This window comes from Solea senegalensis, linkage group LG10 (genome assembly GCF_019176455.1).
Source record: "Solea senegalensis isolate Sse05_10M linkage group LG10, IFAPA_SoseM_1, whole genome shotgun sequence".
Taxonomy (NCBI): Eukaryota; Metazoa; Chordata; class Actinopteri; order Pleuronectiformes; family Soleidae; genus Solea; species Solea senegalensis.
Window position 1 is genome coordinate 21,497,029 of NC_058030.1, and position 67,351 is coordinate 21,564,379.

Genomic DNA, 67,351 nt, shown 5'->3' on the forward strand with positions numbered 1-67,351 from the left:
TAAATCCATTGAATGTATTAGACATTCTGTTTGGCCGAGATAAACAACCTCACATCCACTCACTTGGTTTTAAAGTCCTCAACCATTCCTGTCATGTGATGCAGGTCGGACTCCAGTTTGACTTTTTCGTGACCCAGGTTGTCGAGCTGTTTGCGCAGGTTGGCGATGTAAGCTTCGAACATGGCATCGACGTTGGAACGACACGTGGTCTGTTCCTGCAGAAGTTTCCACTTGGTCTCGAGCATTTTGTTCTGCTGCTCTAGGAAGCGAACCTGCAGAGAGACAAGTCTGTGATGAGTGACCAGAGGAGGAGATCCCTGAGACAAATGTGTCTGACAGAGTAAGACTGTATGTAAAGAGAAGGTGGAATTGAAGCATGAAAAGCATGAATGGCTTCACTTTGTATGCTGCGGGCCATGAACAAAGGAAGACACGGGCATCGGCTAAAAGAAAAATGACAAACTGAACGTCTGCGACCTACGACACCCTCCAAATGTCACATTGATTACTGGTCACTCAGTTCCAACAAATAGTGCCATGTTACAACACAAAGTGACTCTGTTTTCCAGTTGCAACACAGTTCAGCCGTTTGCAATGTTTCTATTCAGCACCCTGACCCTGGGTGGGGTCCTGCTACTACTCAGCAAACATGACGATAGACACTGTGTGTGTACATGTGTGTGTTATCACAGTGTCTTGAATGCAGAGGAGGGGTAAAAACTAGGCTCAGTGTGATTGATTTACAGGTTAACGTCAAACCCACACTGCTGCTGGGTCCCTCTTTAAACAATGGACACCATTTATGAGTGACAGTGACCGATAACTAAAGATTGATTTCAAATTAAGAGGCATGTAAGCTTCTCTTTCTCGATGGCTGTGACACATGTGTCACTCATCCTTGTTTGATGGAAGGGGCACGTCAAGGATATATGTCGTCGCTGAAAAATGGTTACAAAGCCTCATGATGTAGGTTCAGATAGCAAGCAGGTTTTACTTTTCCCCTCACTGCAGAGATGTGATGTACTCCGCCGAGTATTTAACACTTGTCTCACACAAGCCTTCCACGTGCCACGCCCTCACTTTTTTCCACCGTGAAAGTTTGTACAGGCTTTGAATAATCCGCAAAAATAAAATCTAATTAAATCACACAATATATATATACATATTAAAAAAAAACAGTATGTAAGAATGGATTTACAACACAAATGCCAGCACTCACTAGACACCATTTTATTCCTTTGACAAAGACACTTCTGCAGATGATCGCTTACATATGTCCCTTCAGAATCCTTCGGCTCTTCATCTCAGCTGTGTGTGTGTGTGTGTGTGTGTGTGTGTTCCAGGTATTACTCATGTTGTGGGGACCTACATCTTTTTACACAGTCACATTGTGGGGACTTGAAGGTGAAGACATATTGTATGGTTAGGATGAGGTTAATGTTAGGGTTAGGCCAGTAGTAGTTATGGTTACGGTTGGAGTAAGTTAGGGAATGAATGTAAGTCAATGTAATGTCCTCTGTAGTCATGGAAACCTGACTGTGTGTGTGTGTGTGTGTGTGTGTGTGTGTACTCTGTATCCAGGCTGATCCTGTCATCTGAGAACTATGATCTAAACATATAAGGAAGCTAAGCCATTACTCATAACAGTCAGTATCTTACGCGGAGTCACAGTGTGTGCTTGTACAGTAGTAGATGACAGATTGTAATTCAGTACTGTTTTGTCAGGGATTATCCCCATTGTGAAACTTCACCTTGGGCTATTTTGGCTTGAAATTGTCTAATTTCCTCTGAGGTTCCTGAGTTATTTTCTGCTCTGGGTGGGATTTCATAGTTTTGATTTCATTTTCATTCATGCATGTTCAAAAGACCCAACTTAGTACACACATGGCAGAGATAGTGGTGATAAAGTACCTGTTCTTTTGCCCCTACATGTCCAGGTAAGGGCTGCTTTTAAAAGACACTCTTATTCATTTGTTTTTGTAGTTGTATTCATACTGTATACATATATCATGTATATCTATATAGTATGTATATTTATATGTGTGCTTATATTTTTTAAGTCACTTATGGCATTAGTTCTCATTAATAATGCCAGTGTATGGTTATTGAAATAAATACATTTGTAAGTAAGTTCAATATTTGCCTCTGCCTTTATTCCTTTTAAAATTACAAGGGGGGTGGGGCCCTTTTTTTGCCTACTGAAAGTCTGTGAACGCCACTGATGTGCTTCATGTTGCTATGTTTTAAGAGTTATATAGTCAGTCAGTCATTATCTACAGCTTTATCCTCCATCAGAGGGTCACGGGGGGTGCTGTGCCAATCTCAGCTACATCGGGCGATAGGCGGGGTACACCCTGGACAGTTCACCAGTCCATCGCAGGGCCACACACAGATAGAGACAAACAACCATTCACTCTCACACTCACTCCTACGGTCAATTTAGAGAGTTATATAATAATATACTGTATATACACTATAAGCAGATGTTGGTAAGGTAAGACTGCATCCACTTGGCATTAAGTGTGAATGTGCAATGACAATAAAGATATTCTCGTGTATATATTACCCCATTACAACATAAAAGGTGTAATTTCCCACTGTACATTTATCTTGAAAACCTTAATGGCAATCTTCTGCTGACTGACCTTATCAATGAACGAAGCAAAGCGGTTGTTCAAGGTCTTGATCTGCTCCTTCTCCTGGGTGCGGATCACCTGGATGGTGGGGTCAATCTCCAGGTTCAGAGGTGCCAGCAGACTCTTGTTGACAGTCACTGCTGTGATGGGGGCCACTTCGTTGGCCATGCCACCTCCCATACCTCCACCGAAGCCCACATAGCCAAACTCCACTGCACCTCCTCTTTGTGCAGAGCCTCCAGCGACGTACCCACCAACCACTTTGAACCCCCCAGCACCCACAGCAGCGCCACTGCTGCCCACTCCCCCATAGGAGCTGCGCACAGGATAGCTCTGTCTGGCACCGCCATAGCCGGAGAAGGAGCGGCTGCTGAAGCCCTGAGATGGACCTCGGGAGGATGACACAGTGGAGTAGGTGGTGGTCTTCAAAGCTCTGACAGACATGGTCACAGTGGAAGTCTGTACTGAGGAGGAGTGAGAGGAGAAACTCTGCTGAGGGGGAGCACAGTCAGGCAGATGGACCCTCTCTGGTGTTTGGCTCTATTTATCAGAGCAGGGGAGGGACACTGCTGAGGTGCAATTGGCTGGAGTCTTCAGCAGGGGAGTGAAGGACGAGGGGGAGAGATGTCACGGAAGAAAATGACATCATGTTACACATTTACAGCCAACCATGGTGCAGAAAAAAATGGTCACTTTGGCAGTTTCTATAAATCTAGATTGTAATATATAATACCCATACGTTATGTCAAATGTAAAATGTAAATGTTTCAACATTAAACACAAAAGTTATCCATTGTTAACTTTGTCCAAGCAGTCAAAATTCATTTCACTCATGTCTGCAGGTCTGTGTTTGTTTGTTTTTAAAGGGGTGTGTGTGTGCTGCTACTGGCGAAGTTGGCATCATCACCTCTTTAAAAATCTTGACGCCAGTAAGTAAGTAGTGAAGTAATCCACAGAGAACTGTAACACAGAAAACAAAGGGTCACATTGAGCTTGGTCAATTAAATGTTATATTTTTTAACAAATTAGTATGTGGATTTATTTTGATGTTGGCAAACTTGAATACACATACAGGGAATACATCTAAGCAGGTGGAAAGTAATCTAAAAACAATTGAATTATTTCACTTAAAAATGCTTGTTGAAATAATCTAGAAGTGTGTGCTTGCTTGATAAGATATACCCAGCAAATGATCACAACTTCTGAAACAGTATTTTCCATCATCGCTTTACGTGATAATGACAATCTCTCGTTTTTTAAATTGTTGCTTTCTTGCAAATACACTATACTTCATGGGTGGACATTCAGACACACACACAGCACCGGAATATAAAGTCAAACCTTGGGTATAATGAACAAGCAGACAATTTTATGAGCTTTACTGAAGTTCTCATAGACGTGACATATTGCAAAGTAAATTGTGGTCACTCTGTGTGAGGGTCTGTACGTGTCTGTGGTCAATGGCTGTATGTCTCATAATTGTGAGACAGTTTTACCTGAGTGTGTCCTTCACACAGATACTTTTAGGCACCAAATGCTTCAGTAAGTCATCACAGTAAATGTTGTTTGGTTTGAATTTGACTTTTACAGGCGCCACTATCTAAAACTTCAAAGTAGAATAACACTTGCGAGTACAAAGTGAGTACATTGCACAACTACAGGGTGCAGTTTGCTGGATCTATGATCAGTGGACCAAACAATGTAATACTACACACACACACACACAGCTGCACATCCACACACATAAGATTATTGATGAGCATTCCTTCCATATCAGCCAAGTGCAGAGCAAACAGAGATTGTCTTTTTATTTTCCTCTGGACGCCAACCATAGTTTCAAAGAGCTCTTTCTCTTCCCATAAATGTATTTTCTGCCCATATATATACATATATATATATATATATATATATATATATATATATATATATATATATATACACTGTATATTAAGAACCAGTTTTATAATGTCAGTAAATATTTTCCTGAGGAGTTAATGATCTTTTGCTATATTCAGCTCCCCCTTCATTAGAACATGATGTCCATACATCGTCAACCACTTAACCCGAGGTCAGGACTCAGGGGTAGCAGGTCTAGCAGGGGGCCCCACTGGAGGGGGGATCCACAGGTGTTACTAGGCCAGCAAGGAGATATAATCTCTCCACCTGGTCCTTTGTCTGCCCTTAGGTCTGGACATGCCAGAAACTCGAACCACCTCACCTGGTTCCTTTCTACGCCATCATGACCCATGATGTACATTTTGTAAATTATTTTTCCCTTTAAAGGAAAATATACAATAAAGCACAGGCCTGAAACTCTGCCTGACGTCTGTGAACCTCCAGTTGGAAAATCTCAACATGGCGTCGGTCAAGTCACGAATTACAATGTTTCCAAATGGGGGGTTTAGATTCTAACGTTTGACGTCACGACTAGGGCCACATCTTGCTGTTCTTTGCTCAGATTAGTTTGTTATGAGACATTAATGAAGTGTGTTGGTGATAAAGTGAGTTCTAGAGATGAGTGAGCTTTAGCACTGACCGATAAAATTAAATACATTACATTATACATTACTTTGTGGAATTTCAACGTTTTACTCTTTAGTGTTTTTTTCTTAAAACCACAATTAGATTAGATTAGATACAATACTTTATTGTCATTGCAGACATAAATGAAATAAGTAATAAATATACACATTTACTCGTTCCAACATACATTAATTTAACTCCACAATCATTACAACAGTTCTGACGCATGCATTTGCATTCGAGGGGTAAAAGCTGTTGAGGAATCATGTGGTGCATGTTTTAATTTGTTAAAGTTCATATCTTTGTGAGATGGTTTTACTTAAAACACTTTCTTTTATCATCGCAAACTGTGGAAACCGTGACTGAACTGTGGAGCTGCAGACGCATGACTCATGAACTTTTCTGAGTAGCGTGATTCTGTTGCCGAGTTTGACGCAGCTTAACACCCCCCTGCTCAGTCTATTAACGTTTTTATCACACTTCTATTCTATTCTGTTCTATTGCAGTGATAGCAGGGGGGGGGCGTGTGTCGTGGAAAGTACATAATAAAGTACCTAAAAAGCACATGCACATTATGTACCACTCCAAAAATGAATGTTTTGCTTGGCTTGCCTCAAACAGTGACGTGACTCTCCACAATGGAAGTGCTGTGCAAAAGTTGGAGGCAACCATATAAGCACAAGTTGATGTTGTTTCATTAATATCACAGCTTTTCAACAGAGCTGCATTTATTCCACAATGGCTGGATCAAAGCTGTTTCAGTCCAATAGCAATTTACAAAGCTAACCCCACCACCTTTGGCCTGTTAAGAGGGCCAGTGATGTTTCTGGTTTGTATGAAGCTGCTACATGACACATCAAGTGTGGAATGTGCTGCGAGACACACATACATGTTACAAGTTAGAGGGGAGTGGTGGAGAGAAGGGGGTGGGTAAGAGAGTACAATTAGCAAAGATAAGAAACAAGCCCATTTCACAACCACTGACAGAGTGACTGAGGTGTCCACTGTGGAGAGGGTGGGATTCATGGTGGAGTATATGATGTCCAAATCAAAGTACAATAAAGCAAAGGATATGTCCTACATCCTACACATTTATGTTTGTAAAATGGATATATGTGACCTGATTTAACAGGACAAACATTATTGTGATGACAAAGGTGAAAACTGAGAGCAAGAGAGCAGAAGAATTAGAAGAGAAAGTTGTAGAAAGGAAAAAACAATGAAAGTAGAAGCAGAGGAAACAAAATGACTGCCTGACTGTGAGCTTATACACTCTGGAGCCACTTTATTAGGTACATAGGACACCTAATAAAGTGACAGTATTGACACACAGTGTGGTCTTCTGCTGCTGCAGTCCATCATCGGTTTCAAGGTTTGACATACCGTAGTTGTAATGAGTTACTCTCACATTTTTATAATCTCAGCCAGAGAACTGCAACTCACTGGATGTTTTCTCACCATCTTTTCTGACCATTCTCTGTTCTCCCTAGAGATGGTTGTGTGTGAAAATCCCTGAAATACTCAGACCAGACATGCAATGTTTAAAGTACTTTTATTCCCCATACCGATAAATACTGCAGCAACAAGCAGTTGCACAGATGTACCTAATAAAGTGGCTGGTAAGTGTACTCTTGGGAGGTGGTTGGTTTCAGTGTCACTTTTAAGAGTTCGGGAGGGCCTCACTAAGCTTGCAAAGCTATCAGTACAATCAGTTGTAAAAAATCACTTCCTGCGTTGTTCGGTGATTCCTGTTCAAACAAAGAAACAGATATGAATGAGGGGCACAGAACACAGAGACAAAGACACTCAATGCAGATGTTCGTGTAGAGAAAAGCGAAGGGCGTGGCTGCAAGAGAATGTCGATGTGAAGAGGCTTGAAGAGACTACAAGCTTCTCACAGCATAGGTATGAGACTCATGCCCTCTAGTGACAGGGAGGTGCAAGTGGGTGTGTTTTTCCACAAGAGTGATGGCACATGGTCATCATTTCCTGTGCCTCATGGAAAACTATGAGCAGCATGGCTGCAGGTAAGATTATCTCTACCACATTAGTCAAGAGTGAAATATCTCTGTTGGGTGGATTATCGCGAAATCATGGTCATGGTCGTAACATCTTCAGCAATGTCTGACTCTTGAGCCCCTGAATAAAAATGTTTTACCCTCTGCTAACATACTTATAGAGCCAAAACCATTCTTGGGCAATAAAAAAAAAAGGAATTTAAATTGTTTGTCATACCACAGACTAATGCATTGTTGCCAAAGTTGATAGCCATAGTGTCTACCACTATGGCTGACTCAGCAAGATTTTTTTATTTTTTTTTCAATCTGTGGAGAGATATTTCCAGAACAGGAAGACTGCATTTGTTTCTGGCTATGGGTGGAAAAAAAAGTGGTTTAAGTCAAACACAACTGTGATGCAATCAGGGCCATAAAAAAAAAGTGACTGTGCTTAAGAGAACTCTGATGGAAATGATACCCCTCCTATAGTGAGTTTATAATTTATAAAGTGTCAAGCTAACAGTGCACAGGATAGTTGGCTTATAGTAGATTGTGGTTCCTGCTTTTACTGTAAATAAATGATTGACCTCTGACGTAACCATCTTTGTTTTGAATGAAAAACTTTGGCACCTATTGGATTTGTTTGAAATTTACCACACAAGTTCAAGGTCTCCAGAGGATAAATCCTCAAGAATGTGTTGTTCAGAGAAAGAGACATCTACATGTGTAAAAAGAGAGGAATTTCACATTTAAAAATGTCAGAGTTTCTATTTTGAGGAGGGATTTTACCTCCTGATATGAAATTAATCTTGTCTCCCCTGCGAGAAACCACAGCACAGGTGACTTTCCACTGTCACAGTTCTAACTCAGTTGTGCTCCGTCCTGTGAAATGTCTTCACGCTAAAATTGGACATGACATCCCACAGAGAAAATGTCTCAGTCGACACATTTCGCTGTGTGACTCTTACTCGTTTCCAACTGTCCCCGCTATAAAACTGGAATGTGGATCCACACCAAAACCTAAGATTTGTGTGTCTACATTTTAAACAACATGCCTAAAATGTTTTGATAAAATTATTTAACGTATATATTCATTGGAAATGTCTGCCAAATTATTTTTTACAAATGGTTTGTCAGAGTGGGTCCATTTATAAAGTTAAAGAAAAGTTTGGGGAAGCACTGCTTTAAAAGATCTTCTGTGGTTTGATGATTCAGAGCGGAAGGGAGGATGTAGGGGAATTAGTGTGTCTGTTGAGGAGTGTATCACACTCACATACACATCCACATTCCTTCCTGTATTTCTCAAGGTCATACAGAAACATGAATATGCATATATGCAAATACATGCGTTTAGCTTTGTGCTTAAGAGTGTGAAAGTAAAAAGGAACCTGGAGAAAAAGAGGAGGGGAGTGAAATTCATTCAAGGCCACAGCAGGCTGTGAGCAGTGATAATCAGTAATCTAAGATTTGTGAGCCATTTAGACTCTTGTTGTAGTTTCCAAATTCCTACTGTGCGTTACCATGACTCACAGACTCCAGCTTCTCCTTCTGTTTTTTTTCATTCCTTGTCTTATCATAAAAAGAGATATCAGAGAGTTATCATTCTCAAAAGAAAATCTTCATATGCACACATGAGGTGAAATAAAGGTTATTTTTATTTAAAACCAGATGTGTCTACTGCAAATATTAATGTTAATTCAATGTTCCTGTTTGTAAATTGTTTCTTTTTGTGGAGGTCACCGGAGAGGCCCGCACGTTGCCAACACAACATTCAAACAAACAACACCGTCATGAGGACTGACTCGTGCTGACTTAATTCACTGTTCCTCTTTTTATCTGTCCATGTAAACCACGGGTCAGACTGGTGTGTTTTTTTGCTTTTTGGAGCCGTTCTGCTGTTTTTTTCTCTCACTTGGACGTTAAAAAACTGGAGATCAGGAAAGCAAATGCACAACGAGGGGTTGAAACCTGATCAACCGTGAGGGTGACGTGAACACAGCACAGACAAAACCAGACTGTATCTGAGCACAGGAGGGTGTTGGAGCCTTTGCCATTTTATCTCCTGGGGCTTGTTTTTGTTATCCACTTCTCTGGCAGCCAGTGGGAAAACCCTGAGCTTCAGCCTCACTCTAACATGTCTAGGGTCAGAACACTACTGATACTGCAGACAATCACTTTCTCTCTCTCACATAGTTTTAAAGCAGTAGTGCAAGTTTTGTTGTTGTTGTTGTTATTATTCTGGCTCTGTTTGTGAACAGAAGCGATGTAACATTGTTTGTGTGCTGCGTCCTTGTCTGAAAACAAGCAAAACCATCAGACCTGACCGAGGGAGCGTTTGTGTGTGTACAGCAGCAGCACAGGGGCGGGTGGGCGCAATTAGCATTTATCCCATCAACTACCAGGGTTTTGAGCATAGAATTCACTTCTGAAGCCTGTTTATTGTCTCGCTTTACTAGAGCAATGATGCTGCTGCCTCCGTCTGTTCTAAAGATCTGACAGAGAGTTGTGTGGAGCTGCTGGAGCAAATGGTGGTTTAAATGTTACAGTTGTTTATATTTGAAAGTTACGCACAGTTTTTAGGGGATTAAAAAGTAGTTCATCCATGATACTATTAGTGGTAAATAGTTTTCTAGGGGTTCACACAGGGTGACAGGGCAAATTTTTCCATACCGAGATATCATACCTATTTCTCATGGCTATCATGGCTTAAAGGGTAATTGTTAAAAGTCTCAATACTAGTGATGTTCTGATAGTTGTCCTTAGTATGACCAGTGAATGAGGGCATCTTTTCTTGCCTTGTGATTGTATTCCGAGCTCCGTATCCGCTAACAATGTAGCCCTTGGGTATATTTTTGTAGCTGGGGTGTAGTTAAGTTTCTTTTGAAGCCCGGCTGGTTTCATTGTACACTTTGTACACTTTGTGACCTTGTTGAAATGGGATCACAGTCACTCGGATAAACATTTTTTTCTCAATAACTTTGCACTATACAGAATATAAACTAGTGACATTTTTTTTTTATTTGAACAATACAATTAAAAGAGTCTTTGTTGTGGTTGCTGTATCTGGCTCTCAGTTCAGTCTAGATATGAGGGAAGAAAAAATCTGTTTTTTGGAGCATGGCTGACCACAAACTTAGAAAGTATGCAGTAAATATAGACAGGATGCCTTTTATGGGCAAACCTAGGAATTTTATTGCTTCCACACGAACTAAGCCTGACTTTGCAAACAGTATTCTACCCAGCGTCCTTCTCTGTTAAAGTATGCACTGTTATGCCGAACAACGTCCCTGTCAGCTCGATTTCTTTCAGTGGCTGTGTAGTTTGTGTGATCTCTAAAGTTCAGGCAATAAAACTGATTTGCTCTGGTTGTTCCGTTGTGAAAGACTTAATACAAATGCCTCAAACATTTCCTTGGAGATGGAAAATACACAGAGTGATATAAAGAAAGGGAACATGTGAGTGAATGGGAGCACAAGAAGAAAGCAGGGAGGGGGAGCAGGGAAAAAAAGGCAGAATGGGACGATGCTGCAGTGGGCAGGGTCTGAGAGGCCAGCTGTGATTGAGGGAGAAGCAGGAGTATAAGTTCCCCTCTTCCTGTTGCCAGCGTCACTTTCTAGTCAGCCTGCGTCGAGCTTGAACATCCTACTTTTCACTTCATTTTCTGTCGTGTCTGAACTTCTTCAACATGAACTCACACTTTCAACGCATCTCATCAGCCCGCTCTACACCCCAGTACAGTTCCAGCATTTATGGGGGTGCTGGTGGATATGGAAGCCGCATCTCTTCTGCCTCCAGATCTTCCCTGCACTCAGCTGGCCCAATGTCATCTTCTTCCTCTGCCTTCAAGCTGAGCAGTGGAATGGGTGGAGGTATGAGTGCAGGTTATGGCGGAGCTGGTGCATCCATGGCATCCAGCGGCGGTGGGATCATGGGCAATGAGAGGGGAGCCATGCAAAACCTCAACGATCGCCTGGCCAACTACCTGGAGACAGTGAGGAACCTGGAACAGGCCAACAAGGAGCTGGAGATCAAGATCAGGGATGCACTGGAGAAGGGAGGTCCCGACATGAGGGACTACACCAAGTATGAACCCATTATTGATGACCTGCGCAAACAGGTGAGCATGAAAATGATTCAAAAAGATTAAATTGGTCTTTGATACAAGAGAGAGGGAGAGATGAGAGCTAAAATCAATCATCATCACAGACAATGTCTCAAAAATGGACCTGCTTGTTGCAGTAAAGTGTATGAGTGTGTATGTGTTGAAATGTCGAAAAACCAAGATTGAGTTCACACAAAGAATGGCAGTATTTCTTTTGTTAGTTATCAAATTTCTCTGTGAGAGAATGAAGGGTGTGGTTGCTAAACTGTAGCCACCCCCACCCCCATAAAAACTCATCTGTGCCACAAACTGGCCAGAACTTCCTCTGATGAATCACAGCCACGAGGTAACATCATGAGGGACAGACTGAGACGCCCTCAAATTGGCCTCACCAGACAAAAACATTTCCAAATGCTCCAACTTGTAAATAGTGATTTTGCATGCATGCTGTGGTGTCGCAGGGCCTCAATGTGAAACAGATGTGTGGTAATGATACACACACTCACACAAAGGATCTTGGACTGCCAGTGGGAGTGTGTGTGTGTGTGCGCACACATGCATGTGTGCGAGTCCACTGGTTGTACAACAATCAGCCCCAGTCAATGGAGTCAAATGTCACATTCCTCTACACACCCCACTTTTTCAGTGTCACATAAAGTAACACATTGATGGTGGCACAAAGTCTCTGACACATAAAGGGACTTTTTTGTCTTCCCTCTGAGACAGGATACCATGAAAAATGTTAAAATGTACAAACACACTCATGGGCGAAGAATTCTGCAGCCGCTGCACATGCAAACACGCGGAATGATCTGTGTACAGAGACACTGAAAGACGGTGCAGCTGGGTGAAATTGGAGAGATGAAGAATTCTCTGTATGACTTTCTCAGGCAGGAAACACTTTTTCCAACAAAGCTAACACAAACCAGATTTAGTTTTGGCTCGGGAACTCCCTCACTTCCTGTTCTTCCATTTGTAGATCCTCTTTTTTGATTTATGTTATGACGGATTCAGCCACGTTGTGGCCCTGAATCTGCAGCTGCTATTGTTACGTAACGGAAATACTGAGTGAAATCATGTGTTCAACAACACATAATGATTTGAGCAGACCTTTCAGTGATGTATTGAGTTAGAGGGTGTTCTTCTTGACCAATAATACTAGGAATAAACAACGCAGTTTTATTTTTGCACAAATGGCCAAAGATTGTCAACTAATGAGGGTTATTTTGTCATAACTTTTCTTTCCTCCCCAGATCTTTGATAAAATAGTGGATAATGCTCGTTACGTGCTCCAGATTGACAATGCCCGACTTGCTGCCGACGACTTCAAAGTGAAGTAGGTTGTTTGGTATTTCATTTGAATGTGATTTACGTTCATTTACACAGCAATATGTATGAGGCACGTCTAACTTTACTATCCTCTTACTAGACAAACACAGCAGCTGTCTTTGTAAGAAGAGGTCCATACAGAAATTGACCAGTTCTTGTTGTCTTATATCAGTATTATGTTATTTCTGCAGCAGAAGGACTGTGTCTGTAGTTTCTTTGGAAGCCAAGCTGTGCCTTCTTGTGACGTTCCAATACATAACAGTAATAGTTTTTGTCTGCTCACTTTAACAGGTTCGACAATGAGATGGCAATCCGCCAGTCTGTGGAGGCTGACATCGCTGGCCTGAAGAAAGTCATTGATGACACCAACATGAGCAGGATGAACATCGAGAGTGAGATTGAAGCTGTGAGGGAGGAGCTCGCCTTCCTAAAGAAGAACCATGAGAACGTGAGCAAACACCACATTCTCACGCTCAATTATTATATCATATCAAGTGGAATCAAACGTCTTTAAACAAGCTCTTACTGTTTACATGCTCTGTCCTATAGGAGGTGATGGAGCTGAGGAATCAGATCTCTCATTCGGGCGTACAAGTAGACGTAGACGCTCCTAAAGGTCAGGACCTGGCCCAGATCATGGAGGACATGAGGTCAAACTATGAAAAGATTGCAGTGAAGAATGCAGAGGACCTCAAACGGTGGCATGAAAATCAGGTAATGAAGTGCTCAAAGAGTGTGATCATAAAGAAATGCACTGGTGAATTCTTAAGTCTAATTTTTCCATCTGTTTGTCAGATTGCAGATGTGCAGGTGGAGGTATCACAGAACACAGAAGCTCTGCAGGGGGCCCACGCGGAGAAGAGCGACTTAGCCAGACAGATACAGACCCTGGAAATTGAACTTGCCTCCCAACAGAGCTTAGTAAGCATGTATTTCACAAAAAAATGTTGACTCTTTTATTTAATCCACAAATGGGAAATAGTTCAATCATATTTATGAGTGTAAATACCATAACTAAATGACTAGATAACACCTTTTTAATCCTTTATCAGAAAGCGTCATTAGAGGACACGCTACGCAACACAGAGCAACGAAACAACATGGAAATGGAGAAGTACAACTCCATCATTGTTCGCCTGGAGGAGGAGCTGACCAACTTGCGCGCAAACATCCAGCAACAGACGCAGGAGTATGAGGTGCTCCTAAACATGAAGATGAAGCTGGAAGCAGAGATCGCCACTTACAAGAGTCTGCTGGATGGTGGAGACTTCAAGTAAGAGTTATAAAGAGGTGGAGCAGAAAAAAAACTGGTCGAGGCAAGGTGGTGATGGTGGTGGAGGTGAATACCAGAGTAATTTGTTATTGTAGTTTGCATGGTCAAGAATAACATCATTTTCGCAGCATAATGACAAGCAGCGCTTTCAGCTGACAGAGGTCACGTGACCAGTTCAACGTTGTTAAATCAAAGTTTCCTCTGTGTTTTGTACAGGCTCCAGGACGCACTCGATGAGCTGGTGGCCTCAAGTTAATTTGAAACAATTGACGAAAAAATAAGTCACCTTAACTATCAGTTGTGGAGAAAATGTCCAACTGGCCCAAACAACTGCAGCCGTGTTTTTGAACCAACACCACACACTGTTCAAGGCTGTTGCACGAGCAACCACCACCTGCCACTGAGCAGCAACATAAAAGTGAATAAAACAACTTGTTGAACCACAGCCATGACTCTTGTGCTTCGTTACATAATGTAAGAAATGTGCATTTTTTTGTGATTAGTTGTTGTAGAGAAATTATCATGATTTGTTTTGTCAGTTACGTAAGACTTCTGTTGACAGAACCTCTCCTAAAAAAGTAAATGACAAATTACATAATGTCAGCACCTTCAGGATGTTTATCTTTTACAATTCCACATGTGTTATGTGTTAGAATTTTAGTAAATCAAGTCAATATGGTCAAAGGTGCAATATTACACATGCAGGATTTTGTTAGATCTGTTAACTGGTATTAACATCTGCCTCAGGTGAGCTGATCCTACTGCAAACCAACTCTCCCAACTAGTTTCTTTTTGACTGACTTTAAAGCATCGGAGTTCAGAACAGCCACCAGGGGTCACTGGAGTATTATTTTCTGATGCTGTGGACAAGTCATAGGTCAAATGTGAAGTTTGGCTGTTGAATCCTGTGATAATATCTCGTTATTGTTGTTATAATATTGTTATTAGGACAGGTACTTGTACTGATAACTTGTGCATTTCTGCATAAGACAATAACACATTTGTGTTCTTGTAACCTGAACTGAATGTGATTTCAACTGTAGCTGACATTGGTCTGTATGTGATAATGTCACCCACAGTCATTACTCTTGTGCTGCGGTGTTTTAAAATACATATTAATCTTTAAATATGAGCAGATCACCTGAGGCACATGTCAGTCTCATGTTTATTCTAAATTATTATTTTGATTAATAATTCAATTGCATGGCCTTAACCACTGTGCTTTGTTAATATAACAATATACACACACCAGCCACTATATTAGGTACATATAACTCACAATAAAGCAGCAGACTGGCACCTGGGGTGGTCTTCTGCCTTGGGTTTCTTCATCCACCATCTTTTTATCATTTATTGTTTTTATTATTATTAGTAGTAGTAGTAGTAGTAGTAGCAGTAGCAGTAGTAGTAGTAGTAGTATTGTTAGGATGAGGAATAACATTAGCATGATTCTACATTTAAAATGTTATGGTGTAAAACCAATCAGTGTGTTTAATCTGTCAATCACATGACTCAAAAATGTCAGAAATCAACATACAGAGAGATATGTAATTCATTCATTTTAATATATTATCATGTAATTACTTACATGTTCAGGTGGTTATGGGGTAGGAGGGGGATAAAGGGTATAAGTTCATAGGAGGGCATGTTCTGTCTCTCTCCCCCTTCAACAATTGAAGCTCTTTGTTTGTCTGCAGTATTTCACCCAACTCTCCGTTTCCCCTGCTCCAACTGTTCTCACCCCTTCTCCATGCTGGCATTCACTGTTCTCTTTCACCTGGCCTCTACAGTCTCAAACGTTGTGGTCTTCTTCGCAAGGATGGACTGTGATTTTCCTTCCTTTTTGTCTCCCTTTTATAAGCCAGGAGCTGATTGTGGAGTTGGCAAGCCTTGTTGTTTGCCCTTGTTTCTGCCAGGCGCAACTCTTTCTCACACTCTTGCCACCGCTCTTTGTTTGCATGCATCTCTGTCTTGAGCTTTTCCACCTTTTTCCTCCAGATGTTCAACCTTGATGCCATGCTTTTCTTCATATTCATGCCCATCTCTCTGGCCCTGGCACGAGCCCGTCTCTTTTTCACCTCTCTTTTGAGGTTCATCTGGAGCTGTTTCTCAGATTCCTGCAGCCGAGCCAGTTGCTCCTTCAGAGCAGCGTTCTCCTCTCTCAGTCTCTGGATGTCATCCAGTCCGTTGAGGAGGGTAGAGGTTTCATGATCTCTGTGCTCCATTTCTGCTCAAGAGACTTGTTGAAGGCGTCTTTAGAGTGAGGCTGTTTTCTGCTTTGTTGATGTGGTTGTCAGGTGCCTGGATGGATGCTGATTTGAGCCAAGTGCCAGCACTGGTGTTATATAGTCCCAGTCAATGACGTATAAAAGGACATGATGACGTATCAAAGGACACCTCCTATTGTCACCTCATCACTGCCATATTTAGCCATATGTTTTTATTTAAATGTGTAGCTGATCGCTAATAATTTGTTTATCATTTATAATTAAAGGTTGATGTACTAGTTTTAAGGTTTCTTAAATAGTACACATTTTATTCAAACCTTTCTACATTTTTGATAATGCACATGTTAATGAAATACAGTATTTCCTCAAAGCAGCCTGCATATAGTGTATTGCTGTCGCTAGGCAACACAGTCAGCCTGTTACTGCTGCTGGTCTGCCTAGCATTTACCCCAATCAATCAGTTTAGTTTCAAAGCTCACTCTCACTGCTTACATGGCTGCCAAAGAGGACAACTGGACAAACTGATTTAGCCACTAAACGAGAGGCTCACTTTATAAAAACTTTGGCTGCTCAAGTCATTGCTTTATCCTGTTGTCAGATAATCTTTACTGGCTGGATAATGAAGTTTGTTTCACCCTTTAAACTGTTCACTCTTCCACACCAAGGTGTATAGAGAAAATCCGCTCTGTTTTTATTTTGGGAGTTTGCAGTTTGAAATCCCTTTGGATTGACATAAACTTACAAAACAAGGCAGCAGTAGACCCACCTGCTAACAGTGCAGATTTTCTCTATAGACTGGTGCAGTAGCATGAGCAATGAGATCTCTTTTAATTCAAGGAGGAATATCTGTCCGTCTGTCCTTCTACCTGTCTGTTGGTTAATTGCATAACGCTCAACTCAACAGGCTTCAAACTTGGCAGCTGGCTTCATAAGGGCGCTAATGTGTGCAGTGCCAACCTTGGTGGTGTTTGGACGACAAATGTGAGCGATATTGGTAGAAATGCAACAGATCCCACGTGTTATCCACAGATTCACGTGGATAACTGAATGGAGACAAATTGCTGTCATAGATACATTTTCTTTTAGATTTTATAGTAGTGATACCATTCCACCCATCCAACCATTGTTTACTGCTTTATACTATCAAAAATGAAATTACAGTTGTGTGAACAGTTTGTGTCACTGTTCTTGAGACAGTGCATAAAAGCTGAGATTTGGATCCAAAGCCATCAAAGGAAAGAGTTTGACTTTGAACACAGAAAAGGTAGTAGTGAATAATTACTGATTCTGAAGGGATAGAAAGCAAGAGATTTAACTAAACTAGCTTCTTCTACATGCTGAAAGTGTTTAAAAGCTTCTGAGATTTGGATCTAAAGTCACTGACGGCAGAAATCCTTTCCCCGGCAGGTGTGTGCAGTGCCGACTGTGACGTTGTGTGGATAAGAATTGCAAGACATATAGATAGAAATGTGACAGATATATCGCTAAACGAACATGCCTAAAGACCATTTGTGCCAAATAGAGAGAGAATATGTGTGGGTTCACATTTGATCTTATTTCACATTGAGTCTTATAAATTTGCAAAAAATATTTTTTTCCTTGTTGGCAGCTATGTTTACAGTTAAAGCAAGCCTCTGTGTCTCAGGTTCTTGATGCAGTTGTTTGTTAGGCACAATGTGAACGTGAAATTGAATTTGCAAAAGAGTAACACAAACACTGTCATAAAATCATCCTCAGCATTTCTGTTCTCGTTTCCTCAGATGTCCCTCCAGAGACTCCATCCATCAGTAGGGCAGCTCAAGTGCAGTACAAGGCGCCACAGACAGGAAGAGTTTAGAACAGCGTCATTCCATTCTTGAGTAAATCTTTTAATAACCATCAACTTGGATTCAAAGAAGACCTGACTGGATTTTGGATTGCCACCATGTCAGTGATTTTACATCACAGCACCCAGGAGTCGTTGGTCCACTGCTGCTTTGTCAGTAAGTTCAAATGTGCATTTTGGGATTTGGTGTTTGAAATTCATCATTCTGATTTACTGAAGTGACGTAAACTTACCAAACTAATTGGAAGTAACCCTAACCCATGTATCAGTGTAAGCTAAAAATGTTGATTTTCTCTAAGGACTTTGGTGCATGGAGTAGTTTACAAAGTCACACACATTTCAGCTTTTACAAGTTATAGGCTGTAAACTTACGCCACCATAGATTTTATTTTAAGAGCATTTTGTGTCTCAGGCTGGTTCTTGACATAGAGAAAGTCATTCACATAATTTAATGAAATGAATTTACTTTACATTTACTTTTGTAAATGTATAAAAACAATCTTAATCAGTGCAAGTCAACATTCAGTTCTGAGGTCAGTCCTGCCTCCTTATGAAATAAAAATGTCTGTAAAATCACCTCTCAAGTTCATAGTTAGACACAGAGAAGCTTTCAATTATTTTTGAATGACTTTAAGAGTCAGAGTTTATGACAGCCACAAGGGGGCACTGGAGTTGTTATTGTCAGTGTCACTTAACAGAAGTTAGTATATATATATATATATATGTATAGAGAGAGCCTAGAGTGAGTCGCACTAGGACATGTAGTTAATGTCACTGACAATGCGTGCATTTCCACATAACACAATAATTAATTTGTGTCCTTGTAACTTGAACTACATCTAAAATGTGATTTTGTAAAACGTGGTTGCCTTTGGTGTGTTTGTGATATTGACATGTCACCAGCTCACTACAAAAGATATTTTATTTAACTATATTCAGTTATTTTCTTTTTCTTTTACACTAAATTTAATTTGATATGTGTATTTATTTCAATAAACGTAAATGATACTGTATCTGTATGTTCAGCCAACATGAAAAATGGTAACTATTTTTAATGTTTTGATTGATCGGTAGATAGCCCGCCGTTTTAGCATTCATTTAACAGATATCTGTAATTTTTTCTCATTTTGTCATTTTAGATGTCAACAGATGTCTCATCAATCAATTTGAATGAATTCCTTCTTAGCAATTGTGATTATTTATGTTTCCATTTTGAAATGTATATAGTTAAATTCTTACCAGTCATAAATCCAGGGGAATTGTAGATACCTCAAAATGGAATTACGGATAGTCAAAATATATTTTGTAAAATTAATGAAATATTTGTAATGACCAACCTAATACATATGATTTGAAAAGGTGTTTCCATTTGTCCTGGTAAAAATAAGGTTTTGGAATGTGAGGAATGACAGTTGTGGAGTGAAAAAAAATCTTAATATCTGAAATTCATCGTTTTCACCAGGAAGAACAGAATTTTGCATAGCTTTTATATAGATATTACATATCTAGACTAGATATTTAATGTTATAATTGCCTGCCATACTGTAGGTGTCGTCACTGTAGCAGAGGAGATGTGGGTCAGTAAACAAGGGAGGGGATCAGACAGTCACGTCGTTCACGATGCGCGCTCCCGATGATAAACCTCTGACGCTTACATCCGGGCACTACTAGGAACTCGCTCTTCAACATGGCGGCGTCAGGTGAGGTTTATGTGGGTGAGGGAGCTGGGTCGGTTGGGTGGTATTTTCAGTCGTTTCTACGTCGATGTAGTGCAACACAGTTCGTTTAGGGATTAATAAGTTGTCCACGTATCGATTCGCGTCGCTGTCCTGCGCATAGAAATGTGTTTGCTTGTTGTTTTGGCTCCGTAAATGTGGCTGCTGGAGAAAGGCGAATGAACGAGACGGTTAGCACACACGGGGAACGTTTCAACCCACATAATACTTAGCTATTTAGTTATTATGAACATGCTACTGTCGTCATAATGTTGTCTGACTCTGGTTTCATGCGATAATAGTTTGATTTGGCTGTGTGCGACATGCTGTGGAACATTTGTAACTGCGTGCAGAGCTGGCACATTGTATGTCCATAGCGGAACTCGCCGTGGCGCTCAGAGCAGATCGGTAGCGCCGGGCGCAAGCGCGTTTCGTGGAGGAGGGGTTGAGCCGAGGAGTCCGGGCTGCCCGAGCAGGCTCCCCCACGTGTGCAGCTTGGCTCTCCGGTGGTGGCGTAAGATGAAATGTAGCAGCTGGGTCTTTTGGGTCGCATCCTAAACACTTTGTTTGCCAGATTCACAACTTCTAGTCTTCCCTTTCCACCGCCCCTGTCTCACTCTGGTTATGGCGCACTTGATTCCGGCGCTGCGACTCGCACTAGGCCCTTAAACCTAGCCAGCTAAGCAGGGACACTTCCCTCCGTCAGCAGTCCTTTACTGACTGCAGCAAGACAAAAGCGACTTGCTTACACAACAAGAGAACTGTGTGGTTTAGTCGAACAGTTGGCCATTCAGTTATTATTCAGGGTGGTCCAGATGGTTAAAACCAACTATACAAATGTCGTGAACGTCGCAATGTCATATTAGTCATGTTATGATTCCAGGGTCTGCTCAAGCCTTTATGGGGCCCTTAGCTGAATTTGATTTGGGGACCCTCCCCCCCACCACCTCAGAATAGCTGGTGTTTGACTGTTATTGATCCCAGTTTAACATTTTAATTGTGTTAATTATAGTTCTGTAATTTATGCCAAACCAGTGTCACTCCTGTTTTTTTAACCAGTAGAATCTCTAAAATGTCTTTGTATTTATTTGCACTTATGTGCATGTAATAATGTTATGTATTTCAAGCGAAGCACTGAGTGTGGTGATACTGAACTTGGATCAAACAAGTAAACGGTTCAATGCCTTTAGTTTTTAAAACATAGAACAGATGTACACTTAATATGCAAGCGGCAACTCCAAAATAAAGCCAAATAACTATTTAGATATCTAGATTTCTTAAGTGTGGTTTTTTCACACTGTTGCAGCTGCTTAGTTCACTTATGCCTTGGGTTAACTGCATGTTTCAATGCAATACATACTTAAATGTTCAGCAGCAACTGTGTGTTGTCAACAGTTGTCTAAATGGAGTGATATTGTGTTTTTGTCATTTTTAATGCATTTTTTCCCCTTGTCAAGTAACAAATAAACCTAACCATTTAAAGTAAAGCGTTTTGTACATTGGGAATTATATTAAGAAATTGTTTACATTTATTTCCCTTCCCATAAAAAATCTTGATTAAAAATGCAGTCTGTTTAGTTTTCTCTTTCAAGAACCTACCATGTGAAATTGACCAAAGACTCATTGTAATTCACAGAAGTGATTGTGTGAATTGTCAGTACATTGTGATTTACAGTGTGTATGAAATCTGCTGAAGTTAAAAATACTAACGTGACGTCAAAATGTGTGAATGATCGGTGTTTTATCATATGGATTGCAGGCTTCCATTTAGTCACCTCTAACCTAACCTTAACTGCTAGCAAAGTAGCGATGCATTTGTAACATAAGCCTTTGTCAGTCTGGTCAAAAGTTGGAAGTTTCTTAGTATTAAGTGCTAATTGAGACTACAGCAGTGTGTTAATGACTGTGGTGAAACACACGGGCAGTTAAGGCCAGCTAGTTAGCCATTTTAAGAGCTTTATATTGCACACTTAATATAAAAACATGACAAAAGTAGTATGATTAGTACAGTTAAAAATATAAATTTGCATATGGCATTGTATTGCACTGTTCCGATGAATTGCGCAAAATATAAAAAATTACAATGGAAAATGCATCAACACTGGCTGTAGCGGAACATAGATAGTGTAAAATGTTAATCGAGTAGGGCACAAAACAGTTAAGTGGTTGGATAGACATTTTATTCAATGTACTGGACATGAGACAGATCTGCCTCTACCCTCTGTTCTCACTTGAGCTTATGCAGAATATGGAAGCAATGACTTTGCATATGCTCATGAAGGGAGAGAAGGGAGGTGTTTGGTCTGTTTTCTGTTTGTGTACTTTTGTGAGAATGTGTGTTTATAAAAAAAAAAGAAGAAAAAAACCCTGACAGCTGGATTTTTCACAATAAAGCTTACATCCTGCTTTGTCACTCCTGTTTTCTACCTCAGACCAAAACAAACTAGAGCCTCTATGAGCTGTGTTTGGAGCCCACAAACAACTGTTCAGTTCAGACAGGACACATTGAGGAATGTTCTGCACTCATTCGTCAGTGATTTTGAACTCCAGGGTACTGTCCTTGAAACATGGAGCTTTAAACTCTGACTATATTAAAACTGACTCTTGAAGAGCCATTTCTAAGTACTCAGTGACAGTTGAGACAGACAGACAGACCACTCCTTTGTGTTTACTTTCCAACAGAAAAATCCAAGTGTGTAATCACTCAGTGTTGTTGTCTTATCTGGCTTGGCTGGACATGTCACTCTGCTTACCCTTACACATTGTGGTGTATGGTCCTTGATGCAAAGTGGCCACACGTCTTTATTTTAAACTCAAACTGTCTTTGTGTTGGTATCTGAAATAATGAATCCTAGAGTTCCTGTCTAATATGTTGATGGGTTTTTACTACAAACTGTTGTAAATGCTATCTAATGCAGTATTTACATGCCTACAGTAACACCTGCATCTTTTGTTAAGCTTATGTGTCCTTTTATGTCTAGTTATATATAAAATAATGACTCACTATGTATTATATGTACACCTCCAGCTAAGAAGAAGAATAAGAAGGGGAAGACCCTCACCCTAACTGACTTCTTGGCAGAGGACAGTAAAAGCAGTGGTCCAGCTCCCCCCAGCTACCCAGCAAAGTCTACTAGCTGGGCTGATGAGACTGACGACCTGGATGGAGATGGTGAGTTTGCAATGAAATAAACAAATTATTTGTAGCAGCGACAGCTGAACACCACTATTACATTTTAGATTTGTCAACCCTGGTGTTTATTTCTGTCCAGAGTCACTTTAGTTTGCTGTGAAAACTCATACTTAAATTGTGAAGTTCATTAACTAATAATGTTGCTCTTGCTTTATAATCATGTTGTGGTACTGCTTTTCAATGTGCGTGTACATCCTTTTCTGTCAGATTTACTTGTGACTTTTGGCCCACACTGGAGCTTCCTAAGTTTACATATAAACTGCTAACTCTGTGTGTTGAGAGGAATTGCCTAACCCTCTGGACAGTTTTGGGATGTAAATGGCAGTTGGAGTTTGTAGATTGTCGCCCTAAGATATCAGTCATTTATCAACCGTAAAAATTGTGTTTTTTTTATCAGATGTCCTTTTTTTGTCCTTTTGTACTGTTTGGGTATATATATTATGTGTGTGTGTGTATGTGTGTGTGCTTTCAGCCTATTACATAAAATGTAATAGTCTTTTTTTTTTCCAAACCTCAAAGTGATGACATTCTCAAATATTTCCCAAATAAACTTAGATTACTGTTATAGAAAGAATATGGTTAAAAACTACATTTAAAAAGCTATTAATACTTGTTTCCATTTTATTAAAAAAAAAAATATATATATATATATATATATATATATATTTATATTTATATGTATATATTTTTGGGTTCATTTGATTTCGTAATGGCTTAATAATTTATTCATTAATAGTTGTAGCTCTAAAATGTTATGTTGTTTTTGCAATTTTTGATACACGTTTTTGCAAACCTGCCAAGACTTCAGTTTTGACACTAGACCCTCTCGGCTGTGCTTGCTTTCACATTTCAGGCAATTTAGACAGCTGTTCAGTGTGAAACTGTTGTCTGACTAACCAGTAATGAAAATAATTTAGGCATGCCTTATGTGTATCCATGTTTATCTCTCCAGTCTCAACTTCGTGGCACACGGAGGAGGACTCGTTCCGGGCGCCGCCCATTGACCGCTCCATCCTGCCCACAGCACCTCGCTCGGCCCGTGAGCCCAATGTTGACCGGTCTCGACTGCCCCGCAGTCCACCGTACACAGCCTTCCTTGGCAACCTGCCCTATGAAGTCTCTGAAGAATCAATCAAAGACTTCTTCCGCGGCTTGGCAGTAGGTTTACCAAGCACATTCAGTGTGGGGTGGTGGCAGAGCATCCATGAAAAATTATGAGAGACTGTTTCATTTGTACTTCACAGGACGTGTCAACTCTTGAGTTTTTATCTAATTACAATTATAATTTAAATCATATTTTTCAACAATAAAGAACAGGACAACACATGTCAAACTTCCTTTTGCTGTATCAATAGAACCGTCTTCAAGAAATGCCCTAATGTTGCTCAGCCTGTTTGTTGTATTTTACCTGTTTCCTCGTATAGTCAGGAATGCTGGTGAAAAATGTACAACTGAAAAAAAGCTTGTCAGTGTCCAATTTCAGTTACAGCAAAGGTTTCATAGAATGTCAACATGGATGTTTACCTTTTTTTTTTAATATCACTTTGTCATTTAAAATCCATTTTGGTTCCTGCCTGTAGATCATCGGGCATAGCTGAGTAGTATTCATTGCCTAAAATGGTTGCAATCACACAAGTACTCAAGACATGTTTAAACTGAATACCAGTGTCCTCATCATAATACCTTTTATTTAGGGTTAGATAAGAAATAGAACATTCAAATGTTAACCTCTTTGTCCGTGTTTAATTGCATACTGCTCTTCGTATCTTGTGTGATTTTCATGTGGCATTGTCTTCATTTCCAGATCAGTGCAGTGCGTCTGCCTCGTGAGCCCAGTAACCCAGAGAGGCTGAAGGGCTTTGGCTATGCTGAATTTGACGATGTGGATTCTCTCTTAAGGGCCCTTAGTCTCAACGAGGAGGTGAGATGATGATGAAAAAATTGGGTGTCATGTCTTTACTTCTCCCTTCAAGGAAGATTCAACGTGTATCTAGATATAAGGACTATGATACGATTCAGGCCAGAAGCTTTTTATGTTGTAACAATTCAAAACGATTTGATTCTATACAATTTTTTTTGTGTAAGAGACATTTATTTTGAATTGTCTTTGCCTGTCTAAGGCAGGAGTCCTTTGTTGTCTGTCTTTGTCCTGTTGTCTGTTCTGTCTTTCTATTTCTATTAACTGCATAAGCAAGTGCACCAGTATGTGCAGTGCAATAGAAATGATACAGATTTCTAAACGAACCACTTAAGCATATCAGAAGACAGTCATGCATATAGAGAAAGGATACGCAATGTTCCATGCATATAATGCTCAATCCGTGGAGCCTGATATGTGGGCACCCTCACTCAGTCACACAGTTTTTTCCTCTTCCTCCGACAATGGGTTTCTCATCTTTTTTTTTTCGCCCGCTCTGCTATGATGAACATCTAAAATAATGCTGTTGCTGCCTTGATCCTATAGCCGTTACCTGGCTGGGTGACGTGTGTGTAGTGCCGTAAAGCAATCCATGTTTCTGGCAAGACCCTTTGAAAATACAACATTTGTTTGACACACCCATGCCAAGAATATTAAGTTGAAGCTGCTTTTCAGACATATATTTTTTATTTCATAATGACTTTAAGTGCTGAATAATTTCATTTAGAAAAAAAAGGGTAACATGACATAGGTTAAGCAAGGTTGAAGCAATGCAGCAAGGAAGTAGCAGTATAGCAGCTTCATTAAATCGAATGCTTCATTGCCCATCAGGAGAGTCACTGACTAATTGTCCCCTTTCTCTTTTCATTCAAACAGAATCTTGGAAACCGAAGGATCCGAGTGGATATCGCAGACCAGTCTAATGATAAAGGTACACTGCTAACCTATGTGTTTTGTGTGTCACTGCAAGGACTTTCTTTGCTTCAAGTGTAATTAAGCAAAAGGAAAAGCACCCTCATTTTCTATACTTGAAAAAATGGTCTTCTATGCTTTATGCTTTAGAGAGAGACGGTGGAATGATGGGAGGCCGAGACAGGGGTGGACGGATGGCCGACATGGGTCCTGATAAGACAGACAGTGACTGGAGAGCTCGGCCAAGTGCAGACGATGATGGACCTCCCAAGAGAGATGATGGCTTTGGAGAGAGTGAGTCAGAACATGTTTTTTTTTGTACTGTAACCCTTAATTTTGCGTTAGCAGTTTTTGATTTTGTGTGTGGAACAACTTCATTATCTTTTTTGTTGAATTCTTGCAGGATCACGGGATCGTTACGAGTCAGATCGTGGGCCACGGAGGGACGGAGATCGCTATGACGGAGGCAGAGACCGTTACCGGGATCGATACGATGACCGCGACCGTAGAGACTTTGACCGCGACCGCAGAGATTATGACAAAGGGGGTGAGTGTTATGGCCATATTGTTGGTATGGCCTGAGGAAGGACTTAATGGTTAACAATTCTATATCAGCCTCCTAAGTCAAAGACATTGACACAAAAGTTTGTGGGACACACAGATATTACCCAGACAACCAAGCTTAAAGTGACGCCTTTGCTTTCCACCAGTTGACGCAATTTACATCCAGTGTTTGATGCAGAGGATTTTTATTACTATTATTATTTTCTATTGCTATTGGATTTATTTGAAAAGTAATGGTCCACAAGGAATAGCATCATGGCTGTCTCCACACTGTTCTCCACCCCAGTCACAGTGCTATGCCCTAGTGAAGGTGCAGCTCAAAGGCTGCTTCATCTCACATCACAATTGGTTCTATGCACTTTTACTATGTCTTGTTATAGTTTTGTTTTTGGATGATGGGTTCCCTCTGCTGGTTGAGCATGCAGGGTGGAGAGAAATGACGCACAAATGAAAGAAAACATTCACTAATAAATGAATAATTTTGATCTGTTTAATTTCAACGTCGCCTGACTATCAGTTAAGTTCTACCGTTTGTTTGCCTTTGCTGCCTTGCTCAGTCTGTTTTGCTTTGTTTATTTGTTGTCAAAGCATTTTGTAAACTTTGTTTTCAAAGTGCTATATAACTAAAAGTACTACTTTTTCCTGAAGAAAAGAAAGATATGCTTGTTTTTAACATTGCCTTGCAAATCAGATCATTGTTCTCATGACCTTTTAGCTACAGTTTTATTATCCATTTACAGCTCATTTTTGTTTTTTCTTGTTTTAGGTTCCTCTTTTTTTGTTGCTCACTAGTTTTCTTCCCTCTCCCCGTTTTCCTGCTAGGTTATGATTCTCGTGGTGGTGGAGGTAGTCGTCGTGCCTTTGGCAGTGGCTTCCGCCGCGATTATGATGACACTCGGGGTAGTGGTGACCGTTATGGCGACAGGGATCGTTACGGCGACCGTGAGGACCGGTACGAGAGACGGGAGGAGAGGCGCGACGACAGAGGAGGAGGGGTGGGAGGAGGAGGAGGAGGAGGAGGAGGAGGCGGTGGTGGTGAGTGGTCAGGATATAATTACTATTTTTTTGTTTGTATTACTTATAAACAAAGAATAAATGTCTTGTGTTTTTATTTGCATGTACAATTGTTAGTGCTTTATATTATATTTATAGATGAAAATAAAATTTTAATATGATCCTTTCTTCACTTTTTAGCTCCTCAGCAGAGACCCAAGTTGAACCTAAAGCCTCGTAGTGTACCCAAGGAGGAGGAATCTAGTGGTGGTGGTGGTAGCAGCGGTGGTGGTGGTGGTGGCGGCAGCGGTGGTGGCAGCAGCGGCGGCGGCGGCGGTGGTGGTGGTGGTGGTGGTGGAGGAGGAGGAGGGACTTCTCCCGCTGCCCCTCCAAGTTCCAGTGGCAGGGCCTCATCCATATTTGGTGGAGCCAAGCCTGTTGATACAGCAGCCAGGGAGAGGGAGGTAGAGGAAAGGCTGAAGAAGGAGGAGGAGAAACTGCAGAAGCAGCTGGAAGAGGACAAAGGCCGAGCACCTGACCGAAAGATGCGAGACAGGTCAGGGGGTTGACATAGATGGACATTTATTTTGTGTTATTTATTAAGTCAAAGAGCATTTTTTTAAATGTATATCAGTTATGATATACACATATTAATTTCTTTGTTTGCAGGGACCCAAGCTGGCGTAATGAGGAAACTTATACTGAGCGATCTCGCACAGGAAGCGAGTCCTCACAGCAAGGAAGCTCTTCTGGAAGAGGTGAGATATTTCGATATATATTTCCATAGTTTTCTTTTGGAAATATGGCATCTACTACTTTTAAAAGCAAACAATGACTGCTGTATTTTGTGATAGTTCTCTGGGTTCATCACCATCACTTTCACCAACAATTGAAGAAAAAATTGACAATGTCCTGATTGGAAATGTTTTTTTAATCCTGATAACACTTTTGACCCTACAGCCGGTCCCTAAATACTCCACTTACTTTAACTTCACGTTCCATTTTTCTTCCTCCAGCATCTCGGTGTCGAGATGGAGAGCGCTCTGGAGAGAATGAGGTTTTCAGTGGTAGAGAAGGTGAACCCGTCTCTCCTGTGTCATCCTCACGCCCCTCCTCCACCAGCTCCTCCAAGGAGCCTCTGAAGGTGATGCCTGCTCCTCCTCCCAAGGAGAACGCCTGGGCCAAGAGAAGTGCAGTCAGCACAGGCTCTAGTGATGGTGATGGACGACTTCCAGTCTCTCCTGTCTCCCCTGGTGGTTCAGGTCCTCCCAAGCTCAGGTGAGAATGTTTTCCATCTTATGAAGCGTTTTAGTAAATTTTGTACAGAAAGAGTTTAAGGAAAAAAGCACTGTATGCACAGATCATTAAGCAAACCCACCTTTCAGAGCTGAAATGAATTGTCACAGGCTCAAAGAGAAGTTAAACTCATGAGAATAGAATAGCCTTTATTTGTCATTATGCAGGGTAAAAAACAACGAAATTGGGGAGGCTTCTCCACAGGTGTGTAACATGACATAAATATGTTTGCTGTGTACTTCTTTCTGATCATTTTTGCTTTCTCTTCAGCTCTTCAAGTTCTGCAGATGAGAGAGGATCTGGAAAGGGTAAGACAACTGATGATGAGTACTAGGCACAATGGAATTTCACCCTCACCAAATCCCACTGTAGACCACGAATACATTTGAACAACCAAGAGGCAGTAGTCATTAAAGGAGTCAACAAAAACAAAGGAAACTGACGAAGGAAGACATTCTATACATAAAACATACTTCCATTTATCTGCAAAAATATGGAGTCATGCAGACTTTGAAACTTGTGAAAAGGCCAAATTATGTTCATCAGAACAGCATATTCTCTGTACGGTGGCCATTCTTGGACATTTCAGGCTTGGCTCTCATTGGCCCTGCTTGTTTTTGGGGCCTGGCTGCATTTTGAGCTAAAAGCTAATATAAGCATATTAGCATGCATGTCCACAGCTAACAATGTTTGGTATGGTGACATTGTAAAAGAAAATAAATAAAAGCTTTTTAAAAATCAGGTTTGATCCCAAATTACAGCTGATGGTAATTCATTATTTGTAGCGATATATCCTATCATGATGATGTTTTGAATGGGTGGGAATATTCTACCAGTTATTTGGCATGGTGACAAATTACGGGATCAAAGTTTTGCGCATAAACAAGTCATTTGTTTATTGGCATCCAATCCAATATTTTTCAAGATATATGAATTTGGATCAAAGTGTTTTGACGCACGGAACTGGTACTGCTATATCTACATTTTACAATGCAAGCCTAAAAAGGTCTCTACTCAACCTGTGTAGATTGTATCTGAAAGTGTCTTTTTTTTTTAAACATCTGACTGCCCATATATAAAATTGCTTTTGGGACTGTTGTCCACAATCTACACAGTGTCCTTGTTTCTTTTTTTTCTTGATTGTGGACTTGCTTCAGTGAAGTGTGGCTGCACGTGGTTGAATTTGCATCGTAGTATTACACTCGTATAAACACTTTTCATGGTCATTGGCCAAGAAATGTTGGCATGAAAGATGGTCTCAAACACTTGCGGTCTCGAGCAGGTGACAGGAGAAATCCAGGGTTTTCAATCCATAAAAATGGGGAGAACTCCACACTGTAGATGGAAAGTTAAATAGGGAAGTTATTCCCTATTTATATAATAATTATTAAAATAATTGGCATTATTTCATCATAGAAATAATGTTTTTCCATCAAGACCGTTTCACTCACATGATGAGAAGAGCTGTTACCTGCCAGTTGAGAAACAATATTTAAAACAAATGAACAGAACATGTCTAACTAGAGCAGGTCATGGGATCATCTTGCAGCTGAGTGTAAAAGGGGGAGAAAAATATCTTGCATTTGTCTTTTGAAGTTATAATCAAAGGAACATATGTGTTACTAAATAGGCACCATATGCAAATTCACAGTGATTCTGACTTAATCTGTATTGCTGTCTGAACTGGTCTTGCTTCTGATTGTTTTGGAAACATTTGGCAGAACTTGAAAAGCCAATATCAAATATGAGAGGTGTGTTTTTGTTTTGGCTTTAATTTATGCAGTTGTGCACCTTTTGATTTGGCCCAACATCAGTGACTAACACGTTTTGAATCCAGCTCCGTGGCTTTGATGCTGCAGTGTGTTGTGAGTGTAGTCTACTGTTTAAAAAAAGAGTCCATCACCCTCCCTTCACTCAACTGTCTGGCTTCTCCTTTAAGATGAGAACAAGGCTGACGGTGTGCGTCGGGACCGGGGGCCCCCACGGGCACGAGGGGGGCCTGCAGGGCCTGGAGCGGGGCGGGGCCGAGGAGAAGGGCCAAACAGAGACCGAAGAAAGGAGGCAGACAGGTCAGCCATCCAAAGCTAGCAGCTCCAGGTTACTCAAGACAGACAGGAGGACAATCACTGGGCATCTGGACAGACATGGTCTATGCTCATTATTAAAGAGATGCCTGAATTTCCTGGTGTCCTGTTATTGAAAAAGACAATACGAGGACACCAGGAATTCTGGTGTGTTTATTATTTACCATTTTATATCAAATGGTTCTATAACCCATTATGTAGTGCAGGAAACCTCAGCAGTGCGACATAAACATCAGTAATGTTTTTTTGGGAAAAAGTTGCTTGAGCACAATGTCAATTTTCAGAACATGGAAATTAGCATAATGTGCACTCCTTTCGTTTGTCTCTTTTCTTGGTGCAGGTTTGAGGATTCACAGCAAGGGATACCTTTCCAGTGTTTAATCCTTTCAATAAATTTTGACCCTAGTGTTTATTCTGATTGTAGAAAGGACAGCAGAAGAGAGCGAGAGTCCAGACCACCTCCAGAGCCAAAGAAGTACGAAGAATCCCCAACTCCTGTAAGTTCTTAACTGGTTTTCTTCAGTTACAGAGATTGCAGAAAACATAACTACTTATTCAAATCCCTTATGATGTCTTGCTAAATTATCTTTTGGTTCAACCTTTGGTTTTGGTTTAACTTTTGTCGCACCTCAAATGGCCTGATGTGGTCACACCTTTGCCTTCTTCAACACAGTTCATTTTGCAGTGTTGTAATGACACACCACATGTGTCAATGTAGCACTTTGATTTGTGTTAAGTTTAAATCCTTCATTGTTGACGGTAACCGTTAAGTATAAAGAGTTGAATTGTCCCTTTCAGTGTTACTTAAACTCTGCCAGGCTGCTGTACTGTGTTTATAAATCACATTACAACAATGTGATGCAACAGCATTTAGATTTTCTTAATAATTAATGTAAGGAATTGAATTTGGTTAATTGTTTTAACTGTTCATTTAGCACAGATTTACTGTGTATTGTAGGGTGGGATGGCCTGAGCTAACGCACACAAGTCAGGGTTCCCACAGCTGAATTGCCTTTTACAAATTGCCCTCCCATCTTAAGCTGTGCTGGCACATTCTTGAATTTGAGGGAATCAGTCCAGGAAAGTCCTTGAAAAGTCCTTGAATTTCAAGTCACCCAAGGTGTGGGAACAACAAATAGTGTATTTAGCCACTTTATTGACCATGTCGACGATAAAGCTATGAACAATTCCTCCAGGAGTAAGGTCAATAAGGTACATTTTAAACCACACTGTGTCATGCATTCTTGAATAGGTCTCTTTTTTTATGCAAATTACAAACAAATTGCATTTTAGTTATTCTAAACATTTCTGAACATTTTAAAGCAGTTATTTTAAAATATGTTAAATTAAAATGTTTATAGACCAGCTGAAGTAAAAGGAGGTGTAGAACGATTCACTGTAGCTGCTACAATTTAATCAAATCAGTGTCAAAAAAAGTCATTCACTTTATTTGTGATGATATTTTGTGTTTATATTTGCCTTTATTTCATGCTCAAAACTCTATGTATTTAATGACATATTTACTGAACGGGCCCTGTTTTTGTTTTTTGTATTTTTTTCCCAGAAGTTCAGCTCAGCCAGTAAGTACGCCGCTTTGCTAATGGATGGAGACCAAGGAGATGATGCTGAAGACCTTGAATAGAGAGAAAATAGCAAGATGTGGCCCCAAAAATGCAAGAAGAGGAGAAAACCGCAAATGCAGACAAACAAAATTATTTCACCTAGATTGTGTAAAAATCTTCTCACATGGCAGAAGCTCCTGGGAGGAAATCACTACCTCCCTCTCCCAAACCTATCCTCTGCTTTCAAATATCCCGCCCACCCACACTCCCTCTCCCCTCCTACGCCACCTTCAGGACTTTTCAGGTTCTAAAGAATGTCATATACTGGACTTGTTTTAAATGGGGGGAAAAAGGAGTAGCTGACACATGGAAAAAATATGGATAACATTGAACTAATTGTAATAAATAAATGGAAAAAGTGGGGAAAGTGAATGCAGTTTGTATATTTGTGGATCACCGATGTGGTTGGAGATGATTGACGGTGTCGCTCAGCACCATAACTACCATAACTAATCATCCTAAAGCCTTTTTATCCATTGCTTAGTTTGCGTTAATACAATTAATATCTTACTCCTGAAAATTAGTCAAGATAATCTCGTCTTCCAGTGTTATCAGGCATGAATTTTGAGATGTTGCAAATAATTAAGAACACTTTTTTTTTCTTTTTTTTTCCTAAATGTACATCTTGTACGTTTTTGTGGTGAGGTCCGTATTGGGAGAGAATTGTGTAAGTAGTACATGCCTGTTCCGTAGGACTTATTTTTATGTTTAAGATGGCAAAAAAAAGCAGCCGCTTCATAATCCTCTCTGAGAATTGAGTGCCATTACTATAATCCCCAATTGCTGTACATATGTCTGTGTTTCACCACCTTCTGATGAAATAATCACATCCATTAAAAGCGCAGTACGGTCTCATTTCCAGCCGTCTTTACAGAATCCCTGCAGCTGTCTGAATCATCTTCCCACTGAAGTGACGAGTACAAATAATTGGGGAAAGACTGGCCTTGCTTGTGGCGGAATGTGAGTTTCAGTACAATTTTCATGAGAAGCTTTTCTTCCAAGCAACAATAAATTGGGAGTCCTAATGTGTGTTAAAATGGTATGTGGTCTTTACCGTGTCTTTTAAATGTGTTACAGGACTGTCGCAAACCAAAAGGTGAAATATTTGTAGGTATTCACATGACGGGACACCATTTCAGATGAACCATGTCTGTCACAACCAAATCCGTCACTTTTACACCTGTTTCATAGGCAATAATCTCTTGCATTTCATATCCATTCAATGTCAAAGTTGACACTACACTTACTGGTGCCTTTAGTAAGTCACAAGTGAGCCGTTGGTCAGTCAACAGACAGACAATAAACTTTCATTTAGAGATACAGTATTTGCAGCAACAAAGTATTTTTGGGCCACTTCTCCTGGTGTGGTCTGAGAAGCACAACATTTCCAGTGTTTTTTACAGTCTTGGCTCCCTGCTGGGATCTGGGTGGCAGCTGGTCAGGATCCTGCTGACCCCCAGGTCACACACACACACACACACACAGAGTAGGATAATATGTCTGTAGACTCCTGAACAGCAGGACACACTAAATGTAAAAGAACGTTGACCTGCAGCAGGTGTGTGTGCGTTTACAGGTGTGTTCTGTCACCCAAAGAACTCATTTTCCGTATTATTTCATGATATCGACACTCAATGGCCATATTATTAGGCACACAAGCTAGGTCTGGGACCTGTTATGGGCTTATGCTGCTGTGGTTCATCTGCTTCATAGCTGGAGGTGTTATGCTCTTCCACATACCTTCATAATTTACATACAGTCCAATGCTGTAGCTTTTCCATCAATTTGAAACAGTCTGACCAGAAAATGATTTTCTGTTTTTCAGGTCATTCTCCGTAAACCATGAAAATCGTAGACCTGCAGTTTCCCGACAGGCACCAACAGCCATCACGTGTTTATCACCTTTCTTCTTTATTGTGATGTTGGGTTTGAACCTCAGCAGCATGCCTTGACCATGTCTTCCTGCCTTAATGCATTGAGTTCTTGCCATGTGATTGGCCCAATTAGATAATTGTGGTAATGGAGCAGGTTGAAAGGTTGTAACTAATGCGGTGGCTGTGAAGTGTATGTGTATATGCTTAGTCAATACATTAACTAAGTTCTGAAGAAGTTATTAATAAGAATTACAAAAGTGGAAATATTATACACAGAGAAAACAAGTGGTTTGATATGTCGGTGCAATCTTCCATAAAAAGAAAGTAGAATAGAATTGTGCTGGCAGGATTTACGTAAATTAAGATATTTTACCGTCATGTCTGACATGGAAGCACCTTTGAGAAGTTCCATCATCTCAATTAATTCAGCCCTGCTAGGGTAAATTAGTTGTTATTGTTTTTTATCAGTGTATCGTGCACAGAATAAATACCCAGCCCAGACAGGCTTACAATACACCATTATTTAGAGATTCATACAAGTACAACAAATAATATTAAACAAATAACTGACTTCTTCCAGGTTTTAGACACAGGTAGCAAACCAATACACATCACTCAACATTCAGTCTACCAGCAGATTTATGGATTTCTTTCAGTATATATGTTGTTAATTCATCATAAGTACAATACAGAAGAATGTTAGGGTGATTCTCAGTTTTGCGGAAAAGTTCACACAATGTATTTTTGGATTCCTGTTCCTAAGAATTCTGACTTCTTGATTCATTTGCTGTAACATACGTTTCAGCACAGTAATTGTGCTCGGTTTGAATATAAGCAAAGTAATACAAAGCTAAGGGATGATTACTGGGATTACACTCTGCTGTGAGGAGGATGTGACCTCTGACCGTTGAAGTCGGAAGGACACAGTCTGTCTTCAGGGAACAAGTGGCCGTGATATCTGAACCGAAGGCTGTAGAGCATACACGTTATAGCATTGCCACCCCCATTCCTTCAGAGTCAGAGCATTCATATCATACATATAGTCTCAAGTTCTACATGACAGCTCATATTTAAAAGTTTCCTTCTCCATCACTTCAAAGCTGTGAACTCTCAGTAAAAAAAACAAAAAAGGGGGAGAATCCTGGAGTTTTATTGTGTCATCCATCTTTCCCCAGCCCTTCCCCACCCCTCTTAATGTGAATCAGCAGCTGAAGCACACAGGAGGGTCCGTCTTCTTCAAGTCCCAGCCTGACAGTGAGTGTCTCCCACAGTGCATTCAGTGAAGTAAACCATGATCATGCACTGATTATGGTCTGTTTTTGACAGTTACACTTGTCTGCTGATGTCTTTCTCGGAGCTGTGATAAAGAGGCATCTTTGAAAGCTGCAGAGAATCTTCACTTGCTAAAATGCCTGATGGTTTGTCACCTAATTTAGCTCACAACTCACACAGTTTTCTGCCTCGTGTTTTTGACCAAAGACTGCTTTGTATAGCCCAACTGTGGGCTTAAAACGTGCTTTCAGAAAGGGCTAATTGTTGGGAGATTTTTTTTTCCCCTCACGGCCCTAAAACCCTCCAGCTTGAAGCAGGATTTTGTCCAGAAAAACCAGTGAGACGAAACAGTACAGTAGCCTTACTCAGAGAGAAACTCAACAGGGGATGGAAGATTTAAACACAGAGCCGATCATTGTCTTCATTTGGGGGGAGCACACAACTAAAAGGGTAAAGATGGGACATTAATGTTTGGTGTCATATGTCCTATTACTATTATATTTGTATAGGAGTTCATTTCATATACAAATCCCATTTCCAGAAAGGTTGCTCTACTGTATGTGACGCTTGCTATAAATGCAACAAAAACAACGAAAATGTGTAATTGGTTGAATGACTTGTAATTGAACAGATAGAATTACAAAGAAAAGAATTTCAGTGTTTCCACTGACAAAACTGATTTTGCAAACGCATTAAACGGTTTCATAATCCGCAGGTTAACCAGGAACAGATGAGGGCACGGAAATTGGGAATAAGAGGAGAATCCATGGGTCGTGGTTCACCATTTTGTGCCAAACTTCATGGGAGAATAGAATGTTTCTCAATGCGAGTTTGCACAGAATTGAAGTCTTTCACCATCTGCAGTTCATTATGTCATGAAAAGATTGAGGGAGTCAGGAGGAATCTCAGGACATAAAAGGCATAAATAAAGGGTGCAAATCGCTGCTGAATGTGCAGGAGAATGTTGGAGCGACGTCTCGGTTATTTCAACACGACAGCAGCAGTTCTGCACACAGCGTGGCTTCATCGCCACAGAGTGCGTGTCCTTGACTGGTCCTGCCTGCAGTCCACATCAGTCTCCTTTTGAAAATGTTTGGCTCCTCCCGATGAGGACGACCTCGGGCAATGACGACCTCACACTGTTGAGCATCTGCAATTCCCATAGAATTAAAAAGTGAAATTAAAAGAAAAGGAGATGTGACCCGGTGTCCCAACTCCTTTTGAGTTGGTGAAAACGTTCGTTCTGTCCGTTAAATAAAGTTTCAAGTCAGTGTCCAAACTTTTTTGGGAAATGGGTTTGTATGATAAATCCCAAATGACAAATACAAGATCTCATTTTAAGGCCAGTTTGCTCCTTTCACCCCCTTCTGTCCCCCCATAAATACCCAAGCATGTGGTCAAATGTCGTCACTTTTTCGCAACAAGCTGAGGAAATGGGGAGAAGTGGGATCAATGCATTCAAGCCTCTCCAGGATGTTCTTGTGTACAGAGTTACAGTCTGCGGGGATTCCTTGTGTGAAAGAAGCTCTATCTGATCACTCCCTTGTGCGGAAGAAGAGAGTGAGAGGGGCTGAAATGAAGCCAAAGGAAAAGGGGAAGGGCCTGACATCAGCAAGCCAAAACAGCTGCCCCCTTCTCCCCCATGGAGGGAGACAGCAAGAGGGGGACTGATGGAGTAAGAGAGAGAGAGAGTAGGGGAGACTGTAGGGTCTGTGAGTGAGGAGAAGTGAGTGGTGTACGTACAGTGGTGGTCTGTAGGGGCTGAAGAGAAGGGAAGAAGGCATTGGCAAGTGGAAAAGGGGAGGAGGTGGTGAGTGTGTGTGTTTGCATGCTTTCACAGTGAGGAAAGCTAGAGACTAAGGGACACGGCAGAGTGTGAGTGGAGGGGGCAAGGAAAGAGGTGAAGGTCTCTGCTTGGTTTTTGGAGAGGAAGAAGAGTAGAAGGAGGGGGTGCGGGGGGTCATCTGGAGTGGATTTCAAGACAGGACAAGCTGTCAGCGAGAAGGGCCGGGGTGTGAGGAGTCACTTGGGAAGAAGGAACATGCTGGAGAAGGAGATGTGAGCCCTTCATCACATGAAGAGAAGAGGACTTTCCCAACTGAAGCACTTGTCTGAGAGGAGCGGTTGAGGAAGAGTTGGGGATATTGAGGAGGAAGAGAGAAGGTGTCTGCTGGAAGTATGGGGTGCATTCACAGCACGGGCACTGGCAAGGTGAAGAAACATGGACCAGATACTGACACAGGGGAAATCCTTATAAAGACGGAACCGGAGGTGCATCCTGAAATCCTGCACCTTGCTGAGGTAAGCACTCTTATGGGATATGGTACGCATGCCTGCTGCACACTGAGCCAAATGTGCTGCTCATAATATCCTCAGTCCGTTGGTAGCACAGAAAAATTCCTGGACATTCCAAAAAGCATTCTGGATATTTGGACGTGTATGGTCACGTGGCAGCGCTTCCAAAAGCCTGAAGGTGTTTGTTTGTCTAATTTGACCCAGCAATAATTCTTATATGCAACACGCCAACTGAAGGAATCTGAAAAATTACCCAAATGATATAAAGACCAAAGCAGTTCTGGCTCTTCTGTGTGTGTGTGTGTGTCTGTCTGTGGGCTAAATAGAACAGAAGTATCTCATGCCGCACATGCTCGCATACCCAAGGATAAATGTGTTGCTCCTATTTACACCTGCGTGTTCAATATTTAACTGTTATTTTTCAAGAAACATGTCAAACAATGGAATCAACAGACATGCAAGACAGGGAGTTGGGAGTATTGAGTGAGGACATTTTGGCTGGTCTTCACATTCAGTCTCCCCTTAAAAACCCTTTTTTAATGGTTAAGATTTGATTTTAGGTTTTTAGGATTAGGTTAAGGGTGAGGTTAAGGGGCCACGCAATGCATTATGTCTCACTACGAATGCTGCACAAGCATGTGTGTGTGTGTGTGTGTGTGTACTTGATAGCTGTTAATCATGTCCCTCGGGAGTCAAGGTTCAAAAGGAAGTGGTATAAGTTACTGTCCGGTTTTGACCTGCCGTCCGTCTGTCTGCTGCCTCTATTTAGGAACACGTATGGATTTAGGGGCAAGCCACACTGTCACACACGTAAAGCCTCTGGAGCTCTTGCATACAGTAGAGTTGAAAATAAAAAAAGGGCTTGTGTTGCACAAGAGAATGAGTACACTCTCACATGACTGAAGTGACTTGATAACAGGAGCAGTTGTTTCAAATTGGGTTCATTCACTTGGCTTGTTTTGCTCAGAAATGCACAGTAACTACTGTGTATAATCACTGATCTTGTCAGGACCAGTAGTTCTCATGGAGACCAAAACATGGTCCTAATTGGGCAGAGCTGGTTAAGGTTAGAAATAATGCTTTGTTTTATGAATGGAAATCAATGCTGTGTGTGCATGAGAGCGTGAGAGAGAGAGAAAGTGTGTGTGTGTGTGTATGTGCCAAATTATGATAATATAGTCCCAGCTGAAAGGGTGGACTCTGCAGTGGAGAGGAACAAAATGTGTCATACATGTGAGCTGTCCAGGAGTAATTCTTTAGGTTGTTTTATTCTATTAACCCACACACACACACACACACACACACACACTCTCGTTCCCGCACCTATTTTCAGTATTTTCATGGCTGTCAGAGGTGACTGTCTCTACTCAAGCAGGTTAAAAATACCCTGCCAGAACTTGAGCATACCACTGGCTCGCCACCTGCTCCCGTCCCTTGATTGTGTGTGCGTGTGTGCATGCCACCAAAACTCGAGGTTGCTCCTCCTGCTCTCCAGCATGTAATAAGTTGTGAGGTGTCACTGAAAAAAGCACTCACTCACACAGACTGTGTTTCACTGTCCATTTACATTTCTTATTGTAATATTGGTGTCATTTTTTTTTTTTTACACACTTTCAAATATATAAATCAGTTAAACCTGGCTCACAGGATGTGAGGTCCCACGTTGCAGGACAAAACTTTTTTAGCGAGTTTAGTATCACTCACCGTCACTTAATATCAAGTTATAATGAGTTATTTCTGCTCTTTTATTTATAGATTAATTTTGCATCATAAATCCGTTTTTATTGTGAGCTATTTATTGTTACATATGTCATCATAAATATTGTTATGTCGGGTACTTTTTCTCAAAAGGTTGTCCATACTCGGTGGCCCCCAGGTCATTAAACGGAAACAAGTAATCCAGGAGTCGGCCATGTTGCTCAGTCACAGACAACACAGACAGCGGTCATTTCATAACCAAGTCAAGCAGTCAACTGGACAGAAACACACGTTATAAGAAAATACCTCCAAAAAAAAATCTAAATCCCAATACAACCAGGTGCAATATCTAAATCAGAAGAATCAGAAGAAATCTTGCCCATCAGATCAGAGCATGTGTTGTTCAAAATCTGTCAGAATAAACGCAATATGATTTTCTTTGACCATGTCGTGCAGCTCTTGCTTCGGTGTCTGCTGCCTCTATATTGTGTATCTGCAAATGCTTACATCACCCACTGTTGCGAGTTACTGTTGCCTGTTTATTCTTTCAAACCAGTGTGGTCATTCTCCTCTGACCTCTGGCATCAACGAGGCATTTTCACCCAGAGAAGTGAAGAGCTTGAGGCTCTCTGCTGTGGTCATACATGCTTGGAGAATGACACAGACTTTGGCTGCAAAGATCTGAGAGGGGTGGGGTTCCTCAATACTGCAATTCAATACTGGAACTCCGCTGATAGTCACGAGTGCCTCTGGAGACTGAGCGTCCACATTTCCTCTCTGCTGGTACTGAACATCCAGGAAAGTTAGTGAGCACAATATCATGAGCAGCTGCCGTCTGATCCAAATTCTACTTTTTTTCCGCCTTAACAATCAAATTAATCTTCGACTCACTATTTCCTTTTGCTCTTCCAGTATTCATTGATCTGTGACAAATGGGGGGAAATAACTGGGTGTGTTTCACAATTGTGTGATCACATTGAGAGACACATGAGTCATTTAATCTGTGTCCACTCACAGGCCGTTTTATTAGGTACACAGGACACGACAACTAATAAAGTGACAGACACAGGATGTGGGCTGGTCATGAGATGATGTTCTGCATACCGGTCCGGTCACTCTCCTAAACTCTAGAGATGGTTGTGCTTGAAAATCACAGTAGGTCAGCAACTTCTTAAATACCCAGACCAGCCCGTCTGACAGCAGCAACCATGTCACGTTCAAAGTCACAGAAATCACATTTATTCTCCGCTCTGATCCTCGGTTTGAACTTCAACAGGTCGCCCTGACCATGTCTACATGAATAAATGCATTCCATGTGATTGCAGTCACCAGCGTTGTATGAATAGTTAGGTTAAGCACTGGTTTCATTGTGTATACTATTCTATTTTCTGTTTTTGTTTTTAATTATTATCTTATCTCGTCTTATTTGCTTCTAAAATCAGCAGAACAGGTGTACCTAATAAAGTGGCCATTAAGTATAATGCCTTTATCTGACAGATGACTGCAACAAAATCTGCTAACAAATGTAAGACACATTTTTATACACATGAAAACTCTTCATAAGAAGCATTAAAGTAACAACTAATTTGAATCTTTTGCTGCCAGCCAGTGGTTTTAATCTGCTGAGCTGCACTGACATAATTTGACCACTAAGAGGCGCCCTTGACTCATCCTGCTTTCTCAGAGAAATTTAAGTGATACAATTTTAAAAAAAAAGTGATTTTCAGTGAGGTTTCTGAAAGGAAACTGATAAAATATTTAGATGTGGCATTTTATTTTTAGGATATTTTCTCGTAGTGTATTTTTAAGTTAGAGAAGCCACTGCACTTTCCAAATGACCATGTATCTAATGTTGAATGTTTAGTACTGTTGTAGTATTGTCTCATATACTGTATGTACTCTGATGTTTTCTGTGCCAATAAAAACAACATTTTTATTTTAAAGCAGTTTAACACTTATTTTGGGTTGTATGCTAAATTTCTTAAATGTCACACACAAGATTAAAGTTAAAGTTAATGTTGCATAGAAATGGCATCCTGAGCAGAAAATAAATAGATATAATAGTCACACTCCTTTGTTTTAGCTGCTGGTCTAGAAACACGTTCATTTCACTTGTTGCCCTTTTTTATATATATTGTTCTGATTAACTGCAGAAAGAATAATTGTTTTCTCTAGCTTAATTCACTAATAACAGTTTTTTGTTTGTTTTTTTAATCCTGCAGGTGAATTCAGGTCAGGTTAATAAAGGGTCACCACCATTGTAGGTCATTACATAAGTCCATCAATTCCACACCCACGAGTTTCATGAGTTATGTAATAACATTTAAAATTTAAATGGAGAAATGTTGTGACGAATAACCTCTTTCCTCATGTGCCCCTTTTTTGTCTGATTCTGTTTGCTCAGAGTGGATGGCAGAGTTTACAGCAGTAGCCATTCATCATAACGACAGACACCATGTCAATACTTAGCTGACATGTTCTCTGCTGCTTTGATTTTAAGATCAATACCTACAACATAATGATAATGTGTTCCATCCGTCCCACTCAGTGACCAAAAATAAACAAAGCTTTTCAACCTGATTTTGTTTGGGGTTTTCTTTGGGGATTAATAAAAATAATTATTGATGATGTTTTTAATTTGATGCAGCAATGATTACAACTATTTTAACACAACGTGTGACTTCTGGTGCAAAGATGCCCCTGCGACTTTATTTCCTATCGGTGCCCTTCAAATCAAAAAGGGTGCCGTTATAATGCCCCAAACTGTGTACTTAGAGGAAATTATAGTCAGTACTGTATAGAAAATGCCCATCTTGATAATAGAAAGTGATGCTGTGTTGTAAAGGATGTCCCTGTATAGTTTACACAGTTGTGTGAGAATGTGGGAAATTACGTAATCTGTGCTCACCCCTGATGGCACATTGAAAGTTACAGATGTGCTTTTAGCAGCCAAATATTCAGATATTTCCAACTTGAATTAGTACAGACTGGGAAAAGAATTTCCAATAGACATTGTTCAGTGGACTTTTTTGCCAAAGACTCTGGTGAATTGAGTCAGTGTGGTAGTAGCTGAGTAAACAAGCTATTTTTTATTTTGTATTGTGAAAACATTGAAAAACCTTTGACAAAAGCATTCTGTCAAAAGTTCCGGTTTACCTGTACCCGGAACCCTACCGGTGATTAATTAGCGACGCACACAACAGAGTGACGTAGGTGAAAAACTTGTAGTGATGCTTTTTATTCAGATTAAACCAGCAGGTTTAAAGTGTTTTCCTGCCGTTAAATCTAAGGATAATGATTGCCAGCATTTCTGTAAGTATTAATGAGGGGTTTTCAGTGTCAATTGTATATTTCTAATGTAGTTTTATTCATTCATGAGAGTAGTGGTTAGCACTGTTGCTGCAAGAAGACCCGGGTTCGAGACCCGGTCGGCGCAAGGGTCTGCATATTCTCCCAGTGTGTGCGTGCGGTTTCTCCGGGTTCGCCGGGTTCTCCGAATTAATTACTACCCAGAACGACGTTGTAGATATCTGCAACTGGAATGAGAGATACCTTCATTTATATCCATAACTGAGTTGTCGCTATCTAGAATGACAAACCCCATACACATGAATGGCAAACGTGACGTCACATATAGACTTTATTGCTTAATGTTGTGCTTTGCTGGTCTTTGTGGTATGTGTAGCTTCATTTTAACTCACGAGTATTGCTGATTTATCTTTACGCAAAAAAATGTATTTCACAAAATCTGTTAAATAATAAAAGATACGATAATCCCAATCCAAGGATAGTTGCAAATGCACATTAGCATGGAATAAGGTAACAATAATTAGTCAACGTGCGTAAAAAAACACAAGGAAGTTAAGTGAGGTATACAAAGTGAATATTTACAACATGGACGTATGAGTGTTATGAGTTGTGATTGATTTATTTATTTATTTTAATGTTATTCTTTCTTTTCAAATGCAAACATGAAGAGAGATATTAGTGTAATGGAAAGATTATTTTGGGGAGTTTTGGGGAGTGAATCCAGGGATCTGCACATTATGTAACTGAACAAAGCTGAAGGTAAAGTCACATAAAACATTAATTATATATTTCTATTCATGAAGAATGTAAGCAGCACACACGCCACAGAGGCACTGCTGTTTTATAATACATGTGTGTGTTTTCCTCTGCACTCACGATTCGAGATGATGGGCAAAGTGTTTGTGAAGGTATATCTGAGCTGGTGTACATGTGCAGTCACCTTCCAGAGTAAAATTCAATGCTGCTTCTGTTTAGGGAAAATCCAGGGAATGGAAAAAGAAAAAAAAGAAAAAGTGCCAGTGCTGAAGAATGTTTTTTTAAGGCCAGAAAATGCATCAAGACAGGAAACGAAAACAGGAAAAGGTGGGCAGGTATGTTGTTAGTGGCCCTCCATCTTCCATCCCACTGACACACACAGCTCTCCTTTTAAGGCCTCTCTTTGATTGTACAGCTTAAACTGTTATTCCTACCCTTAACCATAACAAGTTATTTCTTAACACTAACCTTACCCCAGCCACAATTCAAATCTTAGCCCTAAACTTAACCATTTTCTCAGAAATCAGGTTTTGCCTCATTGTCTCCATGACAACTACTGGTCCTAACAAGGTCAGTGTGTAGGCCAGAAAAAGGTCCTAAAGAGGGAAGAACTACACACACCCTCTCTGTCTAAGGAAAGATTGAATGGTTGAAGGTGCCTCTCAGAAGCTGTTACTCTGGGTGGGTATTACCACAACTGTTGAGTATTTGTTTATAAAAAGAAAAATCCATGGATTATGACTCAGAGTATTACATTTATTTGCCTTTAGGAAGAAAACTCTCACTGGGAAGGCATGACTGTGTGCACACATGTGCACACATTAGGTGAAACAGTTATTCACTTCTTTACACACCTGTCAGTCTGGCTATACTATAATATACTGTATGTAGTATGAGTATCCTGGAGAGGAACAACCCTAGCTTCTTCATCCAAAAATCCTGCCAAAATTGTAAGTAATGTCTGGTTTAAAAAATGCCAAGAAGTGGGCAGGGAGCAGTGAGTGAGTGAATGGGGTGGGAAAGGAGATGTGAGGGAGCACCGCAGGGGGTGTGATCATCTGCACAATGTAGAGGAGACACACAGCATGTGATCAGATTTTACTCTTGTGTGTGTCTGCAGCTCGCCAAAGCTGGGAGCCACACCTTCATGGAGAAGAGCTTCAAGAAGAGACGGATATGTGAAGTGTGCAAGCACAACATCATCAACCCCGGGGCTTTTTGCAAGGGTGAGTTCACCTCCCTGTCAGTTCACGCGACAGAGCCTGAGACACAACTGGAGAGCGCTGATACAATAAACTCTCCCTTCTGTTTGCAGAATGCAAGGCTGCAGTTCACAAGTCCTGTGAAGCCAAGGTAAGATGACATGACTTATCCCTCTGTACTGAGCAAACTGTGCACCTGTGACACAGGTCATTGGGTAGTGTGAGGTTAATGTGATGTGGAGTAAGCCATGTGCACTGACCTAGATGTCTGCGTAAAGAAGGCCTCCCTCCTGAACAGCTACCAGGTTACAATGAGTAATTCAGTCATGTGGTAACATGACATAGCAGGAATTGTTGACAGTCGTCGTGCACACAGGTAGATTCTGTGTGTGTCATTTTGCCATTTATTTTACATTAACCCCAATATTTGCAAACAAGGAAAGGAGATTTCAAGAATTGTGTTCATCTTGTTGAAGACATTTTCATAGATTTAGGTCTTTTGAGAATTTTTTTCAGAAATTGTTTTTTAGGAGACATTCTGTATATCAGGGGGTTCTTATGCACTACCTGCTTGTGAAATGAACAGCCATTCCAAATCTTTTGTCTGGGCATCAGACTTTTCATTTCCCTGTAGGTGTGTTTAATTATTTATATTTGTATTTAATTATACTGTTTTATAATAAATTGAATGAAACTGAATATGGAAGTGAAAGTTGATTATACACTCACAGGCCACTTTAATAGGTACACAGACAACTAATAAAGTGGCAGGAGTGGCACCCACCCAGTTTTCTGCTTCATGGTTAAATGAGTTGAGGGTTCAGTGAGTGGTTTCTGAGGTACTGTTGTATCATTTCAAACTAGTCTGACAGGCATGGTGTAATATAGGATTCTGGCATTGTCACAAAATATCACAGTATCGCAATACTGCTATTACAGTTCTGAAATGAAATGAAATCCACCTCCTTTGACCACCATACACTGACCTGAAAGGGGAGGGGTCATGTTACTCAATGCCACACAACCTCAGATTTCTGCACTCTGTTTTGAGGAGTCATTAAAAAGAGGCGCTGTATGACAGATACATTTTTAATACCTTGACTTTTTAATACTGTGGTATACCTGAGAACTGGTTATCAGCTCATGCATAATCCAGCAAAGGTATTTTGTCCACATCAAGTTGCCAGGATAATATAGACTACAATGCCAAACAAATGACTGTGTTTTGTAATATCTGTGATATTTTGTACCAGAAGTGTTTTCTCGAACACTATCTGTCCCCAGCTTATGTCAAACAACTGGCAGTTGCTGCCTCTGATCTCATGTGACCCAGCTCACTGTAGCTCCACATCACACAGCACTGACTGAGCTCATGACCTTGCTGTAACACTCTCTCATTTGCTCTCTGTCTCTATTGCCTTTATTACTCAGCTCAGCTCAAGTCCACATAATCTTGATTTAACCAGGGAAAACCAGCAGGTGCACGGCAAACACAATATATGTGAGTTTAAGCTATATGATAAAATATGAAAATATAAAAACTTTTTGCAAAATTTACATTGTTACATAAAAATACCATATATTATAAATCTATAACTAAATTAATTGTCAACTATTTCAATAATCAATTATTTGGTTTTAATAATTATAACAAGTGTTCTGATTTGTCAGCTTCCTAAATGTGAATATTTTATGTTCCATTGCTCCATTTGACAAAGAAATCATTAAAACAGGAACGTTTTGGTTTGTGGACAAAACAAGACATCTAAGGACATTTTTCCACATTTTCTGACACTTAACGGATCAAACGAATATGATTGTTAATTGACAGATTAATCGATTATAAAAATAATTGTTAGTTGCAAGAGGGTCCAGCCAATACAGGAGATATAAGATATCGCAATATAAAATATTCACAAAATATTAATGAGAGTGCTAAAACATCAACATGTGTGCCATAAAATGTACGCATTCTATGATAAAAGAGGGCAAAACGTTCTTGAGAGTGAGTCGTGTCCATTGTTGCTGAGATTGATGAGTGATGTTCAAGTAAACTGGCAGTTTATTTTGAATAGAAGGTAGTGTTGTTGTAAGTGACAGCCATCCTACCTTCTAATAGAGGATACAAGGATGGGTCCTAAATTTAATGTGTGTGCACAATCATACTCACATACTCTAATGGTGTGTGATTGAACCGCCAGCTGTTAAGCCCGAGCAACACACATTAAACAGTGGATTATTATTTTTGTCATACTCGTCCCCCTGGTTGCCACAGCGATAACCTGGCTTCAGAAGTATCTCTACCCCCATTTTTTATGAGAGCAGAGATGAAATAAGTGAGATAAATGAATCATAACTTTGACTCAACAACACATAAGGAGACATTCTGTAAAGCCTGAATATGTGACCTATAAACACACATCCCCAGGATGTCCATATGAGACGTTGTGCATTATTCCCACAGCAATTTACCAAGGATGCGCCTACGACATGAATCTGTATACATTTTTTCCCCTCGAAATATTTATAAATCCAGGGCACTGACATTGTTTGAAACTAAATTGGATGATGTGGTGTTTGTATTTTCCTCAAACTGCTATAGTTTTGGGACACAGTGGATTTAGTCTGGCTGGCGTCAGTTTGAAAAGCTTAAATATTTTTAAAAATGAATTTTTATATACACTGACAGCTTTATTTGATTTGAAATATCCAATTTTATTCAAGGCTGTGAACAAATGTCAGCTCCTCTTTATTCTTTACCTCTTCTTCTCGTCTGATAATCTAATACCACTGTATATTTAAAACCTTAATGTGCCACATAGATAAGGGTTACTTTTGGGCTGAGAAACCATGGACAAACTAGCTTGGGACCCATATTGTCCACACTTATTTAGAGTTTTGCTGGCTGGGATGTTTTGCTGTTCTCCTTTATTTTTGTAAAATAAAGCTTAAATATAGACTAGACTATACAGTCTATATATGAAAGATAAAACATCAAATTTGAAAACATCACATTACGAGTGACATAAAAACTGAATTTATCAGCTGAATAATTTTAGACCAAATCAAACCTTTTCATTGTCATGTTTTTCATTGTTTTTTTTTTTTATATAGAACAATATTCATTGAACTATATATAACAACACATGACAGGGTTGACTGTGTGTGTTCCCTCTGTACGCGTAGTTGCTCCATTCCGTGCTCAGTGAATTTTCTGAATGCGATTAAGGAACCACACCAGTTTATTAGCTAATGATGGTGATTACTGCTGTTCTGATTACATATGCTGTTTTATTTAATTGTTTGTTTTGCTACCTATCAATAAAATATAATCAGTAGGTCAGCTGTGTCCTCTTTGGTTAACATTTAAACATTCGGTTGCTGAGTCTGTCAACTGTTTTTAGTGTTTTGCGGACGTAGGTTCGGCAGCGGTAAGTTAGGTAGAATATGGTGGAGGATAATTGGATTATACAACAGGATAATGTAGTCCAACTAATTACACGGGAAATTCCACTGAGCATACGCGTGTGTGTGTTTGTGTGACACGCCTATTAAAAGATTTCTGATCAACACACACTTGCAGGGAGGAAGAAACTGCTCCACTGCTACTTTCCCATAATAAAATGTCTTCATTTAATAGAAGATGGGACTTTTCCTGTATCAATGATATTTATTCTTTAACAGGGAGAAAATACACAAAAAGTCCAGGTTATTATTTGACAAACATATTCTTAATGGACTTCACTTGCTTTACAATAAAAATGGGTTTTAACAGACAAAGCACAGCATTGGAATCTCACGTCTCTTCCTCCTGTGTGAGTTCTCCCAAACTGAACTGAGCTGAAAAGTTCTTCCTTTTGTATTTAAAGTGTGACAAATACTTTGCCTATTGATCTATTTAAAAGACAGTAGCAGGAAGCTTCCTCACACCGTCTAAGTTGCATTGATACATTTATTGAATTAGAATTCCGTTTTTATTTGCACACACACCAAATTAGAATTTGACCTCATTCTTTTTACACCAGTGCACTCACACAAAGCAGGCACAGGAGCAGTGGGCAGCACAGCCCTTAACCTGTCCTGGGATTTGAACTGGCAACCCTCTAGTTATATAAACTTAATTCCATTCCACTTACAATGTTTCAATACTAGACCTTATTCAGGATTTGAATTCAATAAATTGTCTAAAACGTTTGTCTTGATTGTACATTTATTCTGGAGGTCTCTTACTGAAGATATGAAGATGGACACATACTCGGTCCAGTCAGTTGTGTGTGTATTTATATAAGTGTACAGTGCATTGATGCTGCTTGTACATAGATCCCGTATATTGTTTGTAATATCCAATCCAACTTTATTTATAAAGCACTTTAAAAACAACAACAGCTGAAACAAAGTGCTGTACATCAGAGATAAATAAAACAAATATTATAAATTATATATGTGAGACCTAATATCAATGTAAATAGATGAAATGGGCCTTTTTAAATACAAACTTAAAACATATTTATTCAGTATGGCTTTTAATACCAGGCTTGCATGTTTTTAATTGAACTTTCATGCTTTCATTTATGTTTCAACAATATGTTTTTACCTACATTGTGTCTGTAATGCTTTTATTTTGTAAAGCACTGGTCAACTGTGGGTTGTTGTAAAAGGCTCGAGAAATAAATAAATAAACAAATAAATAAAGTGTCTATGACTGAGGTTGATGAATTTTTTGTTACACAAGTTACTAAGGACGATGTATAGTGCGATTCATGTATTTATATAATGGATAAACGTATTCTTATAACTATAAGTTGTAACTGTATTTAAAGCTCCACTGTGGAACCTCTATCGCCCCCTGTGGATTTTGGAGTAATTACCAAAACACTGCAGTCTCCATGTCCTAGTTTTCTCTCCTCTGCCCTCACCCAGTCACACACACACAGAAAGAGAGAGAGAAAGAGAGAGAGAGAGGGAGAGAAAGAGAAAGAAAGAGAAAGAGAGGGGGAGAGAGAGGGAGAGAGTTTTCTCCAGTTTCCTCCCACAGTCCAAAAACATGCAGAGGTTAAGTGAACACTCTAAATTGGCTGTAGGTGTGAATGAGTCACCCTGTGACCGTCATGTGGATGATAAAGCCGTAGACAATGGACGGATGGATGTATTTATATTATTTATTTATCATGGCTTTCATTACTTGTCCAGACAAACCACACAGAACAACAACATTGAAACAGTATGTTTCTTTCAGCTGCCTAAGATCCATACCCATGGTGCACTAGTGGTGTTTTGTCAACTTCAACAAACAACCACTACAAAAATGTAAATTAGTGAAGTAAATTGATCAGTGCAGGTTAAACTGCCTTGTCTGTTCTCTTCATAGGTCCATGGACAAAGATCTTTGTTGAGCCATTTCATAGTTCCCTCTGCGGCTTCCTGCCCTGCGCACATACACATCATACCTGCCGTCCTCCTCCTCCTCCTCTTCCTCCTCCTCCATCACCCGGTCGTGCCGCTCCATCGCTCTGTCTGTAACACTGTGATGGCCCTGTGTTCGGCCCGGTTTCATGCTTGGCCAACTCTTCTTACGCAGACTGCTGTTAAAGTCCCTGAAGGGAGGCAAGGTCCCGTGGAAGTCCCCTCTGAAAGGAAGCAGCTCCATGGATCCTCTCTCCAGACAATGTGCATCCTGACTGGCTTTGATGGAGTTGACAGAGACCTGAGAGCCACAGTGGTGTTCGTGTACACAGCGTGAGGCTGACGAGGATCTCCTGAGCCCCTGCAGGGACTGCAGTTCTTCTGATAAATCCCCAAGATCCCCAGACATTTCCTGAAAATAATAATATTTCCAGTTTACAAAGAACTTGAAGACTATAGCTGTATTTCTATCAAGTGGAACGGTTCAGTCTGGTACAGTACGGTATGTATTTTTTGCATTTCCAATGCAATAGAACCAAAATAACCAGTCCTTATCGTTCCATTTTTTGGAACCCTTCTCTAAGGGTACTAAAAAATAATGATAAATGATAAAGCCCCTTTTCCACCTATGCTCCCAGCTCGCCTCACTCAACATGAAATTGCCGTGACTCCGTTTTACACACACAAACGAGTGACTAGTGACTTGAAAAGTAGTTGTTTTCAGTGTAACTGAATCACTAGAATCAGTTAATTAAAACTATTTGTTCAGTACTTCCTTCATGACCACAGGAGCACAGACTCTGTCTGACACAGTCATTAGACTGAAATACAGAGGCAGGGTTTGTGATGCCGCTCGCTGTCGCTAAATAAACCAGACTCCTCTGTTAAATATTGAGATTTTACACATTTCCCTGGTAATTGTTGGAGGCGAGGCGAGGCGAGGCGAGTCAATCCGGTGGAAACACGCCCTAAGTTCAGGATGGAGCTAGACCGGCTCCACCCACGAAAGTCAGCTGATTGGGCGACAGAAAAATGTCACTCCTTTGCGTTTGGTTTAAATATGCCATGAACGTTGGGGCACTCAACCACTAAAGAGAGGGGAAAAAAGATGTAGGAAAATAAGAGCTGCTAGATGTCCTCCATTGTTGTCTCTTGTGTTGTTGTCTTCTTTTTTTGTCGTTTTTCGATATCTTGGTACTGGTACAACGTCACGCAGCCATCAGGCACAGCGCACCGCACCGACCGAGTATAGACACTGTTCTCAGTCGCAATGCAAGCCTGACCCCGGGCTTTATTAAACCATGATGGAAACACAATAATCTCACAGTACTTGACTAACCTTGTCTCTGAGGGTAAAAAGTTCATAATGAGGGGGATCAAACTCCTCCTCGAACTCCCCCCGGTGAAACAGGTCATTCTTTCGCACCAACACCTTCAAAATATAATAGAAAAAAAACTTAGTTCAGTCGCTAACCTTACACAAATGTTGTATTTGTGACATTACAGTGACTTTATTACCTTTTTCCGCGGCTGTTTGACCTGCACTAGGATGGAGATAATAAGCAGCAGCAGCACCACTCCAGTAGACACACAGATTACAGTTCCGTGGGTTTTCGTAATCTGGTGAAAGAGACCTTTGTTCTTTTTCTCTGGATGACAGAAATGAAGAGAAGTGAAATAGTATCTCCATTCAGAGGCTCTGAGGGAACATCAGTCATTGACTCATCACTGCGTGCCCATCAGGACAGTCTGTATCTTTGGCTGCCAGGAACAATTCTGAGCCAAAGCTCTGATAAAGCACAGACATCTTGATTGACTGAGGTCAGTAAGAGCCACATCTCAACCTAAATGGCCACAGAAATCACAGAGCGTTCCAACAATCACGACAGGACGATAAATAACTGATAAACTTCCTTGGTGAAACTCCGTAATGAGACACAGCCAGTGTGAAAAGTCATCACAACTATAACAGCAAATTGAATATTTAAACAGTATGTACCTTTGCAGTTGCTTTCATCCCAAGGAAAGACACAGTTTTGTACGCCGTTACACACCAGAGAAGTGTTGATGCACATGTTACTGTGGCAAAAGAACGCGCTGCCCACACACGGTGCTGTAAATGAAAAAACATGTGAGGGAACACATGCATTCATACTGAGTCTGAGTTTTTCATTTAGACAAATGTTACTTATGTAACTCAAAGAAACAAGTTGTCTGGGCTATTTCTACAACATTTCTTTGTGTCCTATATTCAGTGTTAAAATAAACCGATAAAAACAAACAAAATCAGTGCAGGACATAACAAAGAAAACCAAAGAAATAACCTGGAGGGGAAATCTGTGTATTCATTAACAATTGATAAAAGAAAATGGCTGACAAACGTAAATACTTAAGCAATTCAGAGTATATTTTTTTAAACTTGTCAGCCATTTTATTGATTTGGTGTAAATAAACGGCTCGTTATCAGGTGTCTGCAGTGCGCGCTGATTTGAATCACATGTGCTGGAGCAGGTAAACATGCAGGGCAGTGACTCCTCACAGGACCACAATTGAGAAACACTGTTGTAATGCTTTAAGATTAATGTAGGAGCAAAAACAGTATTTTTTATTTTTTTAATTTTTTTTTTAATCTGACATTGCAAAAAACTAACAGTGGATTAAAATCAATGTTGCTGCTAATCATTGACCCATCTCAGGGCCTGATGATGATACTAATGGTAATAATAATAATAATCATAATAACTAAATATTCCTTGAAATGCCTTTTATGAAAATCATTGAAGTTTATCTGTTTTATTTTATAGAAATGTTGAGAGTTGTGAAAACATACTGGCCTTTAAAAGGTTAAAATCCCAACACTATAATATTTGATATATATTGTATATTTCAGGCTGAAGTAGTTTTAAAAGACTGACATTTTTGAAGTTGAAAAACTATATTACTATATAATGTTTTTACAGCTGTTTTTTTGGAAGGTGGCATTTTCCGCCACTAGGAACAAATGAGTAAGTTCTTGCGTAGCTTAGCCATTTGAAGCTAATTTAAGGAACTGAGATGACAGTTCTAAGGTTTTACCAAAAATAAACATCCTCTGGAAAATTTGAGCTATATTCATTCAACACAGCCAAATGGCTGAATAAAAAATAAAATGGCAGGAAATGTCTCTAGGAACTCTTTAGGGTTATCAATAAAAACTATTCAGAACCAGTTTTACTGAATAGAGATCACAAGAGAGTGCAATAACAGATCTGTCGGCAGTCATATTTTCAAACTAAACAAAAAGGAAACTGGTCAAAATGTCAAATGTCAGAGGTTAAAAACTCACGGTCCGAAAAGGAGGTGAACAGCATCCTGAATCGGCTGAGGCGGCTCGCCTCATCAGCCCACATCCTCACTACTCCCACACCAGTGTCCAGCATGATGTCGTTAGCTACTGTGCTGCAAAACTTGGCCTGCAAAAAACCACACATCAGTGTCCCTCACAGCTCTGGATGTGTCGTCTCACTGAGGCCGAGGTCTGTAGCATTTCAGCATATTTGACACAAATCAAGTGCATCAGAACAACAGACTTTGATTTTTATAATATTTATGAAAAATCAAATATGATAAATGAATATGTTACCTTTAGGTCCTCAATGGCATTGCTGCCATCATAAACAGCCACAAAGTTTTTCTTGCACTCATTTGAGTTTTCCATCTGGTATTCCAAGAATCGTAGGTAAATCTGGAAGAAGTGATAACGATGATTTATGTTTGTTTAATGTACATTTAATTCATGCAGTCGTGGCAAGGCAAGGCAGCTTTATGTGTACAGCACATTTCATTTTCACAGGGACAACTCAATGTGCTTTATATTAAAAAACAAAACAACCGTTAAAAGTTGGAAATGTTGAAACACACAATTTGAACAAAACCCAGTTATAACAAAAAATTAAATAAATAAATAAGGAACAACGGCATGTAGACTAGTGGAGCCAGGAATCAAACCCACAACCTTCAAGTTGAAAGACGACTTGCCCCAAATATATACAGTAGAACAGTATTTATGATTTTCCACCACCAGAGGAGGCTTGTGTACCACAGTTTGAGAAGCATGGAGTAAGACTGATTAGAGCATAAAACCATAATTTAGCTATAAAATGATTAAGATTACAATTTCTCACAATTTGACATTTTAAAGCAACACTACACTTAAACAAACGTTAATGGATAATATGTCATGTTCAATGTCTGGCCATAAACCAGTGGTCAGCAGCATCAGTTTCTTGCCAAGCAGATAATTTCAAAAATGATCCACTCTGTAACAGTGATGTTTACTCTCGTTATCTTCCTTTTCTTTGGATTCAGGGGCTGGTGCTCTTTCTTCAGCAACACAATAAATATGACCCTCCATCCTCAAAAACACTAAAAACATGCCGCATTTAACTCCTCTCAGCACGCTCTCCCTCTCCATGATCTCCACTACAACTGCCTCCTTGGTCACGTGACATAATTTCTTCTTCGTGGCTGGAGTTGGCTTTCCCACTGCGACATTCCACGTGTTTGTCCGCGTAGGCTCCTGTAGAAACATGGCGTGTGGCACTCATGGAGGACTTTGCGGTAGCGGCCTGTGCTTTTTTGTTATAATTTGCTTTTTCTAAGGCCACGAAATTCATACAATAATTATTATACAGCGATTATACAAAACAGGTGTCCATTTTATTGACAGTAAATTTGATTTTTGCTAATATAGACTCAGAAATACGACAAACTGTACCTTTAAGCTTATCTTCGCAAAAAATACAATTTATACAAAAGAGAACTCAAAGAGATTCTGTTACTGAAAGTAAAAGTCAATGAAATGACGCACAATAATTACGAACAGTACACAAAGAGAAAATGTAAACATCTGATACATATTTGTGTCTTTTCTTAAAACAAGATTTCGTGTTTTTCGTAACAAGTGATTAAAGGCAATATCCACATGAACTGCAGACAGCGCCCCAAAAATGTAGGTTACTTTTTAGCTACTTTCGTAACTAATACATTTACTAAATGAGTTGTTTTTGTAGATGAAGATTGGACGTTTTAGATTAGAAGAAAATTGACCCAATATTCAATGACTTCATTCAACTGTACCTGCCGACCTTACGCCCTCAACAGTAAACTCCATCAAAGCCCATACCCTGTTGTTTGTTGGTGCTCGTATCGTCCATATGCAGTCCACTGCCTGGTCCGGCTTCACTTTGTACTCTTCGTCCACCTGACTGGAGCGGATCAGCCCGTCAGCTCCAAACAGCTCAAACTGGCAATCTGACAGGAGTGATAAGAACGTGGAGATGCAGAGGAGGAAAAAGAAGATTAGGAGTGAAACTGTCCTGACTCTGCGTGACACATTTGTCTAAAAATACAAAACTCAATGTATAAGAGAAGGTGTTGTAGTTGCTCTACCTGGAATTGGGTTTAAAAGTCCGCCCACATGCAGATGAAACTCAGGGTCTTTGAGGGAAGCAAACACAATATGAGGGCCATTATCAGTGCAAACACAGGCATTTGATAGACATTCGACGGAAGCCTCGCGTAAGAAGATCACATGAAGATTTAGACAGAGTCAGGATGACGCAGTGAGAACATAGCCATTGAGGGAGCAATAAACACCCTCCAGTGTGTTTGAATCACCTGCAGTAAAGCTGTACTGGACCTGGAAGCCGATTCCTTCCAGCTCTTCATCGCTGAAGAAGCGGATCCACATAAAGCGTCCACTGGAGAGGACGAGGCCCGGACTGGCTGAGCCACAGAAGCGATTGATGAGTGGAGAGAAGCTGAAGGGACCGTCGCGCACCTCGATGTGGTCAAAGCGACACTCGAATGACGTCTCGATGTGGAAGGTGTCGTCAAACACTAGCTCTATTCTTTGGCGGGGCAGAGCTGAGGGAAGCAGGGAAGTCATTCAGGAATATAATCTTGCCACAGAGTGATGAAAACATGACTTCTTTCAGATTTCCCTGAAGGTCGCTGATTTTTTTAGTTTGACAGGAGCCTTGTTTTCAGGATCACATACGGTATGTGCACATGTGACAACAGAGCCTTAAGTATTCAAGAACATAAAGCACATAGATGTAACCAATGCTCATAAATGAATATGTTTGTCCGACATTGCCTTTGTTACCAAGACAGATACCATGAACACATCCTAATTTTTCAATTCGGAAACCCGGACCAAACACATACTGTTAGGATACAAACATTACTTCTTTTTGCCTGAAGCTAAACTATGTTTTTCTTAGCAGGGATGTAAATGTTTACCTTTAACCTTAAAATGATAAGAAGAAGCCACAATACAGAAGAAAAACGTGGCAAAATCCAGAGAGGGGCATTTTTGCTCTCTGTCAGTTTAAATAATTACATTTTTAACTATTTTAAGACTCAACATGCTAACATGTAGCCGCCAGCTAAACGGTGAAACTCTTTCATTTTAGGCCATGTTGAACTCCCTCAAGGCTCATTAATAAAACAACTATTAAAAACAATGTAAATGTTTTCGATTGATAACCTTAAAATGTTCAAATTTCCCCTGAGCAATAACTGACTGGAAGTTAAGGGTTATATTTTAGCCTAAGTTGTACGAGACATTCCATGCATATTGTCCATTACGGGTAGATTAAGAGTAGAGTATGTATATATATATACATATACACAGCATATATACTAGCAATTATACATACTCTTGGTAGCTTCAGCCTTAAGCTCAGTTACACACTGCTGCTTACCTTCCAGTACATAAAGGCACTCCTTGTTGGGGGGGTAAGTGTTTGGGTAGTTGGGGGAGCTGAAGGTGCCGCCATCTGTGTCTCGGACCCAGTTTCCACAGTGATGAGAACGCTGCGGCCACTGAGACGGTTTAACTCCTTTCGATCCTGCACCATCATCTGCACGTGAAATGACAAATCAGACTTCCATCATGACAGAAAATTAAATAGTTCATAGATTAAGTTACTAGATAGAGATGATCCACATGTAAAATCCATGATGAGAATATCACGTCTACATATGACACACTGAGACAAATGTATGGAATGACTGAAGCTAAATACAAAGATAGGAGGGACGTGTACATTAACACTTGGAAAACAAAAGAAACGTCTTACTTATGAACCGTAGAGAATAAAAGCTAACAATAAAGGTCCTGCGTGTAAGAATTAGTGACCTCTAATGGTTTGACAGCATATTGCAATGACTGGAGGACTTCTTCACTTACTCCTCCCTTTCACAAGTCTCTGCCGTCTGTCTGCCATCTCCTCCTTCTACTCTATAATTTCATGTGAGAGGAGCAATTTTTAATTTGTGTAATTAGCTCCTGTAACAAATTAGGAAAATATCCATCATGGTGGAGCAAGTTGGCGCCTTCCATAAGAACAGACTGTAAAAGGCTTATTTCAAGACTACCTAAACCAAATCCTTTTTTATTTTAAAGTGAGACACTTATACAAACATACTCTCTGACTCCTAAACATCTAGTCTGAAGGAAATTCCATCAAATATCTCAAAAGACCATAGTGAATAAGAGCAATTAGATAGATAACTAAAACTGAAATAACATATGAGGGAAACAATCTATGAAATCTACATGATGGCAAGAACATAAGACAGTGTATAAAAGGAGGAAGCAGGTTTGAAAAAGGGTTCCATGACAATTCATTGTTCATTGACAAGGTCATTGTTATAAAGTATGATCCAATTAAGAGGAAAACAGACAAATCATGGCCACAAACCATGAATATTTTTAGTTTTCCTCCTGAAGCCAACCAGGAAATAAGAATATATTGATAGGCCACAAGGGGGCAACTCCACTGGTTGCATAAAGAAGCCTATGGAACATTATCTTCTACTTCTCGGGTGATTTACAGCATCTGTAAACATTTGTCCTGAGGATTTAAAGGTCAGGTTAAACATGATGTCAGGTTTGTGAGCGCTGGGTTCCCATTAAGAGGAATATTGCAAAAATAAAGCAAGGCACGTGTGATTGAATGGGATACGTATGAGTTATGAAAAGACGGAGATATACATGTATGTGTTTGAGAAGTTGAACAATGACACAGTGCAGTTCTTCTGTCAAAGGAGAGCAGCGAAGGATCCATCTTACCTTTAGTCTTCTGTGCTCGAGCAAATCCCTCCTCAATGAACAGGAGAAACATCCAGACTGCAAAAAAAAAAAGAAGAAGCCCAGAGAGTGTGACGAGGGTACGATCGGGGGAATCACGGGAGTAGGAAGATGGAGCTTAGTAGGATTTGTCCGTGCTTGTTCTCTCCTCTGAATCTCTTTATAGATGGAACATAGCAGGAGGTATAGAGTTCAAAACCAGGGATAGAATAATAACTAGCTCCTATTTTTGCTTCCCACTTTACCACTTTTGTGTTGTTTATTCATATAACACAGAGTACAATCTGCTATTTAGACTGTGATGGCAAATACAAAATAGTCTGTTTCACGCAGTCATATCTTGTGCCACATTTGTGCCCAAAATACGACCTAAATACAGAGTTTAGCCTGAAGTCACCAGGCCAAAAGTTCCCTTTGAGTTTTCTCCAAAGTGGCAAACACAGCGATCAGCAGTTGTGGACATTTGGAGGACATGTACTCTGTTTCCAGCAGTGCTGAAAGATTGGCTTACATGTGTCCCTTCTGTTCATGTTGCACTGTGTCGTGATCATTTACCAAATAGCATGTCAAAAAATCTGCAGTGGGTTTCTAGAATCCCTAACTTGCCCACACATGACATGAGTCATGGTCAACACCAGAGCCTGCCTAAGGATCAACCAAGGATGCAGAGCCGAGTTAGCGCCAACTAGCTAACTTAGTCAAGAGGAACCTGAGCAACAGACACCAGAAACACAGTCAAAAAGTTTCTCCAAAGCACATTTCTTACATCTTTCAAGCACTGTTCATCTGCAATTTGCACAGTTCACCTGCAATATCTTATCTTGTTTTCTGTTTTGTTCATCTCTATTTTTCATTCTACTTTATATTGTTCTACAAGTGCTTTTATTTTATTTATGACATTTCAATGTGTGCTGAGAGTCACGGGAGGACATTTTGTTTTGCTTGCATAATAACAATAAATAATCTTGAATCTTGACTTGGTAACTGGGCCTAGCATAGCATCACATGACTTGGCTAAGCATAGACTGTTTAACTTTATGAAATGTTGTATTGAGCTTACTCGCTTAATATGATGTTAGTGATGTGACTGCTTCTAACCTCTCATCTAACCTGGAACCTCATCCTGAACAAAGAAACACAGCAGCCATGTGGTCAAGAAGCCATTTTGATTCTGCCATCTTGTTGTGGTTGGTAGTTTTTGTCAACCGCCAACTTGATTTGTTGTCTAACTGTGTACACACACACACACACACTGTATATAGTTACATTTAGTAGATATTGTTTCAATCGTTGATGAATTTTTAATAAATTCTAATTGTGATTTATCAATTATTAAATTACTTATTAATCATAATCCAAACTGGTAATAATCTTAATTCACAAGACTATTTTTGGAGGTTATGAATTAACGGTTCATTCTTTTGTTTGTTGCCTCTTCAGGACATTTTTCTGTCATAAACACTGACCTTGACAGGACCAGTAATCCTCATGAAGACCAAAACCTAGTCCTGATGAGGCAGAACCAAATTTTTAAAGGAACTGGTTAAGTTTAGGGCTAAGATTTGAATTGTGGTTAAGGTTATGGTTAGGCATTAACTGATTATGTCTTCATTTAGCCTGTTTAATGCAGTGATGCATGTGTGTGTGTGTGGGAGAGAGAGAGATCAGGAGCTGTTACTTCAGCACCACCACAAATATACTTTCAAAACAAAACAAGTAGTTTGGCTTTTTCCAAACTTCAAAACTATAATTTAAGCAGTGTGAATATTGAGCCAAAACACAAACACAAATATAATTTTTATGTTATTATTCTTTATCTATTTTTATGTGTGTATAAGTCAAAAAAGACTTTGTGGCTTTTCTTTCATAATATTGTTGCACAAATCAAAACAAAGATATATCCTACAGAACAAAGTGAAGTGTGTCAGCAGCATGAGCAAGAGTCAGAGTTATTTACCATCTTCATCTTTATCTCTCACTCCTCTTCGGACACAGAAGTAAAGCCTAAAGCATGAATGAGCTCACTCACCTACATTCATCCTCTCAGCTGAAGTCCGTTCTCTGCTTGTTGATTTCAAACTGCAACAGCTTTTTTCTCCTCATCACATCATCATTGGTTCGGATTAACACACACATACATACAAAAATCCAACTTTCACTGTTTCATCCTAATCCCAGTGGTGAAGATAGAAGAAGCTTTTACAGTGAAAACAACTCCTGATTTATCGTCGCACTTCCCCTTTAGAGAAATAATAAATACGCCGCCGTCGTTGTTGTTGCTGCTGCAGAGCGGAAGTCTGCGCCAGTTTGGTTCTTGTTCTCTCACAACAGCTGATCTGTCTGTGGCTCTTTTAACACTGAGCTTGTAGTTGGCGCGAGAAGAGGGGACGAGCTGATGCGCATGTGCAGAATCATACATGAGTAATCATACTGATTGCTATTTAATTAGCAGGTTACATGCAAGCGCACGCTCTCTCTCTCTCACACACACACACATACACACGCACATACACGCACACACACACACACGCAGTCTCGTTTCCATGACTTCAGAGGACATTGCATTGATTTACATTATGGAGTCACTTTCCTGCAGACCTAACCTTAACCTCCTAACTATACAACATGTCTTCACCTTAAAATGTAATCATTTCCCATAAAGTGACTGTAAACTGATGTAGGTCCCCACAACATACGTAATACTTGTAAAACACACACACACAAACGTTTGTGAAGCTATTCTTCTCAGGCCACTGCACTGACCTCCATTCATTTGCGCAGTCCCACTTCAGACGTTATCCCTAAGCTTATCCAGTATCTCAGAAAGGAGGTTCTGCCTCATTAGGACCAGGTTTTGGTCTCCAAGAGGACTACTGGTCCTGATAAGGTCAGTGTTTATGTCAGAAAAATGTCCTGAAGAGGCAACAAACAAAAGTATCCTAACACTATAGCAAATACTAAGCAAGTCTCACACCTCAAACAATCATCCAAAGTTTTGCAGTGTTTCAAGTGTCCTCACAACCACAGAAAGACACACAAACACATACATACACGCACACACAGTGAGCATAAATCCTTCCCACACTGTGTCCCTGTGCATTTCTTTGCAGTGCTCACTGTTCTCTGCTTTTTCATCTTTCTTAAAGAACACACAGTGACTGCAGCTGCAGACAGATGAAAAGAGGGGGAAGCCATGAGTTCTGGGATGTATGAACCTGTCACTGTGTGAGGAAATGAGGATGGCAAATTAGGACTTCTTTAATAACGGAAAGATGCTCCTGGCAAATGTAATAATTGAGTCATATAATATATTATAATATGATATAATATTACACAGCAACCTTTCATGTAAAAATCAATAGATAGGTAAACCAAATGTAGGTGCACCACAATATACTGTACATAGATCCCACATTTCTGAAATAAGCTGCTTAAGCTTACTTATGAAACGTAGCAACAGTAAAAATGGGACCACAGCTACAATAATAAGGTACAAAAGTATAGTGAGATACTGATATAGCTGATACATGATATTTCACTTTATGTTGATAGAGCCACTATTGTGTTTTTCCTTTTATCTTGCCAAAAAAAAAAATGCAACCATTGCACCAAACAAAGTAGCCAGGAAACCTCATCAATGCAGGAAGTGCAGGGGCCATATTTTCAGTCTCCAAGGTTATCATTATTCATAAAAGAAGGACCGTTTTGTTTTTTTGCTTCTGCAGTAAAAAACCGTGAGGTAAATTATTTCAGTGGGAGACGAAGAACGTCAGCCACAGAATATATGCAGCGTCATAAAGGGCCTGTGTTTAAAAGTGTCTTCTCTTTTGATTCATTAGGTGTCACCGACTGCACTGTAAAAAGTGACTCTAAAATAACACCAGGGCCAGATCTACTCTGGGAAAGTGTTAAAATCAAAAGCTTTGACGTACATTTAATAGGAAAACTGTTCATTCTGAGTCTATTTAATTCTTTTGAAGAGTTGCATTCAACACTAATCCATCTGGTGTTAAATTAACGTTTACTTTAACACTGCAAATTTTACAGTAGTGAAAATACACTGTGACGATTTGGTTTTATGCAAATGTATACATGTACCTATATTTATACACACACGGAGTTAAAGGAGGAGGAACCAAACAATGTATAAAGTAATACATGAATGCTGTTGCTTTCAGGGAAATGTATCCAGAGCATTCAGTGAGAGAGTAACGATCAAATGAGCAGTTGTGGACAAACCTCTGACGCCTGCTGCTGTGTCACCTGGTTCTGTTGAAGAGATCACATGAATCCAGTGTTCTTCTGGAGGCCACAGCTGCTGCGATGGCATTCAAAACTACACAGAAAGCACATGCAAATGACCAGTTGTCAACAACAAACGTCTGTCTGATGAGCCCTCACTCTGTCTATTCTCAGAGAGGAGTCTGGAATCTGTTGTCATGGCAACACGTCGGGTCTGTCTCGTCTGGTTTTCTTGTCTTCTGAGGAACACGGCAAGCAGACAGAGGTTTTACAAGATTTGACAGAGACGCCAAACGAAAGTGGAACAGAGCAGACAAAATCTGCCTCGACTGTCTACCTGCACTCCTGAAGGGAAAGCTGAATGTCAGACATACATACAGTGTTGTTACTTCTGGGAAAGCACTTATAAAAGTGAAATGCCCTTGAATCATTTGTTTGACCCTAAAACATCTGAATAAAGGGTATAAAATCAATTTTCAATGTAATCAATCAAGTGTTTTATGATTAGACTGCAAAACTGAATACGTTTACCACTTATATTTTGTACTAGAATTGTAACGGATTTTAATAAAGGTTAAAAATAACATTTGGGTAAGAATAATAGTACTTTTCCACGATACAGCTCTATGATCTGTACTTTACATCATTATTTATTTCCGACAACTTTACTCTGATACATTTCCCTTAACCATCTTTGTTAGTTGTTACTACAAAATAAAAGTTGAGTTGGTGACGTAATGCCAGTTTGTTGTCGCTAGTTGTTTTTAGCGGCGCCAGCTGTTAGCCGCAGATTTCGGTTCCAAGTGGAGTTAAAACACACCAGCAGCTCATTGTTTACCGTATACGACACCAAGGGTCAGGTCTCCAGGTTTCTGGCCTCTCTGCAATAAAGCTCACAGTGAGAGCAAAACAGGAAGTGACAACACCAAAATAAAGTAACTGAAAAAGGAAGTGACCTGGAGTCGCAGGTGAAACTGTAACACATTTTCTGTTACTTACTGTGGATCCTCACAAAAAGCAGTGGTGTGTTGTATGGTGACCGGCAGGGAATGCACCAAACTGACTTTGTGTTTCTCAGTATAGCAGTGTCTAGATCTCACGTCAACCCACATGACATTCCTGCGCTGCACACAGGAAGTGATTTGTCAGAGGCAAACAGGTTGGAATATGACTGAAAACACAAAGAAGTGAAGTCTACTGTTCAAAAATCCTTGTCATTCAGCACTTTGGCAGGATACATGTCCCTGTGTTGCTGCTGTATACACATGAATGCTCCCCCAGTCTGGTCTGATAATATTGCTGCCAGATGACGGACGCAGCATACGGACGCAGCATACATATAATGTTACTTGAGGCAGAATAACAACAACTACAACTAAATGCTCTAAAGTTACACACTGCAGAATTAAACATTATTATTATCAAAATGTCACACATTAACTAATCCCTGAAAGCACCGACATCCATCTAGAAGCTGCTTGAAAAATAATTACACATCTCTTTTTAATGTCACAACCTTTTTGGCAAACTGAGGCAGCAGAGAAGAGCAATAGTGAATCCTAAGCAGTTGATTTGCAGGACCAGGATTGTAATTAGCATTTTGATTGGAGTTTTAACCAGGCAAGTGGTTGCTCTTATTAGCGTCTGCTTAAGGATGAAATTAACGTCTTTAATTTAGCTCCGTCCACAGCTGAGTGAACCAGGTGAAATCAGCTTCCACTGCCTCCTTTCTTCCCTTTATGCATTTCATTATTCTGAAGGAAACCATGCATGTGACACTACATCAGCCCAGGTATGTGCATGTGCAAACTGTGGTTGTGTGGAAAGTGCTTTCAAGGACAGGGTCGTCCCCGGGGTCAGGGATTTACACGCCAGGACATTTCATGCACTCACTGACACACACACACACACACACACACACTATCTATGGACTCACTGTGAATCATCAGTGCCACAGCTGCTCAAACACAACAGATTGATGAATTTAGAGGAAAATTATCAGCTTCACAGGAAAAGTCATTAAAACGCCACCATGAGCTTGTGATTGGCAGGAAATCCCTGTGGATTTGGCCTATTAGTGAGGAAGCACAGTAGACTGCATGTCACGGCTTTAATAGGGTGGAAAAGATTACTGCGTCCAATTGACTCCTCCATTATCATCACATTGATGTGTTGGTGGGTTCTTTCATCCTCACAAACACATTTTTACTGTCTCTGCTCATGCCATACATTTGATGCTACAAATGTAGATTCCTACATTCAACTAAATGACTGTAAACAGGTTGGAGTATGACTGACAACACAAAGAAGCAGCAAAGAAACTTCTCAGGATTTAATTTTACTGCTTTTTGCCCTGCTCAGCGCTACACTGCTGCTGCATTCACATAAACACTCCCTCAGTCAGGTCTGATATTATTGTTTGACAGAGTTTTCAGATGAAGGAGGAAGCATACGAACAGAAGCAGAATAATAACACCAACAACAACAAAAATCATCAAAAGATACACACTGCAGCTTTAAGTTGAAAGGTATTCATCCACATGGATGATTCCTTACATAATAGTCAGCTTAAGATTCAAAGCCAAACTGAGAGTAAACACACAGATCCTGGTCTCAGACAGATTTAGATATAGTGATATCATGCAGCAGGAAGAGCAGACGCTATATAAAGTCCATTATTATCCCTGACCCCTATGACAACAGACGAGACAAAGACATAAAAGGAAAATAAAAATGACCTAATTCACCACAAAGTCAAAACAAGAACACACGAGTCCTTCAAAACATCTGCCGAACAAAGAAAAAATCCATTGTAAGATTTGGATCTGTGCTTTACAGTCTCCATAATCTTCCCATTCGCAGCACCACATTGTTATGTATTATACATGTTCACATTTGTTGTGTGTTTCCAGTGTGTGCATGCATACACACACACAGGATTTTGTTCCTTAAGGTATTTTCCTCATTTCAAAGATTTGAAATAAACTATGAATAAAGAAAAAGTACACTTGACTTATTATCTTCGTTCTACTTTATTTTAGTAACTTTACGTATTTTTATTTGTTGGCTAAACATGTGAATTTCCATTAGAGACACATTACAGCAGATTCTAAACATAGTTACTGCATAAGCACAAAGAATGAATCAGTGCTTTAATGCCATAATCACATGATTCTGTGTCTCTGCCAACATGTAATACAATTCACTTTGGGACCAAGGTTCAATGTAAACATTCTGCTTTTCTACAACATCTGGCCAATCACATAATGATGAGTCTGGAGCGGCTGGCACGAAGGTTGTGACCTCACTCTTACGCAGAGCAGGGTTAATCCAAGTATGGATTAGTCTGCTTCTCGCCAATTAAGGAACTCAAAGTAAGAATAACGCGAGGAAAAGGATGTGGACGTTCTTCAGGAACTAACATGTGTTGTGTTTTCATGGTTTCTTTGTGACATTCACTCCCAAGTTTTTGGAGGGAAAAGACTCCTTAGTGTAAAACTGACGTGAATCAAAACCACAGTACTTATGCTCCCATGTCACCAACCATTTATCAGACATTCTGACCATGTTTGACCCACAAATACAGCAAACAAGTAAAGCAGCAACAAGCTTTACTCCAAAAGAAATCTTCTTAGCCTGGTCTTATCTGTGGATGTGGCAGGAAGCCACCAGTCCAACGCCACTTTAGCTTTCTCATAGGATTTGACCCATGTTTTACCAGTGTAATTATAACACAAAAGACATGTTTTAGGCAATCAAAATAATAATTCACAGCACATAAGCAGACATTATTGGTTGGCACATAACTGGTTGTTTTGTAGTAGATCTGGTGAAGTCTACAAACAGGCAGAACTCTCTCTCCAGCAAAATTCTAGTCTAATAATGATCACTTTGTGTGTTGTGTGTTTGTGTTTTTAGTTCAACGTAATACTACATGAAAAAGAAAGAAAACTACAAGAGCATAAACCATTACATTTCATTACAAATCTGTAAATAATAATGAGAATTATAATATTGTGGTGACATGTCAGACTTTTTCCATCCCTGTGATTACTTTTTCATTCCTCAATATGAGCTGAACTTTTAGGGTTTTATGGGAAAGGGATGCAGATGTGCGTGCGACTGGGCGTTAACGAAGAGGTTTTCCTCCCCTCCCTGCTTCACCCACTTTTTAATTTAGTCAAATATACAAAGCTGGTCTTTGCAATCAAAGCCTAAGCAGTTGTAAGAAGAGGCTTTAGAGACGTAATCAAAAAAGAAAAAAAGAAAAGAAAAAAAGCCTGAGTGAGAAAAAAGACAGCTTTGGACACAAAGTGTTAGAAAGTGAGAGTCTGGCATTCACACCAACAACCAACAAGTGTCAAAGCAAGAAGAAAGAAAAGGTGAGAGAACATGTGTCCAGCAGTGGAATGGACGTGGTCAGCCAGTGAGGACAGCGGACACAGATTTGTCCACACATAAGATGAAAAACTGTTACTTTATGATCAGTACTGGCAAGAAACCAACATACAGTACAGTATAGTTCAGTACAATACAGTATAGTACTATACATTACAGTATAGTACAGTACAATATAGTGTAGTATAGTATAGTACAGTACTATACATTACAGTATAGTACAGTACAATACAGTATAGTACGGTACAATACAATACAGTACAGTACAGTACAATACAATACAGTACAGTACAATACAGTGCAGTATAGTACAAAACAGTACAGTACAGTGCAGTACAAACTTTTAAAGTACAATATTATATTGAAACAGACAAAAAAAAACCTACATGAAACAAATCTCGAAAGTCCAGTGAGTTGTGTAACACAGTTTTAATTAAACAACACACTGCCGCTACGCTGATTAATTCCAGCAAGTAATTGTACTCTCTCGCTCTGTGTGTGTGTGTGTGTGTTGCTTTGTGAGGACCATACAGAGTGAGGACATTTTGGCTG

At 40.0% G+C, this 67,351-nt stretch overlaps 5 protein-coding genes across 8 annotated transcripts in view; 3 read left to right on the forward strand and 2 right to left on the reverse strand.

Annotated features, from left to right (window-relative positions):
* The window catches only part of LOC122775386 (keratin, type II cytoskeletal 8-like), a 7,043-nt gene extending 3,875 nt beyond the window's left edge, over nt 1-3,168 (reverse strand). The window contains exons 1-2 of the mRNA XM_044035226.1: nt 2,646-3,168; nt 64-272 (exon numbers count right to left, since the gene is read on the reverse strand). Of these exons, the coding sequence (XP_043891161.1) occupies nt 64-272; nt 2,646-3,080 (644 nt within the window). The 5' untranslated portion in view covers nt 3,081-3,168. The remainder of the gene's footprint in view (nt 1-63; nt 273-2,645) is intronic.
* Nucleotides 3,169-10,749: 7,581 nt separating this feature from the next.
* On the forward strand, nt 10,750-14,305 carry LOC122775581 (keratin, type I cytoskeletal 18-like). 2 transcript variants are annotated; one of them, XR_006361121.1, is made up of 7 exons: nt 10,750-11,273; nt 12,512-12,594; nt 12,879-13,035; nt 13,137-13,301; nt 13,383-13,508; nt 13,640-13,926; nt 14,077-14,305. XR_006361121.1 is itself a non-coding variant. In XM_044035568.1 (7 exons), the coding sequence occupies exons 1-7, from the start codon at nt 10,842-10,844 to the stop codon at nt 14,114-14,116; spliced, it is 1,224 nt and encodes a 407-aa protein (XP_043891503.1). In that variant the 5' UTR covers nt 10,751-10,841; the 3' UTR covers nt 14,117-14,305. The 2 variants fall into 2 exon arrangements, 1 of the variants encoding a protein (XP_043891503.1); XM_044035568.1 differs by having other exon boundaries at nt 10,751-11,273; nt 13,640-13,860.
* A 5,242-nt stretch (nt 14,306-19,547) lies between these two features.
* Nucleotides 19,548-33,252, forward strand: eif4ba (eukaryotic translation initiation factor 4Ba). 2 transcript variants are annotated; one of them, XM_044035565.1, is made up of 15 exons: nt 19,548-19,613; nt 22,657-22,800; nt 23,774-23,979; nt 24,626-24,742; nt 25,616-25,670; nt 25,802-25,945; nt 26,055-26,198; nt 27,038-27,250; nt 27,410-27,764; nt 27,878-27,966; nt 28,225-28,486; nt 28,775-28,812; nt 30,444-30,573; nt 31,013-31,085; nt 32,153-33,252. In XM_044035565.1, the coding sequence occupies exons 1-15, from the start codon at nt 19,601-19,603 to the stop codon at nt 32,228-32,230; spliced, it is 2,061 nt and encodes a 686-aa protein (XP_043891500.1). In that variant the 5' UTR covers nt 19,548-19,600; the 3' UTR covers nt 32,231-33,252. The 2 variants fall into 2 exon arrangements, with proteins under 2 accessions (XP_043891500.1, XP_043891501.1); XM_044035566.1 differs by lacking the exon at nt 30,444-30,573 and having other exon boundaries at nt 19,549-19,613.
* Nucleotides 33,253-37,012: 3,760 nt separating this feature from the next.
* LOC122775884 (tensin-2-like) lies at nt 37,013-44,835 on the forward strand. Its single transcript, XM_044036090.1, has 4 exons — nt 37,013-37,657; nt 44,535-44,640; nt 44,730-44,767; nt 44,824-44,835. The coding sequence occupies exons 1-4, from the start codon at nt 37,535-37,537 to the stop codon at nt 44,833-44,835; spliced, it is 279 nt and encodes a 92-aa protein (XP_043892025.1). The 5' UTR covers nt 37,013-37,534.
* Nucleotides 44,836-49,757: 4,922 nt separating this feature from the next.
* Nucleotides 49,758-60,521, reverse strand: neto2b (neuropilin (NRP) and tolloid (TLL)-like 2b). Of its 2 annotated transcripts, none has more exons than XM_044035276.1 (12): nt 60,193-60,521; nt 58,142-58,198; nt 56,769-56,927; nt 55,678-55,926; nt 55,450-55,497; nt 55,184-55,311; nt 53,642-53,743; nt 53,345-53,471; nt 52,019-52,132; nt 51,538-51,668; nt 51,359-51,451; nt 49,758-50,431 (listed from the first exon to the last, which is right to left on the reverse strand). In XM_044035276.1, exons 2-12 carry the CDS (start codon nt 58,191-58,193, stop codon nt 49,979-49,981), a joined length of 1,656 nt encoding a protein of 551 aa, XP_043891211.1. In that variant the 5' UTR covers nt 58,194-58,198; nt 60,193-60,521; the 3' UTR covers nt 49,758-49,978. The 2 variants fall into 2 exon arrangements, with proteins under 2 accessions (XP_043891211.1, XP_043891210.1); XM_044035275.1 differs by having other exon boundaries at nt 60,189-60,521.
* Nucleotides 60,522-67,351: the final 6,830 nt, after the last annotated feature.

Bases quoted from the DNA above. Each gene is read 5' to 3' on its own strand.
- neto2b (XM_044035275.1), bottom strand. The intron at 55,927-56,768 runs GTAAGCAGCAGT...TGCTTCCCTCAG, and splicing joins GTGCCTTTATGTACTGGAAG to CTCTGCCCCGCCAAAGAATA. The intron at 55,498-55,677 runs GTGATTCAAACA...CTTCCCTCAAAG, and splicing joins CCAGTACAGCTTTACTGCAG to ACCCTGAGTTTCATCTGCAT.
- LOC122775581 (XM_044035568.1), top strand. From the start codon at position 10,842: ATGAACTCACACTTTCAACGCATCTCATCAGCCCGCTCTACACCCCAG. The intron at 12,595-12,878 runs GTAGGTTGTTTG...TCACTTTAACAG, and splicing joins GCCGACGACTTCAAAGTGAA to GTTCGACAATGAGATGGCAA. The intron at 13,861-14,076 runs GTAAGAGTTATA...TGTTTTGTACAG, and splicing joins CTGGATGGTGGAGACTTCAA to GCTCCAGGACGCACTCGATG.
- eif4ba (XM_044035565.1), top strand. The intron at 22,801-23,773 runs GTGAGTTTGCAA...TTATCTCTCCAG, and splicing joins TGACGACCTGGATGGAGATG to TCTCAACTTCGTGGCACACG. The intron at 24,743-25,615 runs GTGAGATGATGA...TCATTCAAACAG, and splicing joins CCCTTAGTCTCAACGAGGAG to AATCTTGGAAACCGAAGGAT.
- LOC122775884 (XM_044036090.1), top strand. From the start codon at position 37,535: ATGGGGTGCATTCACAGCACGGGCACTGGCAAGGTGAAGAAACATGGA. The intron at 37,658-44,534 runs GTAAGCACTCTT...GTGTGTCTGCAG, and splicing joins AAATCCTGCACCTTGCTGAG to CTCGCCAAAGCTGGGAGCCA. The intron at 44,641-44,729 runs GTGAGTTCACCT...TTCTGTTTGCAG, and splicing joins CCCCGGGGCTTTTTGCAAGG to AATGCAAGGCTGCAGTTCAC.